The 72,089-nt window shown below is 31.3% G+C and overlaps 1 long non-coding RNA gene across 1 annotated transcript; it reads left to right on the forward strand.

Moving 5' to 3' along the window:
- The first annotated feature begins 1,409 nt into the window (after positions 1 to 1,409).
- On the forward strand, positions 1,410 to 12,226 carry LOC123654830. The gene is made up of 5 exons (XR_006743274.1): positions 1,410 to 1,474; positions 7,079 to 7,085; positions 11,202 to 11,212; positions 11,260 to 11,266; positions 12,215 to 12,226. It is a non-coding gene; the product is annotated as an uncharacterized LOC123654830 (long non-coding RNA).
- Positions 12,227 to 72,089: the final 59,863 nt, after the last annotated feature.

Raw genomic sequence — 72,089 nt, forward strand, 5'->3', positions numbered from 1 at the left:
GTGTTTTCTATATTTGTATTTCTTCGTTTGACATAGTTATTAAGTTCTCTTATAGTGGTTTTTTTTTCAAGACAGCAAAGTAATTTTCTGATATATTTATTGCTGTGGATTTCGTGTTATTTAACGTTATTCTATAATTATATGTATAAACTATTAAGTTTTCGTCTACTTTGCAGTTTTCTTACGTTTCTTGTTTGTTCGGTTTTATTATACACATATTACTTTTATTGAGAGTATTGTCCGTATTCGTCATTTGCGGTCAATTTAGTGTTATTACTGTTCTTTATCTGGGGGCTCGGTAGTGCCCCCGCCAAGACGAGCCAAAAAAAAAAAAACGAAAAGCACTACCTATCTTTTCTCGAAGCGCTTCGTCGTTTTTTTGAACCCTCATAACTTGGGTTCGGATTATACTAGATAAACAAAATTCTCGGTATATGATGTCAATAGTGGACTTATTAACTATATAAAGTTTCAATTGCATAGCTCTTATACTTTAGATTTTATTGATATCTAAAAAACCCCGATTTCGTCACTCACTGATGATCATCAAAATTCTTAGAGTACTTGCTGAAGTCCCAGAAAGCTGAAATTTGGTGGTTGAAACTTTTACCCCCCAACCCCTTAAACTAGGGGATGGAAGTTTGTATGAGACTTCCGCAAATTTTGATGCTAGAGGTCTGAAAATTGATATAGGGACTCCTTGTTGCTCATTGTTATAAATAATAATAATAAAATACATAAAAAATAAAAATCGGTTATTAGATAAATATTGACTTTAGTAGTATTAAAGTACAACAGGCAGCTATAGACGAATATAATCGCCTAAAAGCCAAGTATCGCCTTGATCTTTCGCTTATTATAAACAGTAAACCAACAAAGAAAAAAGGCAAAGATAGAGAGTGATCTATGAAAAAAGGCACCTCTGATTTGCAAGAAATACACCCCAAAACAAAGAAAGAAAAAATGAACAAAATACCAAAATATTGTCATAAGCAACTTACAAAAAGAAGTGAAATCCCACCAAAAACATTTTCATGTAAAATGTTGCCAAGACGAGATCATATGGCTCGCACTGTCAAAAAGTTATCAGATCTCATGTAGAGCCAAGCTTCTAACTCTACACGCCCTAACTCTACAAGCCCTAACTTCACAAACTCTACACTTTAGTCAAAATATGTGGCTTGGCCGTTTCGCCGCCGTTACCGCCACTTGAGGTGAAAAACTTGTTTATTACTTTTCTGTTGTACAATAGTTCTATTAAAGAAAAAATAAAAAGAAGAATAATAATTGATATATAATACAAATAAAAATAAAAAGAGAATATATATATATATATATATATATATATATATATATATATATATATATATATATATATTCCCGCGACGGGGCCAAAATGAAGAGGCAGGGGGCAGCATAGCCAGCAGCAGTAGTCCACCTCACCAGCAGTCGTCATCAACAACATCGGCAGCCGGTAGTAACGAAACGGCCAAGCCACATATTTTGACTAAGGTGTAGAGTTTGTGAAGTTAGGGCTTGTAGAGTTAGGGCGTGTAGAGTTAGAAGCTTGGCTCTACATGAGATCTGATAACTTTTTGACAGTGCGAGCCATATGATCTCGTCTTGGCAACATTTTACATGAAAATGTTTTTGGTGGGATATTTTTTACGAGCTATGGCCAGTGGCTTCGCCATTGTTTTAGATAGATATGAATCTATCTGGGCGGTAGGTAACTCGCGCGCGGTAAAAACGGTTATTCCCGTTTAATTCCGATTTCGTGGATAAAAAGTCGTCTATATATTGCTCCACAATGTTTTTTATCTTTTAGTGAAAGTCACACCAAAATCGGTACAGCCGTTCCAAAGATTAGCCAGACAGAAAGACAGATAGACAACAGATATACAGACAAAATTTTTCAAAATCGTTTGCTTGTGTTTTAGTGTTGTTTAAATAATTAATACGCTTGATAAAACACAGGTATTCTGAAATATCAGACATAAACTTCGATTTTATTTATATGTATAGATAAACCAAAAGTTAAGTCGACCATTTTAATTTGACATAATTTATTTAATTAGTAGCTCGCACATATTCATCTATTAGTAAATGTCTTTTATTTTACTTACAACGACAACTCTTGAAAATATATTTCTAGATTACAAAAATAAATAGCCATTTAATTTCTCTTATAACTTTTATTGATCTATATAATTTATGTATGACGACGCGTTGACGCAACGGTCACAGTACTAGACAAACGTTTGCTTTGGTCATACAGATATTTGCCGTGGTCTGGGTGTTTGTGTAGTCCTTGTGGGTCTCCCTACCGTGCCTTGAAGAGCACATTAAGGCGTCGGTCCCGTTTGTTATCACGTAAACATGATAGGGATCGGACTCATAGTAGGGAATATATACGCCAAACTGCATTGGAGTAGCGTGGTGGACTAAGCTCTGATCCTTCTCCTTCATGGGGAAATGGGCCCAGCTGTGGAGTAATATAGACTGAAGCGAAATTTATGTTAACAATTATTTTAAAAATCTGTTTTTCTTGTATATGTTTATTTATCTTAATATACACGTACTTATTTACGGCGCGAAGGAAACGTTTCATAATTAATATTAGCATAAGATATTTGATTCGGAAACTTAGATTAATGATAAAACATCTATTATTCCAATCAACAGCGACTGGTCATGAATATTTAACGGCGAATCACTTCTGTTGAGATGACATAGATGTCGGTTTTGTACCTCAAGGAATAAATTAACATTATCAGTGAATACACTATATAAAATAAGGTGATTTTCATAAATTTAATCAAATTGTATTTTTTTAACTGTGAAGCAAGTTGAGAATTAAGAAAAATCTGAATATTTGGCGCGAGCTTGAGAGGTTTATGTCCAACTGTGGACTGTAAGAGGCTGAACTGACTGACTGACTGACTAATTTTGTACCTCGATGTATCGAAAATATCTAAATAAGATCTAAGATTTTTCAATATTTGGTGAACACACACTAAATGTTTTTTCCTTGATATATCAAGGAAAAAACATTTAGTGTTCTATTTCGGTATAGGTATTATCTTAAAACGTGTGCTTTAAAATTTAGGCTACGACTTATCTCAGCTTAACTTTTGCTTTAATTAACGACGCAGGTAAAACAACGAGATGATAATTATGACAGTTTAAAATGATAAAAGTTACTTACAAATGTCAAATTTGTGTGTGTGTGTTATAAAATTGATTATCATATTAATAATTTTGTATATACTAATGCGTAAATACAATGCAATCATCACGATTTATAGGTTGTATTAAATAAATCATCTGTCAACACAAAATAAAACATGACCAACGAAAGCGAAATTACGAGCAAAATTTATCGGAAAATTAATTTTTCGTTGAAATGTCAAATGTTCGTATTTGAAATATGAAATACTAACAAATCACACCAGCTAGACATGCCCCAGTGATCTAATTTTGCTGTAATTTTATTTATTGTTTTTTTTTTTAAATGTTTAAGTGTAGATTCTAGTTTGATTTGGCATGATTTGAGTCAATACTACATGATGACACAGGAAGTGACACTGGATATAAATCATCTGGAAATTCAGTACGAGAGATAGGTTGAAATTGAATTGATTGAATTACCCGCCAACACGCATTGGAGTACTGTGGCGGATTAAGCTCTGATCCATCTCCGCATGGGGAAAGAGTCCTGCAGTGGGATATTACAGGCTGAAGCGAATAGATACGAGACTGCTTGTCAATATAAATATATAAATAATATATATACTTATAATTTACTTCGAAAATTTACAATATGATACGAATGAATAATTTAAAACTTTAGAAATAATCGTTTATAGTACATAAAAAATGTATCACAATAACAATTGGTAACAATATTTGTAACTTTAATGCATAACAAAGTTTTAATGAATAAAAAAAAAACGAGTCTACACGCAGAAATATATACTAGTGAATTTTTAAACTATTTCAGACCGTAGCTAAAATATTGATGTCATTTTTACTACGCTACATTGAACACTGAGCTGAGGCGTTGTTGACAAGCTTTTATTTTTATTAGATAAATTCGCTATGCCCATCTACTTCAGATTTAGAATTATTGAATTTTACTGTTTATTTATTGTTTACTTTAAAAGACGGTTTTGTTTCGACTTGATTTTGAAATTAAAGTAAATATACTCTCACAAAGGTCAAAGACTTCGGTTTGTTGATTTATTGAATTTGCTAATGTAGGATTTAATGTGTTCCGGGGCGAGGTGGCGAATGCTAGCGCGGCCCCATCTCGCCCCACCTAGGCGGGCGATTGCTCAAACGTGGTGGTTTTTCAGTCAGTATGTATATATATATATGATATAACCGCCCCCGCGCTGGAGGGTATCCATAAGGGATTTTCCCCACGTGAAGAAAGGATTTAATGATGATAAATATACATTACAGTTGCTACTACTATTAGCACTACAACTAATACTACCACTGCTGCTCCCGCTGTTGATAGAGCTAATGTTGTTTTTGTTGTTATTATTTTATTTATAATATATTTGAAAATTTCAAGGCGATCTGGAATCTGTTCGGGTATGATTATATTGCTGTGGGGTTACGGCAATGAAGAATATAGCCTCCCCCTCTCTTCCTGTGGGTGTCGTAAGAGGCGGCTAAGGGATAAGACAGTTCCACTACCACCTTGGAACTTAAAAAGTCGACCGATGGCGGGATAACCATCCAACTGCTGGCAATGAAGTTCACGGGTCGTAGACGGGCAGCAGCATCTTCGGTGCGACAAAGCTAGCCCTGCGGTCACCAACCCGCCTGCCCAGCGTGGTGACTATGGGCAACACACATGAGTTCACAGCATTTTTGGCGTGAACTTGTGGAGGCCTATGTCCAGCAGTGGACTGTGATAGGCTGAAATGATGATGATGATGATGATTATATTATATAAAGAAACAATCGCGATGACATATGTTTAGTTTTTGAATGCCATAAAATTTAAGCAGACATCAAAATGATGATTCTGTTGAATAAATTATGTAAAGTATTTATTTAAATTAAAGCATTTTAAATGTCTTAAAAGGTAGACTTGTTCTCGAGTTGTCCTATTGACATATACTTAAAGAGTAAATTGTATGTATTTATGTACCTTAGCTATCGTTTTTTAAAATATGTTTGCAAATCACAAATGTTAATTTGATCTATGCTGGACTAGCTAAACCTTAATATTCTTCTATCAGCCTATCTTACCTACATAGTGAAAAAATGGTTGGCCCATTGAAAAATTAGTTGGAGAAGAAATCCAGATTGACTGATAACACATATATTTTGTATTTAGGGAACTAACCCAAGTGTGCTATTCCATTCCTATTCAATTAGTGTATGTTGGTAAGTTGGTATATTGGTAGATATTATTAGTTCGTGGACACTTTCAAACTATTTCTCTAAAAGAAACTTCGTAAGTAGACCAAGTGACGAAAGTACGTGACTTACTACTTCTAACAATTGTCACGTAATAACCAAGTTCATCTGTCATTTTGTACGTGTACGATTTCAATGCCTATTCATATCGGTTCCTTTATAAACATATTTTAAGTGACAAGTTGACTTGTTATACTTTTTTTTCAATATTCTATGTAGCACTTATTAACTTGACATGTATTTTCTTTTTTTATTATTGTAAAGTTATAAAATAAATCTAAACGAAACTCACTCAAAGGATAATATTTATTGCATACAGTTGCTTTTGAAAGATTTATACACTACAAATCTTTCTATAAATGTCAAATATAATGCTATTAAAGTTACCAAGTGTTGCTGAATTACAGCCACAGTGTCCATAGAAACTTTTAGAAACTTCGACTAAAAGTTTCAAAGTGTGAAGCTCATCAGCAGTCGATATTAGGATGTGGATGACGTGCTTGAGCAAAAGTTCTGCGATTTATAGCAATTCATTTCCTTTTTAATACAATGCAAAAAGTGAAAAGCAAATTTCTGGATTTCAATTAAAAAATCTATTCACCCAATTGTTTTATATTTAGTGTACAAATATTTGCAGAATTTTAATATTTATTCTTAAAGTTTGAGAAAAACATTTTTTTAACACCTGGTTGACAAGAAACGTTGACTTTGTCTTTTGTTTAGCGGCTACCGTGGGCTATCGATACTAGAAACACCGGGACCAAGGGCCAAGTACATTACCGACACTACCCCCGCTTTCAACACACCGGATCCCAAGAAGCTTTGGCTCCCTTACTCACACATGAACATAACACTGTTTCAAATAAATAAATAATAAACGTCTCACACTCAACCCCCCCCCCCCACTAGGATTCACTCCTGGTCCAGAAACACACAATACACAAGCGCAAACACCCAGACAACGGTAAACATTTGTATGGCGAATACAAATGTATGTCATGTTTGAGGATCGAATCCGGAACCACCATCACAACAACCGCGATCCAGCGATGTGACATAATTAACACAGAATAACGTAAGAATTTAGTACCTGGTAGCTCTAAATAAAAAAAAATTTTGCTCGAAAAGTATAAACTAAAATTATAACATACTATTATAATTTTCACACAGAATTAACTCCTCACCCTAAAGGTAAAGTTTATATTAAAATGTCGATTCGACGTACGACGAAACGTGACGTCTTTTTAAAATATAATCTTTTTTTGAGATTGAATCTTGTACTTTACACGAATTTTGTTATTTGGTGAAGATTAATTTTAAATCTAGACGAACCGTGTGGATTTACTCATAAATGTTACGTTTTATAAATCGTCATTGCTCTTGTTTGAAGCCAAATTAGAAAAAATTATAGGTACGTACTTTAGACAGACAAATTAAATTATTTTATGGCTTTAATTTTTTTTTGATGGTTTATTACTTTCCTACAACTATTATATACAATATTCTTAGCAGTTTTCGTTCAAAAATTTACACAAAGTTACTATGCATGTCCATTAAAGGTTTATGCATACCTAATCATCTATAAAAAGGTATGTATGTATGTTGATTTTAAAACAGCTAAGAAGAGTGGAAACGTGAGTTTTATTGTTTGTAAAATTTTATTAGTTGTAAATTTAATAAGTTGTATAGGTTCGTGCCACAAATGAAATAGAAAAATAAACAAATACAATTAAAACCAAACAAAGTATATAGAATAATTTTGTTTTTAGCGATAAATTATTTGTATAAAGCAAAATAAAATATATCAGTTTACAACTACCTCGGGTCAATATGACTTAGCGTTATTGTCGCCTAGTTACGTTAGTTACTTTAAGCATTTTATGCAATTTACGATAATCCTTTACGCCACGTAATCCAAATGAATATCTTGAAAATTATCGTCAAATAATAAATAAAAAAAAATGCACACGAAAATACATTCAGCCCCGGACTGACTGACACTGATGAAGGGACTCGGTTGATGTGACCATCCTCGCGCCACACTTCCAACTATCATTAAGATCTTCATAATATAGTACCCGTGCCTACCTACGTACCTATATATTAATACGTGAATCAAAAACTTTGCGGTTCTTTTTACGAAAAGTGTGAGGATGGAGGGGAATGAAATTTCGCACAGTTACAGTTTATGCAGAGAAGGGGTGCCGAATGCTAATGTTCTTAAAAATTATGTATAAAAAGTAGATGAAATAAATCAAAAAAACATTATACACACTACCACGTATTGGACACAAACACGCATATACATATATACTATTTTGTTTAATGTTCAAATTTATAATTTAAATTATAAGAATAAAACTTATAATTAATTATGGCCGAATTTCGACCACTGGGCGACCACCAGTATAAGTAAATTTACGTGTAGACTGAACTAGACTGAATCAGCTTGTAAGCGCAGTATAGCTGCAACTGCTGGGCACAGTCTTCCTTTTACACTGGAGAAGATTGCGGAGAATATATAATTGGTACCGCTTTAAGATACAGATACCAAAGTAGTACAAATTAAAATAAATTTATTTTACCCTTTTAGTCTCTATCGTCTGTGGTGCGAAAATTTAACATTATTTTGACTTATAACTAATTGACCCGGCAAAATTCTTACTACATTTTTTTTTCACGAGTGTGTCGATTTTTGTTGAACCTTGTTCTGAATAAAAAGCATTTAGAAATTTAAAAAAAAAAAAAAAAAAAAATATATATATATTCGATTTTGTACAGTCGTTTCGGCAATTCATTTTTTATTATATCTAGATTAGCCACTTTTGTACAAAAACAGAAAGATATATTGAAATTTATAAGTAAGTGTCAACCATCATAAATTAGTGCATACTAAACATAGCTGGCTACAATGTAATTTAAATTTTGATTTCAACGTTGAGTGTTTTCTTTTCTCCGGTGTGAAGATTTATTAACGGTATTACCAGTTATATATAGAAACAAAGTGTGTCAACTTTTTTGTTTATTTTTTGTATATGTAATAATAAAGTGCCTTAACTTTACCTGATTTCTTTTGTTATTACACTAGAAAAACGTGAATTTGTTGAATATTGGGCAACTTTTTAATAGTTTATCTTGCTGTTTTGAGAGTTATGTAAATGCTTATATAAAAATATACTATTTATATTTATACATAGCGTCAAAAGTTAAGTAACAGCTTGTATATACAGTTTCCTTTATAATGAAAGGCCAATATACGTTAATATTTAATTATGCAAATGTTACCTACACAATTATGATGATGTTAATGAGTAACTAATTATGATAATTGATGCTATATTTTATTATACATACAAGTATATTATTTGTAAACATAAAATAATATTGACATTACCTACAAAAGTAGAGCCTGCAACGACGCCGATATATCGGAAGTTAAAAAAAATACGCGTTGACTTGAGAACCTCGTCCATTTTTTCGTCGGTTAAAAATCCGGTAAGTCCCGTAGAATAGAAAGCGTTAACATTGATATATTTATGTATGGCTTCTTGACTGTAATTGTATTTATTTTTTATTCATATATTTTTTTTTTCTTTATAGCTTGAAGGTGAACCGGTGTTGATTTTTTCTATTGTTATAACTATTATTTTATGATTTGTTAGTCAATAGTGTTTAAATAATAACAGAATTAGTTTTTTATATTAATTTGTATCTCCGCTTTTAACATTTTAAGAAGTATTTTCTATACAATAGTATATTTTTCCACACCTATATATTATTAGAATATAATACTTGCGCTGCTATATTCATATGTAAAAATTCGTTCTCGTAATTACCAAGATAAACGAAAACCATATTATTTAAGGTAGTATAAGAATATTTATCTAAATAAACCTTATTAGGACATTCTCTTATGAAATATTTTGGAATTTATTTACATTTTGTTAATTAAACATCATATTTATTTTACCCCTTGCAGTCAGCTGTACCAATATTAAAAACTTAATATTTTTTAATGAATAGATCAACTGAAAAACAATGGAATCGATTTTAAAGTTAGTGGAATACTACGTTATCACTGCGTGACATAGGCTATATTTTTACATAATCCACGTGAACAAAGTGGAGGCAGATATATACTTGAAATATATTGATTTTAAATGTTATAAATTTGAAACGGCGACAATGTACCGGAAGGCGCAGCATTGGCAAAACTTTTTCAACAGGATAGACAAAGCTAAAAAAAAAATCAATTAAATCTTAAAAAGTCGTAAGTTGTTTTTGGCATAACATCGCGAGTGTTAAATATCCATGTTTATGCGTATATCTAACAATTGTGTTTGATATCAAATAAAGGAAAAAAAACTGACTTCAATTTAGATCGAAAAGTAATAAAATGAGAACATCATTAACTTTGGTAATCTAAATAAAATCGATAATTAAATACGCATTACGCCATTATATTCCTAGTACTATATAGTATACTAGCTGACCCCGCAAACGTTGTTTTGCCAAAAATATTATAAACCCCCGTAATCCCCCTCCCTATAACTTAGGGGTATGAAAAATAAATGTTGGCCGATTCTCAGACTTACTCGACTTGTACACAAAATTTTATAAGAATCATTACAGCCGTTTCGGAGGAGTATGGTAACTAACATTGTGACACGACAATTTTATATATAAGAATATAGTACCTATCTATCTTTAAAGAAAACATGTATAGAAACGTGTTTTGAATTTATAGCACTATTGTTGCCGACTAGATAATATAGTGACCTTTTGTTACAGTGTCAGTTTCATTCTGTAATTTGCAGTTTGTAATTATTTTTCCTAGGGTATTATTTACTATTTTGTTACGCTTATAAATGCTTTTATTTTTATAGCATCTAATAAAACTTAAATTACAAAATATATTTAAAAAAAATATTTATCTTCCATTTAAAACTAAAATTTTATGAAGTTTAATTAATAATAATAATAATAATTATAATCATTTATTTCAGAATTAACTCCATATTCAAAATAAAATAAAACTAAATTATGTGTTATACTTACATACATATAATTACAAATACACTTAAAATAAAATAAAACAAAAAGAGGGTTAGTAACAATTACATTATATAATTATGGTGTCAGTATAATAATGTGTTTAAATCGATTATCATTGAAGAGAAGTTTAAATAAAACGTATGTTATTTACGATAGAAAACTTGAAATAGGTATATGTGAACTGATAATAGAAATTTAAAAAGGGAAGATATTTTTTGGTTTCAATTCCTTTATTTTAATACAAAATGTTAACATACATAGATTTTTAGATTTTAGTTCAATTGATTTTTAAATATAATTTTCTTTTTATAGTATGCACATGTTATGCGATGATAGATGGTTCAGCGTGTAATCCTGACTAACATCCGAACCGGAAAGAAATATTTGTATTAATACAAATATCCATCCCGAGCGAGAATCGAACGCGTAAACGGTCGGTGTTTTAGGCGACTACTCGCACCACAAGTACGCCAGTTACAGCACGAGCAGTTGTTATTAGCATACACATAGTTGATAATAACTATTTAAATAATGCTGTTAAACAAGGGCACTATATGTGTTTACTTTAAGGTATAAATTTATGTAAATAAAAATGAATTTCCGAAGTTCTAAGTATAGCTTTCGAATGTCTGCACCAAATTGCATAATTATTTTTTTTTGGGTCCGTTATTTCCAAATAAGATATTTACAAAAGGAAATTAAACAAGAAAGAAAAAATGTCTATTAAAAATATGACGTTAGATCTGCTAGTAAGAAATAATAAAGAAAAACAGTGTCAATGATCTAATAACCGTGAGATCAAAGTTATTAAGTTAATTGTTCTCGTTTGTGTCTGTAATTGCGTTAGTTAAGTCTTTATAACAGAACGTAAATGTTAAATGTTTACGAGTATACTCGAACCTAAATGGAATTGACAGTTTCGAACACATATAAAACAATAAAATCATATAAATATGTGTAAGACCAATATAAACATCTGTTATGTACGGGGATTGATCCTGTGACAGTTGACATCTACACTTTGCCAACTAGTCTTTAAAAAATCAGAGTTAAATAAAGTTATAAGATTTGGTTGAAGTTTTTTTTCAATAAATAAGCCCATAGACAAAATAAGAGGGATTACAAAAAATAATCCATCAAGGGCCTGTTTCCCCGGTTATGAATAGCGCTAGTTGACGTATGACGATATCAAACAGATAAAAGTTTTTGATATATTATTCCACTTTAAATATGAAATATTTATATTCGCAAATGAGAATCTAAAACTCCTAGTTTCTTAATTGAGGCGAAACAGTTCCTAATGGCCAATTCTACCTTTTGTTGTTAGAATCTATTCGTAACTAATTTGTAGGATAAATCATCCACAACCGGTGAAATTGGTCCTAAGAGTGGTAAAATAAGGATATACGGATTTAGTCAGTGCGCCTTCACCTGTCAAGCAGCGATCTTTATTCTCTCTCATATTATCCGGAACAAGGTAACCCGATTTATATAATTCCTTTAGCTAATGGGTTACAAATGGAAGTTTTACATTTCGTTATTATGAATATTAATTTTAATCGATCAAATGCTGTTCTTTAATTTAAAATTCGATTCCGGTTAAAAACTTATAATCTTAAATCTTTGACTAATATAAGGTACAAACAAAATAAATAAAATATAATTTGTAACTTATATTAGTGTAAGAAATTCGCTTTAGAGAATGGATACAAGAAGATAGAGAATAATCATTTCGTTAAAAAGAAAACTGAATACTCACCATTCATTATTTATGTTAAAATTGTTATTGAAAGTCATTGTTTATTGCCTTGTGGAAGATCGCGGGAAATTAATTAACAATACAAGTACATAAAGCAACGAATGCATTATTACTCGTAACTTGTAATTTTATTATACGATAAAACGATTCCATGATTACCATTTTTATTTAAGGTGGAAAATTCGGTATAGCACTGCGTGGTACCAGTAAAAAATATATATGTCATCGTGGATGATGATTATATCTGTGTATATTTAATCTGTGTTGCTTACTACTTCATGTTTATTGTTTAATTACAAATAAAAGCTGATTTATCTAATATAACGTAGTATGTTTACAAAAAAAAAAACATTAAAATTGATACTCCTTGTAAAAAGTTATCTGGCAACACACAGATAATACAGTAGAATTATTGAATCCTTCTCCTTTTTTCGAAGGTGGTTAAAAATTTTGCACAATTCCGTATTCGCTCAAATAGATTCAGTATTAATAAATATGAAATTGGTTTTAGAAAAATATAAGATATTTTAAAGCTATTTAGTAATAAAATCACTAAGAAAGTTATACGGCGGATGAAAGTATGAAAGTATTTTATTAGTTTTAGTCGATGTTACTATTTCGAAAAAAAAAATAAGCTAATATTTGTGTCTATGAAAATTATAGTTTTATTTTTAACTAGCTGACCCGGCGAACTTCGTATCGCCTAACACAAACTTTATCGTATGGTATTAAAGTTCAAATTGACTTTTAAGTATTATCACAAATCTTTTGTATGAGAGTATAGAAACGTGTTGTTTTTAGACTTTATCAGGAAATTTATTTTTTTTTTTTAGAATTTTTCTCTCCGTAAGAACCATCCTCGTACTTCAAGGAATATTTTAAAAAAAGAATTAGCGAAATCGGTCCAACCGTTCTCGAGTTTTGCGCTTAGCAACACATTCAGCGACTCATTTTTATATTATAGATTTGCTTTAATAAAAATTTTAATTATCATATATTAGTTATAGCGATGCTTTTGTTATTGCAGGCGTCTATAGGTGTCTGTAAACGCTTAACTTTTTTTACCTATATATTTTTCGTATAAAAAAGAAATATTTTATACGTACTAAATACTTTCATTTCCTCTGCATACGACAGTATTTTTAACGCATGAAAATAGGATATGGTTATATTTATAACTATGTAAAAAAAAAAGTTAAAAAACAGGGGCTCTAACAAGGACCCTTATAGAATTTAGCTCCAGAGGCAACGCTCATTGCTATCCTTGACGAGTAACCACTCAGAACGTCCTGACATCTGTTCTTAAAATTATGATAAGAACTGCCTACACAATATTAAAAATATATTGATTTATTCTATTGAAACTTTTGCTGTAATCAGCACGTCGTAGCGTCCAGCTAGAATCGTTGTGTCATGTGTTCTGCAATAAAATCACTACAAACAATAAGGTTTAATGAAGAAAATATAAATGAATGAACAAACAATAAGATAAAGCAATCGATAAGGAACTGTGCTGGTGCCTGTCTAAGCTAATATTAATAACCGAAAAGGCTGATGTAGACAATTTTTTCAAATATTTTAGTGAACAGACATAGCTTGGAGATTAGTCTATAGTTCTGTACCACAATTTTTGGACTGCTTTTTCTGTATAAGAGTTATAAATGCTAATTTACAGACCGGTTAAGTTCCACACTATCCTCTACAAGAGACCGTATGAATAGAATCGAGATAGGGATAGTTAGATACTTAGATTAAAATATAGATAGGGGTGGAAAACTGTCTGGCCCTGCAGATTTGTTAAGGTCGATTTGCTATAATAGATTAAACGCGTCGGCTTATTATATTTCCATTGAGTTGATATTCTACTTATCGCCATAATAATTTTGAGTAATTCAGGTTTCTTGTACATTAGCAGTCACGTTAGTATCTCAAAGATTGGGGGGAGGAAATTAATGTAGTACTTCTAAGTACGCCGACAATATATTGTAAATGTCTTTCCCGTTTCTTGGTACTGTTTTTTAGTACAGAGGGTGCAGATTTAGCTGAGTATTATACGAAAGTACTTATAATTATTAAGAGTATTGGTAATTTTCTGCAACCAAGCCATAACAAGCTATAATATTTGTTATGGTATAAAATTTTTGTGAGTGCCCGTAAAGTTGTTTGTACAGAATAAGCTGGAAAACATGTTTATGTATTTCTATTCAAGTGGTTTCTATTACCTTTATTCATTAATTTGAGTGCGAGACATTTATTTCTAGCTGAATGGTTAAATAATGGTCGTTACCTGTAAAATAACTGTTAGAGCGTTCCTTTCATTTATTTATATGTTTGAATATAATTATTTTAGACAATATTTTTATTCGTCCAGGTTATGAATATCTTAGATCTGTCGGTATCCCCACCGTGCCTCGGAGAGCACGTTAAGCTGTCGGTCCTGGTTCTAATCCTGAATACCTGATAGCGATCGTTACACTAGGGAATATATTTGCTACCCCGCAGTGGAGCAGCGTCGTGGATTAAGCTCAAATTTTTCTACTACATGGCGAAATAGACCTATGCCCAGCACTGGGATGTTAAAGGCTAAATCGTGATGAATATGTCACAGCAGGGACAGGAACGACAAGTAAAAAGTCAAGTAGTCAAATAATTGGTCGGCAGGTATATTGCTGAATGTTTTTGTTGATGTTTTAAATCAATTAACTTTAGACTATATAATAATTATAAAGACTATACTAATTTATTTTAAGATATCATAAAAAATATACAAAAAATTAAATTACATAATAACTTTTTAGTATTTTTGGTATTCAGTTTGGTAAAGAGCGTTCTCTGCGCTACTCCTTTGTCAATACGGAGTTTCAAATCAAAGTTTATTTTTGTTGATAGTGTACCAAAAAAACAAGTTGATCATTTTATTTCTAAAATTTTATAATCAAAATATAAATAAAATGGAGTTTACAGTTACAGTTTAAATATATTTTATTTAATTTACATTAATATAAAAATAATGTTTATTAAAAACTATAAATAAATAATTTTACACTTTATAGAAATAGCAATGTGTCAATAGAATATTTCTTTATTTGTAACTACTCTACTAATTTCTATGTTTCTTTTATCAAATACTGTTTCTATTTTTTCTCTTGTTTTAGTAGTTTTGTGGAATACGTAACCAAAGATCTTGAGAGTAGGGTTGCTCCAGATTTTGAGCAAGAAATTCCCCGCTGTGCCCTATCCCAGTAAAATACTATACAGTCTCATAAATATCATTTGATTGTACTTAGAAGGTTATGATGCAACTGGCATGTACGTTGCATAGATATGATTGTTTAAATAGTAATAGTAACTATTTTAAAATCCGATTTAATAACTTTGTGAAGTGTAACGAGATTTTGATAACTATACCTAAGGTTAATTTTAAGAACATGGAATGACTATATCTACAATATAATGCATTGTACTTATTTGTATGATTAAGAAGATATGTTTATATTTTGATTGTATATCCGTAGCCTGGTCACGTGTGACAGCAGATTGGAATCATGCGTACCTATCGGAGTTATCTAATTATTATTGGACACAATTCGTGAGTCACTGACCTTTGACCTCACTGCTGATCGTTTCGGATTTTCGTGGGTTTACACGTTATTGTACTATATTGTATTATTCTAAAGGTCTTGACAATTGACTTGTACTAAAAGACGTTTATTAAGTACTAAATAGATGAATAATGTGACGGTCAAAGTCAGGATAAAGGCACTAAACTGTAACATAAGTACGAAATGACGCATGTAACTTAAGATTTGCGAATCGAAAATGTTTGTTTTCGTCGCTGAATCTTATTTATTCTAATCTAAAGATATATTTATGTACGCATGAATCATTACCACGCTTTGTGTTTGAACATTGTAATCCGAACCATACTAACATTTTAAAAGAAATCGACCTGAGCATGCCCATTAAAAATGGACAAAATCACATGAATAAGTATTAACTAATACAGCAAACAAATCAAGTTAGTTTTCAATGTATCTTCTTATACAAGTGATTCTTATACATTTGATTCTTATACATTTGTTCCTATATAATAATACAAAAATACCCTACCTGGACAAGATAAAGGCTTAAAATGTATTTAAGCCAATTTTTTAATGGAATGCTTATGTTTCAATTCTACAGTTTTCCGTTTATTTAATACGGAACTGTGACATTTAAAGAGAAAAAACATTAGTGATAACATTTTCGCAAGATACGTATCACTATATAAAATATAAAGAAAATATAATAAAGTATGTGGAACGTAAAAAAAACGTGTAAAAGAGACTATTATTTCTTGTTTTATCTTAAAAATTTTTTGTTTAACGTTACGTGACGTTAAGAAGCGGGCTTAGATGTATTTTTTGACGGAGGTCCTTATTCCTACCTGGCTGTCCCTATCTTAGTTTCTGTAAATTGTATGATTATTTATTTTGTAGAATTCTATTATTCTTCAACTTGCAGATAAATAACACTTATTAATGATGTCTATAGATAATGGAAAATTTATACATACTTAATCTCAGACGCTAGGATCAATATCCATGTAATAAATTTCAGCTGTGAAATGACAAGCGGAGTAAGATCAGATTCTTGCTATTTATACAATTAAGATTAGTTGCTGTACAGAAGATTTGTATCTTAATCGTTACTAAAATAATTCATCTGAACAGTTTTTTTTTTTTTGTTTTTAAATAGGGTTATTCGTTTGATCTAGAATAGTTTTGTGTTAAGAGCTTATTATGAAAGATTGTTAATAGTCTTTTTTTTCTGATAAGTAGGTCTTACTACTGATAGGTAGATTATGTTAATAATAAATAAAATCAATAAATAAATAACATAAACGTCACACTCTACGGATTACCAATTCCTATAATAAATTCTGTGCTGGGCGTCAATCCTTACATACAACACAACCGCCCAGATCGCAAAAACTATCTGGATAGCCCATTTAAACATTTTTAAGCCCGCCAGCAACGACTAGTTTTTCTATTAACATGAATTAGAAATGACTAAACAGGTATTTGAAATGGTTGTCTGTCACCTTTATGGCATCACTGGGTGGGAATTTGGGTAGGTTCGGCTATTTAATTAGAATTCCTTATGATGGGCGCAGGAAAAAACGTCGGTACGTCTTAAGGGTGTCTCCTAGTTGAAACGCACCTCAGCTTAGGACATCGTCGTATGTATCCAGGTAAAACACAAAATAAAATTTGTTTGATGGATAGACTGTGCTCATTCTATGTATTCAATAATTAATTGTTGTAACCAATTTGTTCTAAATGCTCGAAAAACGCGACAATCGTAAGTTGTTCAAAATTGTCGCGTTTTTATTCACATCACGTTAAATATTGGTCGCGCATCGCGTCACTTAGCGAAAAACGCTCTTGTTGCATTATCTCGTTTCCTTCAAAACAAAAAACTGTCAATATGCTATCAAGCTATTATTATAATATTAAATCAATTTAAGCCACGCTATCTTTTACTCATATGAGATAAAAAGGATTTAATTTAAAAAAATAATCTTTTATGGAATAATTAAACATAGATTTTACATGGGTACAGATGATCTCTACCTTCTTAACTTTCAGTAAATATATTACTCATGGCTAACTTTTAAGTGTAAAGTTAGAATATTGAAACATGTTATTATTTCGGCTTCCTGTCTAAATAAATTAGTTGAATTAAAGTAATGAAGTTATGAACAGTAGACAGAAGTTGAATTTAATCAATAAGCTTTGCACGTTCTTTGATTGATTCTGCGTTTTTTGACAGGCTTCAAAGAAAGGAGTAGGTTCTCGATTCGACTGTATTTTTATTTTTTATGATTATTATCATAATTTTTACTAGGTGTACCGATTATTTCTTTCTGTTTTATTCGAAAGCTAGTTCATATCATGTGGAACCGTCTTAATTTAATTAATATCTGACAAGTACTTTGTGACGCCGTTAGCGCAACGGTCACAGCTATGGATTGTGCCTGTTGCGCTGGCGGTTGTGGGTTCGATCCCCGCACATGACAAACATTTGTATCGGCCATACAGGTGTTTACTGGGTGTTTGTGCAGTCCCTGTGGGTCTCCTCACCGTGCATCGGAGAGCACGTTAAGCCGTCGGTCCCGGTTGTTATCATGTACACCTGATAGCGATCATTACTCATAGTAGGGAATATATCTGCCAACCCGCATTGGAGCAGCGTGGTGGATTAAGCTCTGATTCTTCTCCTACACGGGGAAAGAGGTCTATGCCTGGTAGTGGGATATTACAGGCGGAAGCGTAAGTACTTTTTGAGTTATCATTAATAAGGCGCATTAATTTGACTATTTTTGTCGATCTACGTTGTATTATAACCTCATAACTTTTTACTCGGTGGACCGATTTCTTTCTTCGATTCATACAAATGATTTTAAATATGCTTTCTTTTAAGATATATAATACTTATTAAATTATTATACAGTAAAATAAGCATATTATGCTTTATAGTAATAAATATCTTAAATATACATTTTACGGTCGTCTGTTCCTAAGATAGGTAAATTAATTACTGTATTATAGGTAATAATTAACTGTTAAAAAATAAAGGCAAATATGACATTATATAATTACGTATTTTTTTTTATGTCACAAGGTCGGCAAACAAGCGTACAGCTCGCCTGATGGTAAGCGATTACCGTAGCTTATAGACACCTGCAACACCAGAAGCATCGCAAGCGCGTTGCCGACCCAATCCCCAATCTCCCACCAGGAGCTCTGGTCACCTTACTCACCAACAGGAACACAATAATGCTTGAAAACAGTATTATTTTGCTGTGATCTTCTGTAAGGTCGAGGGTACTACCCTAGTCGGGGTGCTCCATATTTTGAGCTGGAAATTCCTGCTGAGACCTACCTCAATTAAAATAAAATATATAATAAAATATATAAATTTATAAATAAATACATAAATAATGTTACACCTAGACTCGGGTGGGTATCGAAACAAAAATCACTGGAGCTGAAAGTACACTAAACTTGCTAACTACACTAAAGTCCAATAGTAAATTGTTAAAAAATTCCAATGTTTTACTGATCTATTAATACTGTTGACTAAAATTTTCTTGTTTTGCTTCGGCTATATGTATAGCTCTTAATAATGAACTGTTATTGAAGTTTGAACGTTTGGTAGTTTAATCCTAATCCACTTCTCGTTCACGTATCCATGTTAAAAGTGTGCCAGTGTGATTGTAACTTTGGAACCTAAATTTAAAAACTTGAATCCATAAACTCGACGCGTAGCAAACTGTGAGGAAGAAAGAGGCCTATGAATACCATTGGTATGTTACAGGCTAAATGTCATGCCATAAATATACGTAATTCTAATTTCAACGTGTTGGTTCGTAGTTTAGAACCAACCGAAGTCCGTCGTCTACGAAGTTACATCTATTATTTATTTTATATACACTCAGTGGTGCTGTGTGTGTGTGTGATTACGGTAGTACGAATATAGCTACCCCCTCTCTTCCCGTGGGTGTCGTAAGAGATGACTAACGGATAACACAGTTCCACTACCACCTTCGAACTTAAAAAGCCGACCGATGGCGGGATAACCATTCAACTACTGTCTTTGAAATACATAGGCCGAAGACGGGCAGCAGTCTCTTCGGTGCGACAAAGCCAGCCCTGCGGTCAACCCGCCTGCCCAGCGGGGTGACTATGGGCAAAGCACATGAGTTCACGTCATTTTTGGCGTGAACTTGTGGAGGCCTATGTCCAGCAGTGGACTGTATAAGGCTGATGTGATGATGATGATTATGATGTGACACTCAGTGGTTTTATATTATGGTATTTATTTTTAACAACTGAGGTAGGGTAAGGTTCAGCAGGAAATATCCTGCTCAAAATTTGGAGCAGACCGACTGGGGAACTACCTCGACCTTACAGAAGATCACAACTAAATAATACTGCTGTCAAGAAGTGTTGTGTTCCTGTGGTATGTATGGTGTCCAAAGGACCTGGGTGGATTGGGGGTAGGCTCGGCAACGCGCTTGCGATGCTTGTGGTGTTGCAGGCGTCTGTAAGCTACGGTAATCGCTTACCATCAAGTGAGCCATAGGCTTGTTTGTTGACCTAGTTGTATAAAAAAAGGATGATGAAGATTCTTAGACGAAGATACAAGACTTTTAAAATTGAATATCATATTTAAATAATTATTGTTCGTTAGTCAGGATTACTTTGTATAAAAATAAAGTTTAGAGACACAACGACATTTGATAAATTGCACACATAAATCGGTTAAGTAATTATGGCATGTTTTCTAATCTTTGATATATGTGGTGGAAAATCTTAGTTTATCTCCGTCTTCGAGCTTCAGAGAACTTACACATACACGGGAATAGTAAAAAAACTTCTTAAAGAAGATTTAAGTGTTAAGACGTCGTTCAATAGTAAATGTTTCTTTGAACTTAAGAAAGAAGAATGTTAAAGATAGAAAGTTGGATAATCCACTGTCAGTGTTATCGTCGAATCGCTAGATTTATTTCAAAGATCGCGAAAAATTCTTTCCGGGAAGACGTTTCGTATTAAGAATGTACATGATTAATTTCATTTAACGCACTTTTTTTATAAACAGGCCAGCGTTCAATCTCAATATAATCCTCCTTAATTGACTGACACGGATCGTGTTGTCGCAAAAAGTCGACGGGATAGCTGTTGATAGTGTGAAGCAGGAGCGTTCCTTGCTTTTTTCATTTGTCGACTGAACACCGTTGCGTACGCCCGCGTTGGCGCCATTTCGGCGAACGCGCGAATTATAAAAATAAAACTAAAAGTTACGATGTTTGAAAGGGATGTGACTTAAACATATTCGTTGTTAACGAAAAAAAAAAAACTTTTGTATTGTTACGGTTTTCCTAATTTAAATTTTAAAAATGTGTTTTATTTTAATTGTATTTTTTATTTAAAAAGTAAATTCGCGAGTGTGTTGACAATGACTATTTGAGCCGATAAGTGAATTCTTGGGGGTCGCCGAATTTCGAGTCAAGGAGATAGATCGAGTTGTAAGTAATTAAATGTATTTAATATCAGTTAAGTGTCAACGCATAGTAATTCGCCTAATTATTACGAATAATTTATGACTTGTATTCCTTGGAGTAAATCGCTCACATGTGTCTACGTTTTATGAAATTGGTTTAAAATTCTTGACTTAATAACTTTGTATAATAACCGTATTTAATATACACGTGCGTCGGCATTATTTTGATATGTAGACAGTTTGTTCGAGTATATGCAAATTATAATTGTAGCGTCTATTATGTGAATTTAGTAAATTACTTTAATCGAAGTAAAATTAAATTTTCATTTATTTTAGGGTGTTTAATTAAAATGGTTAATGACTTCTAAAACAAGTTAGCCATTATATAAGAATAATAACGATTAAAGGTACCGTAACCAAGATAACAAAATTAATATGTAGTATTATGTTAAAAGGCGTATTTAATATTAACACCTTTAATAAATTCAAGCAATAATATCAAATCATTTATACATAGCGATAATAAATTTTCCTTGAAAATAAAATTTTAATTTTGGTCAAACATTTATTTTTATTTACCGGTTTCATATACCTAAATGAATTTGTACAATAATATTAAATAACAAAAATATAATAAATAATTTATTAATATTTTTTTATTCCATTATTGTCCTTAGTATAAGGATGTTAAGAATACATAATTTATTGTTCTATTAAAAAACGCACAAATAAAAAATTATAAAAGTTATAACAAATATTATATATAACAAAACATACACACATAGTCGTCTGTTACACTTAATGCTTATATTATAGGTTAACAGTTGATTTATATAGTTATTTTTTTTCGATAAATATATGCATAAATAAATACATATATTAAACCCAGACTCAGGGTGGGTACAAACCTACAACCTCCGAAGCAGAGAGCAAATTCACTGCACACTTCTCAACGGGCTAGTCGCTTATAAATAAACTTCAATAAAAATTATTTATAATTCCAGTCCATTGTATGTGTACATTTATTTAAATAAAACTCACTATTAAATGTTAAGCTAGTGGTAACATTTTTTTTATTTATTTATTTTTATTTTTTATTTTTTTATTTTTAGTGGTAACATCGTGGTGTCGTCCGAAGTTATTGCTATCGCCCCTATGTACCTACTGTAGAATGATATCTCATAGCGCAGCACCTTGAATTACCTTCCTTAATAGCATTTTTTCTAATTGAAAATGTATTTTAAGTAGACTACGAAATGAATAACAATGAGACTGTATCTTTAAAACGTATATCTGTGTAGTTTTCTTAAAAAAACTGTTTGTACGCTCTTTTGTTAAAAATTAGGTTAAGGTTATTTATTTTACACATATTTTTCTGATTTACAAACAATTTCAAATAAGTTTCAGTTTTCCATAATTTTTAAAGTTAAAAGGTAACCTTTATGGTATTTTTTATACAGACACAGTATGTACAGGTTCATTAGTTCGTTACACATTTTTTCCAAGTTTATTGGATATTTTTTAACCGACTTCCAAAAAAGGAGGAGGTTCTCAATTCGACTGTATTTTTTTTTAATTTATGTTACTTCAGAACTTTTGACTGGGTGGAGCGATTTCGACAAATTTTCTTTTAACCGAAAGGTGGTGTGTGTCATTTGGTCTCATTTAAATTTATTTGAGACCTAACAACTACTTTTTGAGTTATATCTAATAATGCGGTTTTACTTGACGCTTTTTTCGTCGACCTACGTTGTATTATACCGCATAACTTTCTACTGGATGTACCGATTTTAATAATTCTTTTTTTGTTGGAAAGGGGATATCCCTAGTTTGGTACCATGATAAGAAAACTAGAATCTGATGATGGGATCCTAGAGAAATCGAGGGAAACTCTCGAAAATCCGCAATAACTTTTAACTGGATGTACCGATTTTGATAATTTTTAACCGACTTCCAAAAAAGGGGGAGGTTCTCAATTCGACTGTATTTTTTTATGTATGTTACATCAGAACTTTTGATCGGGTGGACCGATTTTGACAAATTTGTTTTTAATCGAAAGGTGGTGTGGGCCAATTGGTCCCATTTAAATTTATTTGAGATCTAACAACTACTTTTCGAGCTATACCTAATAACGCGTTTTTACTTGACGCTTTTTTCGTCGACCTACGTTGTATTATACCGCATTACTTTCTACTGGATGTACTGATTTTGATAATTCTTTTTTTGTTGGATAGGGGATATCCCTAGTTTGGTACCATGATAAGAAAACCAGGATTTGATGATGGGATCCTAGAGTAATCGAGGGAAACTCTCAAAAATCCGCAATAACTTTTTACTGGGTGTACCGATTTTGATAATTTTTAATTTATACGAAAGCTGACGTTTATCATGTGGTCACATATAAATTTTATTGAGATTTGATAACTACTTTTTGAGTAATCTTTGATAACGCGTAGTTACTTGACTATTTTTTCGTCGATCCACGTTGTATTACCCGTCGATGTAATTGAAGTCGGTTTTTTTTTCGTTTGCGAGCAAACACAATTATTAATTTAATCAAAAGCTGATGTTTATCATGTGGTCAGATATAAATTTTATCGAGATTTGATAACTACTTTTTGAGTAATCTTTGATAACGCGTAGTTACTTGACTATTTTTTCGTCGATCTACGTTGTATTACTCGTCGATGTAATTGAAGTCGGTTTTGTTTGCGTTTGCGAGCAAACACAATTATTAATTTAATCAAAAGCTGATGTTTATCATGTGGTCAGATATAAATTTTATCGAGATTTGATAACTACTTTTTGAGTAATCTTTGATAACTTGACTATTTTTTCGTCGATCTACGTTGTATTACTCGTCGATGTAATTGAAGTCGGTTTTGTTTGCGTTTGCGAGCAAATACAATTATTGTGAGAAAAAAATTATAAAAATAACCAATACCTTGACCCGATTAAAGTGATCTAGAGTAATAAGAACTTATTCTTGTAAAATTCTGAAAATCTTGATAACGATGATAATATTCTAAGAATTTATTCAAAATATATTTTATTATAACATTACTATGCTAATTATGTGACTATAAAAAATACTGATAGGAATAATACGTTAAAAACCTACTCTTGGTATAACTGCAAACATTTAAGGTAGGAATATACGCCGCTCAAAATTCGGGGAAAACCGTCTGGGTAAGTATCTCAACCTCACCTTGTAGTGAGTAAGGTGTCCAGAGCTCCTGGGGAGCGTGGTATAGTGTCAGTAACGTGCTTACGATGCTTCTGGTGTTGCAGGTGTCTATAGGTTATGGTAACCGCTTACCATCACGTGGGCTGTATGTTTGCCGACTTAGCCGTTTAAAAAAGTAAACTAGATGAATATCTCGTTTGTTTAACGAAAACTCATTTAAAGCTTCACTTTCAGACTTTTGTTGTTATCGCTTACAAGTTTTTCGTTTGGCTTAAAGGTTGAATGGGTGAGAATGCCACCAAGCGTTAAGTCCAGTTTTCGTTTTAATTTCGGAATTTGTTGATTTGTGATAATTTCAAATAAATGAATTCTTATTCATTTCTTTGAAATTACTAATTAAATTTAAGTCAGTCCCGGTTGTTATATCTGCCAACACCTACATGGGAAAAGAGGACTATGTCCAGCAGTGCGATATTATAGGCCGAAGCGCAAGATTCAAGAATGTTTTTTTTTGTTATTATAAATATACAATAGAAATATTTTAAAAAATAATGAGGCAATACACACAACAAAAAATAAAAAAATAAAAACACAGTCGAGTTGACGAGAACCTTCTCCTTCTTTTGAAGTCGGTTAAAAATGACATAGGATGTGGCAAGATGAAGTGCGTGATAAAGGAGAAATGTGACGATTTTTTTTCGCACGGAAAGTTCGCATCGCTCACAAACTATTTATTATCCAAATAAATGTGAAACTAATTCTATCCATCGTATTAAAGTCTAAAAATTGGACGGATATGATTTTAGTGAAAAGCAAAGAGGTCGGTTATATTCCTGTGTTATTATTATAACAAAACATGTTATAAATTTTATTTTGCTTGATTTTTATTTTGCAGTATTTTGTTTTAAAAAATAATTGAGCTTACTAATCCAGTATTTTTGTTGTTGTCATTATAAGGAGTCAAAAATGTAACGGATACTCGTTATCGAGCTTTGTCAAAGGTTGGTTCAAATATTTTTAAAATTACAAATAGTGAAAGTGTATTCCAGTGAAGATTGTAAATGCTAAAAATATGTGTCTTGTATGTAGGTGAATCTTAGAAAATTCTTATCTTAGATGTCCGTCTGCAATGTTAGTAAGAGAGTGCTGGCTGCATTTTTTTATTTCATTGTAATTCTATTCTATTCTGAATGCAAAAAAATCAGTATATTTTACGCCGGTAAATGATTTATAGAGTAAATGCTTTAAAGATTTTTGTGTAGAAAGTGTTTTGAGTATACAACCAAAAATATTTAATTAGGGATGATTGATGATTATTTAAGTCATTTAGAGAATTCAGTCTCTTCTTTAGCAGTTTGTATCAGTGGCTAAAGCCGCTTAATAGATCTATTTTTATATTATGAAAAGGTGTTGTGTTGTTTCCTGTTACATTAAACCAGGTCCTTGTCATTACTAATTTTATCAGATTAAACAAAAGAACCAATGAAAATAAAGCGTAAAAATGTTTCTGAGCTATGGTATGGTTCTTTCACAGGATCCTTCCCCAAAATACAGTCGTGCTCTAGTTTGAAACCTTCAGTTAAATGGAAACCCGAGTTCTAAGATATGTGGGTGACATTGCACGTGACCAGTGACCTGACACTTTATTTGATATAAACTTGATACAGTTTTTGTCACTAGTTACAATTTGTGTCAATTTTTTGTGTGTAATTTTGATCTATGGAGTGTTAAAAAAAATTTTTACAGTAAAAATTTTCATACAGATAACTGTTTTTACAAATGTAATATTTGTTAAAAATTTACATTTAGGTTATAAAGCAGAAGGTAAATAGGAATAATTATATACGTATTTATTAATTTTTTTTTCTGTAGACATATGTATGTAACATTAAAAAAAAGCATTTTTTTAAACACGTTTTGGCTGAAAACATTTTTCACATTTAAACCTGAAGATTAACATGCTAATGATTTTCATTTACATTTGAGAGTATTAGATACATTCCAAAACATTCTTAAGTTTCAAGAAATTTACCGACATACATAGTGTGTTGAAGTAAAATTATTTATATGTACACGTACATTGTACGTGTTCGCTGGCCAGCAAGTCAATTGTAAAACAGTAAAACTGGAGGTTATCATTGAACTGTAAAGATTTTATGAGATACTCTTAAATTTCCTACGCATAAATTATATATTTAACGACTTTCTTATCGTTCAAACAATTTTGGCTCTTAAACTTAATTTAATCTTTTAATTCGACAAATTGATGTTCTAAAGAAAATAATTTTTGGTAAAGAAATTGATTTGGCGATTTCTGTTTAAAAGTTGTATTACATATTACCTAAGATAATTTTTTAATCTATATATTAATACGTGAAGACACTAAAAACTTTATAGAGTATGAAATTTCGCACAATTATAGTTTTTATAGAAAAGGAATACAGAATGCTAATATTTTTTAAAAATTATGCGTATAAAATACGTTAAATCAATAAAGTATTACACACACTATCATGTATTTGACACATACTGCATATATTCTCTTTTGTTTATTATTATGTTTTTGTTTATTATTATTAGAAGTATATAGTCTTTTACAACAGAACCTTAATAATGTTCAAACTTATAATTTAAATTAATTACGGTCGAATTTCGACCAATGGGTGAACACTAATATAAATAGGTAGACATTTAAGATTTTTTATGTTTCAAACCTTGCTTTGCCAGGCTTTGAAATATACAGGCCGAAGACGGGTAGTAGCGTCTTCGGTGCGACAAAGTCAGCTCTGTGGCCACCAACACAGCGTTGTGCATACTGTTGTGCTATAGGCAAAACATATGAGTTCGCGCCATTTTTGGCGCGAACTCATGAAGTGAAAGCTGAAGTGATGTATCAAACCGATTTATATAGAAAAAGAAAAACATGATGAACATTATAAATATAATTTTAATGATTTTAGTATTATTCTTGCTTTTTTCATGTACCTAATTATATCTATCCTATATACTTATAATTACCACTTTTCTGGTATACATAGGAGATATTTAAGAAAAAAAAAATCTAAAGGATATTCATAGATCAAATAGAAGTCTAAAATATATATATTTTAAATTTTATCTGTCTGTCCTTTGTTTGTTTGTTCGCGCATCACGCAATTTAAATTTGAAGCGGCTTTCGTAGCTGTTCATCTTGATACGCCGCTTAATAGCCTGAGATATTTACAATATTCCGTCCAAATGAAGTTTCAATAATGATTGAAGTTTAAACTTCTCTGATTAGAGAAAAGTCTTTGCTCATGCGTTGGCCAATCAGATATGGATCATTTAGATTATTAGGCTGCAGTACAATTCTTGTTAAAATACTTGTTTGTCAGACTCAAATAAGGCACAATTGGATTCGTAGAATTATATATAATAGGATGGTACCGCACGTACTTAAGTACTTTAGGACCTAAATTCTTTTGGCAGATGTTATAAGAAGTAGGTATTCTTGTTTAATTCGTTCAATGTTGCGACAAACTGCAACGCACTTATTCTAAGAATAATTGTTAAATTACTCTACATGTATATAAAACGTTTTAACAGGAATGTCTAAAAGTACGTACTGGTAATATATAATAAGTAAAGACATATACAGCGCCACTAAGACTTAAAGTTAAATCAAGTAGTTAATCAGACTAAGTAAGTATACACAATGATAAAAATTTGTAGCTTAGTTTTATTCTAGCAGAATGTAATAAAAGAGGAACAAAAAAGTCGGCGTGCGCACTGCGGTGCATTCTTTTGGAAAATTAACCACAAAACTCGTAGTAACTGTGTTCGATAACCGCAAACTTGCCGCAACGCAATGCTATCCCTCACGCATTGTAGGTTTGTGGAATCGTTAATCGACTTACGGGAACGTAATGAAAGTTTTACTGAAATTCCACTTCAACAAAAACCGTGACGTGACGCATTGTTTAATTAAAGATAGAACAAGGACATGGACGATAATTAAATTTTTATTCCGAAAGTAATCAACTTTATATGCGATGCAAACTGATTTTATTAAATTTTTGGCTTTTATTTGGTTGATTTTACGGATAAAGCTTGTGTTAAATTAAATTAACGCAGAACATTTTTTCATAGTCAATCAATGAATAATGAACCATTATTACGTTTTGTTATTAAAGACATTAACATATTCAATTGATAATATATTCAATCTTTGCGATCTTTAAGTTTTTTACAAAGATAATACACATACATAGAATAAGTGATGACCATGGTACGGGAATAACTCTTGTTAATGTTCAGCTTCTCTTGTATATTAATAATTTTGAAAAAAATCAAGCGACGACTACTGTCACTTGCAGCGCCTTAAGTTTTAAATTAAAAAAGAAAACGAAACCGGTACGTTTCTCTGTTCCACTTTCGACTAGCTTATTGTGGATTATCCTTAAAACCAGAGGTTTAAGAAAATTGTTTCTAAGCGTAACCAAAGCGATGTTTAGAACAAAACTAGTATCCCCTGAACAATGTCCAAATCAAGACATTGTTCATCAGCACCTAAGATTAACTATTTAGTAGCAAAACATTATTTGATGAAGACAGATTGAAGACTTTTTAATATATTTTATTAAATCTATATTATGTTGTCGGATGGCCAGTCATTTAACGTTTTATGGCAAGTTTAATATAAAAGTTAAAACTGTGTATTTTCTATGTATTTTAGACAGAGTCAGTTTCAATAGTTTTCTACAAAAGTAAAAAAAAAAGTAATCGAATGTAAAAAATACTACTGTAGAATTTATTCCTTTATTAAGTAAACAGTCTTCGAGATCGCACTCACCTTGAATCTATAATGTTGGTTAATCTTCAGGTTTTAATAATTCGTTGAAGGGTCCTCTGCTCCTAAGATAATAAGCGGTCTGTGTTTTAGGTAACAACTAGCCGAAATAGCTATATTTTTTTTATATAGACCACCTAGACTTGAGGCGGGAATCGAACCCACAATCCCGAAAGCAGAAAGTTAGGTCACTGAAAATTGCTCTGACGGACTAGTAGAGATAGAGAGATGTGAAACGTAAGAAACAAACTCGATCAATAAATAATTAATTATTTTCTTTAAAATAAATAAATTTATTCATATTTAATTAATCGAATGTTAAAAATCGATTTTAAGACATATAATAATCGGTTATTATAAAAATCGTTTATTTTTCCCCATCCCTAATTTCTTCTGTCACCAGACAAATTCTGAGTAGGTTCATAGTTTTGAACAAGGTTTTCGTTTGTAGAATATTCCTTATAATTTCTTTCCGAGTTGGTTCAGTTGGCCGAACCCATTATCTTTGATGTCATGTATACGGCTCCCGAGGATCAAATGACAAGGGCCGATACACCAAAATATCATTAAGTTCTTGGTTGCAAAAATCTTCTTTACCTTTGGAGATTTTATTTTTGAAATCTTAGATAATTTAAAGGTTTTATGGATAATAATGTAACATACTAATTTAATTTAAAAAAAAAAACTTGTACATTATCTTATTTAATTCTTCAAGCTGCAGTTTACTACATTTCTCGAGATAAATTTAAGGAAGCGACATTAAGCTAGCAGGAAACTATTTCTCAAGTGGTAATTAAGCTATAAAATGTATTCCAGTTCGGTGCCCATTCTAGGCTACATATCTTAAATTAGGTCTTATATTTTAGGTCTTACTTTTTTATTCAATTAATTTTTTTAAATTAGTTTACCTATCTATGACTTGGAGTTGTTACCGTATTTCCTAATGAATCCTATTACCATAACTAGATTTTGATAAAAATGGTACCAAACTTGATGTTAGACTTCTATGGCGATTAATGTAAAAAAGAAAAAAAAATGAAGTAATCTATTTTTTCTGAATATATTGTTTGAAAAAGCGTGAAAATGTACCAATAGATAGAACTCATGGAATTCATAAGTACTAAATTTTTAAAAAGTATACAGTGCTTAATATTGGAATAATATTAAGTGTTTGATTTGAAAAAAAATTACAATTTAATTCGAAAGATACAGTACAATACACATTCTTATGGATAACTTATAAATTACTCAATATATTTTGCTTAAATTTAAATTAGGCTAAACGACAAGAATCAGTTTTAAATAAAAATAAAAAAAAATTAAAAAAAAAATCGGTAGATTTCTCGTTATTTTGAAATCGCTAGTAATTCTGCGTCTCATAAAAAGTAACCTGAAAAATGTCTGTAGTTAAGTAGTGTGACATATTAAAGTTTAGTTTTTCTTCTTAATTGTAGAGGTGCTCTACCCCTTAATAGGCAATAGTAAAATATTTAGATAAACCACAACAATTTAGTCTTCGTTATTAATCTTCAGTGTTTCCCGTTTCAGAAATTTCCAGAAAATATTTATAATCTAAAATTTTATTTACACCAAAGTACGAATTTAATAACATCTAAGTAAAACTATCAGTCTAGTTAAAAGTAACCCTGCCTGAAAATCTAAGCTATGCTGAGAATGTTTAGGCGAAAACTTTTGTGACAATAATTATTAAGTTGTAAAACGAACGTAGATGGTTCGAATTTATCATCTATATAAACAAATAGGAATCGCTAAATACTTTGGAAAATTTCAGAAAAATTTGTATGAACTATGTGATTCGCAATTGTGTCTTTAGATTAAAGTAAATAGTTATTAGTAATTAGACAATCATATGAGAAGTAGATTAATTACTAAAGAAAGGGGACTGTTTGTCTAGCTATCGCTTTTACAAAGCAATATAGCGGATAGCGTTAACTGCACAATTGCAACCGACAATTTTTATCTAGCGATCGGTTGCGAAATACAAGCTACAAATATTTTAGTTAAAAAAGGTTGCACTATAAAAAATAATTAATGGTAAACGCTTCATAGTAAACGGCCCGTAAAATAATAAGAATCTAGTATCGGAAGTTCTAAAACACTCACAAAAACATCTCAGGCCCAGGCCACGTCAAACACCTGTATTTAATACAAATGTTACAAATATAAACCCATATAAACATTTGTCATGTGCTGTGTGGCTACGGCACTAAAGAATTTAGCCACCCCCTCTCTTCCCGTGGGTGTCGTAAGAGGCGACTAAGGGATAACAAGGTTCCACAACCACCTTGGAACTTAAGAAGCCGACCGATGGCGGGATAACCATCCAACTGCTGGCTTTGAAATACACAGGCCGAAGACGGGCAGCAGCGTCTTCGGTGCGACAAAGCCAGTACTGCGGTCACCAACCCGCCTGCCCAGCGTGGTGACTATGGGCAAAACACATGAGTTCACGTTATTTTTGGCTTAAGCTTGTGGAGGCCTATGTCCAGCAGTGGACTGTATAGGCTGTAATGATGATGGGAGCGATCTCGCGGCCGCTAGCGTATTAGTCGATTACTGTACCATTTTATCAACGCTATTACTTCTACAAGGAAAAAAAAATCTCATTTTGATAAAACTGTGGTCTTATCATAAAACAAAAAAAAAAAAAAACGCTGCTAACGCTAAAACGCTGAAAATATATAAGACATATTAATCAATTGTGCAAACAAATTTCCCAACTAATACTCGTAATTATAATTTTACTGATCACGTCAATAACTTTGTCTCGTAGAAGCTAGAACTTTCCACGGGTCAAGTTTAAATGGACTCTAAGCGTGAGAAACTACAAATACATAGCTGTATCTAATAGAGCAATTTTATCTTAAGACTATTCAAGATTCTATAATATTAAAAAGAAATACTTATATAGTACAGAGAAAGTCATTACTACTTAAGGATGATAAAAAATTATTAAATTCCAGACTACTTTTACGATTACATCCGCGTTTGCCATAACTGTTTTACTGTGAATGAAAACACGTGACGTTAAGAATATAGGTACTTTCTTCGAAAAGAGGCTTTCTAAACTAAATATTTTAAAAAGCCTTATCAATATATTAAATTCATAATATCAAAAAACAGTAATAATATCAAGACGACTAAGACTAAGGTTTCCTTTAAATAACATCTCTGTGAACTTTTTTTCAAGTACTAAATCCGTAGACTTTACTATTACAAAAATTTGTAATTTAATTCATTTTCATTGCACGTAATTTATATTAAGGATTTGTGTTTATATGTAAGGGTTTTTGTGTATAAGTCTGTGTGTTTGTATTTTTAAGTACACTTCACTTGAATATTTCTGTATACCGTATATTTTTTCCTCCTTGGCTTAAAGTTTGAGTTGGAGAGAAGGTCATTAGGCATTAAAAACGCTATTCTTTCACCAATTTTACTTTAAACATTTTTAATATCCCATTAAAAATCGCCACGATCGCTTAAACCGAATATAAAAATCATCATATCAAAAATTGCTATCTAGCGGGTACATCGTTCCATAGCTTAATTGGCTTGAGCACCGACACGGTCAGTCGGAGATGCAGGTTCGATCGTCGCTGGAACGGTCGATTTATGATATTAAAAAATTTTTAGAATTCCCTAGTGTGGGTAACACAAAAATAAAATCGTACAAATTTTACTTTAAGTTGTTGGTCAATGAAGTAAATAAATAAATAACTATAGACTTATGATATTTAAACTACGACGGAATTATGGCTGTATATTTTAGGGTTCCTTGTTCAAAGTGTGCCAAAAGGATCCAATTACTAAGGCTCCGCTATCAGTTTGGCACTCCATTAGTCGTAACAAGGCTGGTAATTTGAACTATAAAAGTAAAATCTCAGAAATTTCACTGTGTGTGGATTAGTAAAGTTCAACAATAAAAAAATTGAAAAAAATAATTAATCTAGATTATAAACACAGACGCACACACACAAACAAAAATAAAATGTTATCTTAGTTTTTGAAATAATTAATTAACACATGTTTTAAATATTAAAAATGTTGTCAAAACGCTAATATTTACATTAAACGGCCTTCGATAATCCTTCGTCCTGTGAACCAATATAACACCCAGAATATGTCAAACATCTGTATAATTTAGATAAATTTTGCAAGTTTTATTATAAACTAGCTGATCTCAAAAATACTTTACTGCTGTATTTGTTTCGTAAATGTATGAATTTTTTTTATTTTTTTTGTGACTCAAAAAATAATTGTCAAATATGCGAGATTCGAAACTTGCACCAATACTTATATACCGTTGATTATTTTTTTTTCATATAGATAAAATCTGAAGTTATTTGATAAATTAATTACATCGTTTGATAATAACCAACCAAGGAACATTCAAAGTTTTTCAAGTTGAAACAATTTTTTAATGTAAAGAACTGCGCTTTATACTTGTCAAATAAATTTATAGACATAAAATGAGTTCAGCCAGATTCAAATTCGAAGAAAAGAATTTATTAAGACGAGTTATAGCTTTTAGTTTTTAAACATTTCTAATTTTCATTATTTACAAAGTTTCTCGTAAGTTCAACTTGATTCTAGGATCGCAAAACAGGCCAAATAAACTATATATATATCGCTACTACTATACAGTATATCGCTGGTGTATCTTATGAAATAAATAAATAAATAAATAAAATAAAAATATATTATAAGTTTTCTTTTATTATTTTTCATTTATAATTATTGTGTGAGTTTTGTTATAATTAAAGCTATGTGATTAAAAATCTAGCCTAAGAACATAACAAAATTCTTTTATTTTTATTTCACTATGACATTGCACTTACTAAAATTACTTTGTCCGTTTTATAGCCGTGACTGCACGTGCAAACGGTCATAGACATATATACGGCCTAAAATATGTTCATTATAGTCCCCGCAGTCAGATGTTAGCGATATTTACTCACTGTAGAGAAATTATCTTTTAACCCGCAGATGTGTGAATTTCTCTTTTAATAATTGTCTTTGCTCGCAAATGAAGAAAAAAAAACAACCGACTTCAATTACATCGACAATATACAAAAACAACGTAAGTTGACGAAAAAAATTAACAAGCGCACTAGTCACCACTACGATTTTTGAAGGTTCGCCTCAAATTCTCTGGGATTCCATCATCAGATCCTTATTTCCTAATGATGGCACCATCATTGAGATATCTCCTTTCCAGCAAAAAAATAATCATTAAAATCGATTCAAATAAAACTAAATTATCCGCGAAAACACATAAAATATGTATATAACTATATATACGAGTATATATGTGTACGGCTAAATTGAGAACCCCCCCCCCTTATTTTGAAGTCCGTTAAAAATACAGTCGAATTGATAATTTCCTCCTTTTTTGTAGTCGATTAAAAATGTAGTTTTTACCTACAACTTTCAATTTTTAAGCGCTCTCGTTGTTGAAAATAGATTTCTTAAAATCATGTCTTATTTGTTCACTGCGTTAAGGAAATTATACGTTACACTTAACGCTTTTAAGATTAAAGAGGCTTTTGGTTACTTGTCAGTCTCAGTCATTGTTAAGTTTTGTTAAGATTTTCTTAAGCCTTTGTCTGTTATACATAATTATACTATCACTCATCATTATCATCATCATCATCATCATCATCACTTCAGCCTATCGCAGTCCACTGCTGGACTTAGGCCTCCACAAGTTCGCGTCAAAAATGGCGCGAACTCATGTATTTTGCCCATAGTCACCACGCTGGGCAGGCGGGTCGGTGACCGCAGGCCTGGCTTTGTCGCACCGAAGACGCTACTGCCCGTCTTCGGCCTGTGTATTTGAAAGCCAGCAGTTGGATGGTTATCCCACTATCGGTCGGCTTTTTAAGTTCCAAGGTGGTAGTGGAACTGTGTTATCCCTTAGTCGCCTCTTACGACACCCACGGGAAGAGAGGGAGTGGCTATATTCTTTACTGCCGTAGCCACACAGCTTACACTATATACTAGTATATGTATTGGCATATTGGTACCTATGTGGAAGTGTTCTTTTTGTAACTGTCCGTCTATATTACAATATTATTTGAAGCTTGATATTTGCATCGCATTATATGTAGCATTTCCTTAAGTAATAACTTGCTCTGCGTCGAATCTTAAACTATACACATCTTAAACTGTATTTTAATTATATACAAGTATTTTTAATATTGATGATTTAAATCAATGATGGAGTATCTTCATAAATTTCAAGAAGATAAAATTTCTATTTTTGTTACACTTTTGTTTTGATTGAACGATACCCTTTGTATCCACGACGATTCGTTATATTGTATCGAGTTTTTAATTACATATTTTATTATTTTATTATCACGAAATTATTTTTGTCTATAATCTTATTTCATTAGCCACAAAATTACTTTTACAATTTGGCCTTCAATTTTTTTTCCTTATTAAAAACAGACGCGATAAAATGTTGATGAAAATATTTAAGTGTTTTTCATCATAATATGTTTTTGATACTAAAAATAATATCAATAAAAACAATTAGAGAATTATCACGAAAATAAAAATTCCGTGCTTACATTTATCATTAAAATTAGTGAATAAAATAGCAATGACAATAAAAATAGCAAAATTTTAATTATATTGACTAACAGACGTTCGAAACATCATTATTAATTTGATTGTTACTACTATTGTTTTTATCTCTTTTAATGGTTTTAAGGGTATTTATTGTCACTATTTCATAATCCTTTTATCACCTATCAATATTACTGTAGTACTAATTGTAGTTTATCTTATAAGTATGGTAGGTATGGTAGTCAATTTAGATACAAAGGTCATGGTGCTTAAGATCATTAGTTAATTAATTTGCAGGTTCATTCATCTATAAAATGATTACGTCATACTCTAACGTCATAGCAAATGGTATATTTAATATCTAAGTGATAATATGATGGGGATTATGTACATAAATAGATGTACATAAATAGATATGTGTTGTATGTAAAAAAATGTACGCATCTTTTTAATGCGTCTTATATATAAACTCATTCGTGATTTATGACGTACGTTAAAAAACTCTTACATTACTTTGAAGTAAAAATTTGTTTTTACGCATAAGTATTATTCAAGAGCATGTTTTAGTTTGTATCAAAAACTAAAACATGTGGATAAACAAACGTTTATTTTAAGACGATTTTATTTTTTATTTTTCTAAAAATTTGTTTGATAGCGCTATTGCTTGACGGATTTATATAGTTAACGTGATAAAGGAAAAATCCACACGCTTTCCTGTTTATAAAATCTTAGTTTGATTCAGAAACATTAATTCTTTGTTTGATTTGTTTTTTCTAATGATAATTTTTGACACTGTGTTCATATTGTCACTCACTCACTCACTTACTTCAGCCACAAGTTCGAGTCAAAAATGGGGTGAACTTATGTGTGTTGCCCGTAGTCACCACGCTGGGCAAGCGGGTTGGTGACCGCAGGGCTGGCTTTGTCGCACCCAAGACGCTACTGCCCCTCTTCGGCCTGTGTATTTCAAAGACAGGAGTTGGATGGTTATCCCGCCATCGGTCGGCTTTTTAAGTTTTCCGTTTTTTCAGTTTTTTAAGCCCGTTTTCGGCCTGTGTATTTTTGGTTTACGAAAAATAAAAAAAATGTTTGTCAAGAAATCTCAAAATCTAGCTACTTCAATGCCATCTAGTAGTCCAGTAATGAAGTTCCAACCCTGAGTACTGTTATACCGTTGCACTGTATTATCGACGGTCACGTCAATATCTAATCCAATTGACTATAGTTTCAGCTGTTTGGGATTTTTCTATATTTATTGTTATTTTTTTCTGTTATCTAAACATATGCGTTTAATATTAGTAGGGATTATCCCTACTAATATTATAAATGTGAATGTAAGTTTGTTTGTTACGCTTTGACACGAAAACTACTTAATTGATCATCATGAAACTTTGTACACATATTCTTGGAGGTATTAGAAGTAACATAGGATACTTTTTATTAAAAAAATTCAATGCGAGCAAAGCCGGGGGAAGCTAGTAATATTATAAATGTAAACGTAAGTTTGTTTGTTACGCTATCACGCGAAAACTACTTAACCGATCATCATGAAACTTTTTAAGGTACCTGGGTCGAATATGGCCAGCCGGAAAATATGGCCACATGCCATTATTTAAAACACGAAACTTTGTAATAACCCGAAAGTGATCATAACTTGTCGCTAATGCTGCATGTATCTGAACAGCGTATTTGTCACCCCTCTCGCGTACTCGCTGGTCCGCCCAGCGTCCATTATTGTAAAACATACTGTTGTGGCTATAAAAACAGGAAGTAAGTATTTTCTTGTATTTCGTTGCTTTTCTAATAAAAATCTTTGCTATTCACATTACGATATTGTGTGACGATTGCAATTTAATATTTCTTTGTTTATTTATCAAAACATTGCGTGTTTTTTATTTATTAATATAAAAGCAAAAGAAATGCATGACTGTAAATATGGCCAGCGTTTGGCCATATTTACAGAAACATTTGCTCCAAAACATTGAATGAGTCATATTTATATTTTTATGAAATTTTAAAAACTCCGGAGAAAATGACAAGACTAGAAACTACACCAAGGGCAAAAGCTTTTAATAATCTGAAACAGGAGATAGCAAAATCGATGTTTACAGAAAAAAATAATGAGCCAGGACCATCTAGTTTCTTCCCAAAAAAGAATAAAAAAACAATATTCAGCTAATATGAAAAGGTTTCTAACCAAAAAGTTAAATGACATTCTAAAAAAAAAATCTGAAGACTTGGTATTGTTACGTTTGCAATGAGGATAGAGTAGCAGAACCCACCTACGAAGACTGCGTTGGGTTAACGAAAGAAGATACTGACAAATTTGTATGAACTCGTTTATCTATGAAGTATCTCAAATCTTACGTTTTCTTTTTAAAATTTTTTTGATTTTCTATCATATCGTTTGAATATCATTGTTGATATTTTCAAATTTACATTACTTGTTAAATATTTTTCTTTATTTGTAATGAATGTCGTCCCAAGAATATCATTTAAATAAACACTATTAAAATATAATATCTATTTTTCTTTCAGTTACTTAGTAGTGGTTTTTAAACAAGTACCTACATACAACAAATATTTTCACATATGTGCCCATGTGCATATTAACCTACCCCGTCGGAAATATGGCCAATTTCTATTTTTTTTTTACTGTTTAAAATAATAGTTATCGTTTAAAGTCTTTGTATTTTTTTTTGCCTTAATTATAAAGATAAATAGCCACTCTTCATGAACAACTACTAAAACTTTTTTTTTAGCCTTGTTACTATAAAAAAACGATAACAAACCTAAAGTTGGCCATATTCGACCCAGGTACTTACACATATTCTTGGAGGTATTAGAAGTAACAAAGGATAGGTTTTATTAAAAAAAAAAAAACTAATCCGCGGGTAAACGCTAGTATTCAAATAAATAAACTCAATACAATATTTTTATATTTTAGAAAATGAAAAACGGTGAGTTTGAGAATTTATTCATATTGAGATTAAGTCTATTTCACAGCGAGCCTCTCGACTTCAAGTAATTTCATACGCCACATTCACGACATTTAAATTTTGCTGCACGCGTAGGATGATAATTTAAATCATAATTTAAACTCGCTTTTATTTTTACTCTTTCTGTCTTTTAAATTTTATTCATGTTGATTACAAAAAGATACTTCATAGACTAGATGCTAGATATAAGATAACTTTTTATATAAATTAAGTAAAATAAATTAAGTATTAACAACAGTAAATTTTTTTAAGTATATAAGAACAGTGTATTTTTTGTTTATTAGATGTATATATTATGTTTAGGTATTTCTGTATGTACATATGTATGTATAAAAGTATGTGTGTTTGTTTGTATGTCTTTCTTTCATATATTTTTAGTCCCTTCCCACACTTTCTATATTGCTTACCCTTGCCCAAATGTTGCCTAGAATTTTTTTTTGCATTAGCGATATGGCCGCCTATTGCAACTGATGCTATGTTACTTAAAAATGTAATTACAGTTTTATGTTCTATATTAATTGACTGAGAAGTGTTCCTTATTCAATATTTTAAGCGCAGAAGTTATTTTACCGGTGGAAATTTTTGAACTTTTTCTATTTACGCCAACGAATTTTACTTAATTTTAAGTTTTGTGTTAAAACTCAAGACGAAAATATTTACTACTAACATTTCTGAAATTTGATCATAAAAGGACGGTTCTAGGAATTAAAATTAATAAAGAGATTACAGATAAACCACTTGAGTGGTTTATTGAGATAATACTTCTTCGGCCTGTGTATTTCAAAGCCAGAAGTTGGATGCTTATCCCGCCACCGGTCGGCTTTTTAAGTTCCAAGGTGGTAGCGGAACTGTGTTATCCCTTATATTATTAATTAACTATTGTTATTAATTAAATTTTATTTATTAAATTCTAATAATTAACTACTAATTAATTACTTCTTACTACTTACGACTGCTCCACTGTGTCGAAATGGACTCCCTGCTAGAGTGTCCTGATAACTGTATATATACTAAGTGCGCTTAAAAACATTGATAGCGCGATTCAGGCTCAGTTCGCGTAATTTCTTTCAGGCTATCCTGATCTGGACCGGAACTGGTCCTGATCCAGCATGCCTTACCATACTTGATAATATTTTATTTCAGGCTATCCTGATCTGGACCGGACCGGGTCTTGATCCAGTATGCCTTACCATACTTGATTATATTTTATCAGACTGTCCTTGCCCGGATCAGACCTGGTCCTGATAGAGCTTGCCGGATCTGGCATGCCTCATTCTAGCTGATCCGGTCCAGATACATAATCTGGTTGAGCCTGACCTTTTTTCTAGTCGGATAATGGTTATCTATACTAATATTACAAAGCTGAAGAGTTTGTTTATTTGAACGTGCTAATTTCGAACAAGCATACGGCTCACCTGACGATCAGTAATTACCATAGCTTATAGACGTCTGCAACACCAAAAGCAGTGCAAGCGCGTTGCCGACCCTATCCCGAAACCCCCCAGAAGCTCCGATTTAAAAAAAAAAAATTTCCTTAAATTCACGTGAGTGAAAACGCGGAGCACAGCCAGTTTAAACATAAATATTACATTTCTAGAGAAATGTAGAACCTGATTTCCAGTTTTTTAGTTATTATGTAAAAGAAAATTAGATTAATTACATAAGTATTAAATAAAACAAACAGAAAACGTTATAATGTGGCACTACGAATCGGAAGACCGTTCATAAAGTTCTCCTTTAACAACTTACGTAAATTTTCAATTGCTGAAAAAAAAATTATGTGAATATTCCCATATTCATATATTAATTACTCCTATATCAAGCAGTAAGATAAATGTCCAAGACTTTCATTTACTTTTTTTGAATACATTTCATAAACACAAGAAATACACAATAATAATAATAAACGCTTTACAATCAACGCCCCCCAGTAGGATTTTCTTCTGTGGCGGGAGTCCCGAAGCACACATAATACACAAGCACAAACGCCCAAACCATCTTAAAATTTCATGTGTACACATGACATGGCGATTGTGACAATATATGCAATGATGATAAATATCCTGTTTTAATTCTTTTTAATTAAAACAAAAAACACTTCCTCATAAAACTTTTAACTATGTTTAACTAAATTAATGAGAATAGAAAATTCAAAATTACTGTTTTCATTAGAAAGTGTATAATGAACGCTTCATCTAAACAGACGCGTTTCTTATAATTAAATCCAAATTAATATCTATAATTATAGTCGTAACTAAAATTTACGCCAGTTTGTTCAATGATTTGTAGACTAATCTATGATATAATCTCACACTATTATAATAATAATTATTATGTTCGACTTAAATTATAAATAAATAAAAAAATATAAAAAGATCATATCACAGATTAGCACAGAACACGCTACAAAGCATTGAACAAGTTGGTATTGAATATATTTCGTCATGATAATTAAAATTGTTTTTTTTTGCTCTACTTAGTTTTACTAGATATTATTAAAATAACCATTGAATAGCAGGAAATACTGTGTTCAAAATCTGGAGCAGCCCGTCTGGGGAAGTAGCTTCCAGGAGATGAATCAAGTAATATTGCTCTGAAGTAGTAGTGTAATTCTCTGGTGGGTAGAGTGAGAGACGAAGTTAAAGCACCTGGAAGAGTTGGGTGTAGGGTCGATAACGTGCTTGTGATACTTTTGGCTGGTAACCACTTGCCGTCAGGCAGGCGTACACTATGTTTGCCACCCTAGTAAAATAAAAATAAATAAATCACTGCATTAAAATTTATGATTAAAAATGTATAATTTACTACACCAGAGCGGTCGATTACAATGAGTATATTGAGCATAAATTATTATAATATAGCTGACAGGTTCAATATTACTAATTTGAAAGAATATAGTGATATAGATTTAGCAGAATTAATAACTGCCAGTATAAGTTTCACTTGCCACTGCCAAGAGAAGGCTATCTTTTGTTGTAGCTTAATCCACACATATCTCAGAATTAATCGCGGGACACGCATGTCCTTATATAAAGGTTTATAAAGTGTTTTTCTTTTCACAACATAGGATATAAGTAACAGTTAATATTCAGAAATCGATTAAATGAATTAAAACGATACTATACTGTTTGTTGATCAAGTTTTTAAAACTGATTAAGATTTAGTAGTTCAATATTTAGTCGAGCCATTGCGTTAGTTTTTTTTAGTCAAATATCTTGTCGAATGATATCATTTTTAACCGACTTCCAAGAAAGGAGGAGGTTCTCAATTCAACTGTATTTTTTTTAAATATATATGTTACATCAAAACTTTTGACCGGGTGGACCGATTTCGACAAATTATTTTTTAATCGAAAGGTGGTGTGTGTCAATTGGTTCCATTTAAATTTATGTGAAATCTAACAACTACTTTTCGGGCTATATCTAATAATGCGTTTTTACTTGACGCTTTTTTTGTCGACCTACGTTGTATTATACCGCATAACTTTCTACTGGATGTACCGATTTTGATAATTCTTTTTTTGTTGGAAAGGGGATATTCCTAGTTTGGAACCATGATAAGAAAACCAGGATCTGATGATGGGATCCTAGAGAAATCGAGGGAAACTCTCGAAAATTCGCAACAACTTTTTACTGGGTGTATATATTTTGATAATTTTTAATTTAATCGAAAGCTGATGTTTATCATGTGGTCACATATAAATTTTATCGAAATTCGATAACTACTTTTTGAGTAATCTTTGATAACGCGTAGTTACTTGACTATTTTTTCGTCGATCTTCGTTGTGTTGTAATTACAATATTACATATTTAAAACGAATTAACTATAAGTTGATAATAATTTGAATATTCCTCATTTCATTTTCTGCGATTGATTTTATAATTGTATTTCATTCAATATTTTTTTTTGCTAGAACGATAATTGGTAGAAGAACATTCAGATGATCATTTTGTTCCTATTCCTGGCCTACTATCATCGTTAACGATCTCAGTGAATCATAATAATTAAATTCAATGAAAGCCATATAACCATAATATTAATATACATAAACTTTTTGTATATTAATAAGAACCGAAATTATAAAATTGTTATTCTGAATTACCGCTTTCGATAAGGGTATATTAATAGATCAAATTAATAGCTTGGATAATAGCTTGGATGGTTATCGTCACTTGACAAATATTGAAGTTACATTAAATGAATTCGGTGTTATTATTACTTCCAAGCATATATTTCTAATTATTTTTCACAAATGACAGTTGAAAAGTATATTATCTTTACGAGAGATGAATTATAATTAGGCGAATAACTAAGCCTACTCGCGTATGGTTAAAATTTGTCTTAATCTACCTCTAAAATTCTGTTATGCTTAGAGTATTCGGAATAATTTAATAATGGTTATTATTATTGGGTTAAATTATTATCTTAGAATAAATATATTCTAGTTACTTTAGTATAAACGTATAATAATGCATAAGTGTTTGTTTGTCTGTTAATATGTTATGTAAATATACCAGTTCTGAAAGCAATGTTACATACCGATTTTAAAATATTTTGTTTTAAAATCGGTAAGCTGTCAAAAATCTAAACTTACTCGACTTATCATAAAAAAGGTTGTATCTTTCATACAAAATATACGCATTCAGCGTGGATAAAAAAGCTAAGGACGTTTATTATTACAGTCGAAATGATAAGTAGCTTTAGTCAAACGAGAAAAACTATCTCTTTTTATACAACCCGGCAAGAAAATGATAAAAAGTTATAACACTACAAAATAATCTCTAGGTCTACTTCTTATAATAACTTGAAATGCAGTAGGTTTAAAATTATTACAATAGAATAATGCTGGTAAAGTCGCGAGGAATGTTTAGCAAACATAAAAGGAAATAATAAAATAAAGCAATTACATGATCACATTTGTAAAACTATTTCTTAAATATATTCAGTAGGCAATTAAGGGAACACTTTTTTCTTCTTGCAATTCATGTCTGTATTGATGTTATTTCTGTTGAAGAAGCGTAAATTTTCCAATTTAGGTTTTGATACGTGTCAAAAGAGCTATTTCCTCTTAACGGGAAACGGAAAAGTCACAAATATATATCAAACGTAAATATGTTATTAATAGAGCCTAGACATGAGTCGCTATAAATGCATAATGTATGAGACGTAATTTCAAAAATAAATGACATCCTAAATAAATAATAAGCGCCTTATAAATGATGACCTCCACTAAGTATTATTTAATTTTGTGTTGGTGACCGAAAATAACTAGAAAGTTTCAGATCACAGCGAACACTGAAATATGCTAACTTTACATCATTTGTGTGCTTAAATAAGTTACTTGAAATATCATTTATTCACAGTGTGGTTTGACATCGATGCTATATCTGAATTTAATTATTATTTATTTTTAAAATATATTTAATTATTTATTTTGACGATATTTAAAATATTTTTCTTAGCACAAAATCTAATGTGTATATAAAAGAACAGACAATGAGTTGAGCTGTCAATTTGAGACATTAATTAGTTTGCTAACACGACAGTAATTGGCTTCAGTATGGTCGTAATATAAATTTAATTATTTTAGATTTAGGCAAAACAACAAAGTTAATTTTTCTTGTTTGAATGAGTAAGTAACGTGTAAAAATAATTAAAAAAGATGCCAAATCGTAATATTTTCATGTGCACCTAAGAAAGTGTTAGTTTTTAATTAATCTCATATTTAATTAAAAATCGAATCAACCTGCAGGTTACCTGCAGGTTGCAGGTTACAGGTGCCAGTTGCTATGACATTTGCAGTAGCGCTTTCCCATCCATTTTCATTAGTGATACATTAAGTGAAAGATACCACTAAATATAGTTTTTCTCTTAAATAGTGAAAATGTTTTAATTGCATTTATCCTCGTATTTAGAAAATGATGTCTATTCTAGTAACGGAGAAATTAATCCGCGGAGCTCTAATGGATGTTAGCGTTGTCGGATATATCGAACGTAATACTTAAATATAAGTATAAAGTTATTTTTGATAACTGTTAAAAATGTGTCCATATAACAATACACTTTTATTGTACGACAAAACAGATATAATACATATCAGATTGATTTTAACAAAGTATCATAAGGTACTAAGGGCGGCTTTATCGCTGTAAAAGCGATCTCTTGCAGGCAACCTAGGGGTAGAGAAGATGGTATTTTGTCGGTGTAGGTGTACAAATTGTAACAAAAACGTGTGAATATATTTACTTCAAAACATATACATATATATATACATACATACATGAGTACATACATACAAACATACATACATATATATAATTTTATATATTATAAAAAATAAGTATCTACACAATACACACACGGTCAACTGTTCCTAAAGTAAGCAACTTAATGCTTGTGTTAAAGGTAACAGCCGACTGGTATAGCTGCATATATTTTTTTTCGATAAACATACTCATAAATAAGACATATAAAAATCAATAAATAAATATTTATTTTACATCCATTTTCGGGGTGGGAATCGAACCCACGACCCTCGGACCAGAAAGCAGGGTCACTACAAACTGCGCCAACGGGCTAGTCAATATATTAAAGCAATGTTAAATTTTCTACCAACATACTATTATAAAATTTTCTACTGAATACGATAGTTTATGAGGATGGATAAAGTGGTTGTTACTCTAAAGTCGGTTGTCACGAAACTTGATACGTAGCACATATTATGTAGCTTGAGATCCAACATAACAGAATCATTTTCTTTAATCGAAAGGTGGTGCGTGTCTTGTGGTCCCTTTATAATTTAAATGAGATTTGATTAGTAGTTTTTGAGCTATATCTGATAATGCGTTGTTACTTGACTTTTTTTCGTTGACCTACGTTGTATTAAACCGCATAACTTTTCACTGGGTTTATCGATTTTGATGATTCTTACTTTAATCGAAAGATAATACTTATCATGTAATCTAATTTAAATTTGATCGAGATCCGATGACTACCTTTTGAGTTATCTTTGATAATGAGTATTTACTCGATTATTTTTTCGTGTACCTATGTTGTACAACTTGTCGATGTAATTAAAGTCGGTTTTTCAAATTTTCTAGAGGATTGAAAAATGCGCGGGTGGAACAGTGACGCGCAGTTAGTTTTCTATAAAATTTCTTCCATACTTTTGTACTACTAAAACGTTCTGTTATTAAGAATTCGAGATATTCTCTCATGTCATATTTTATACTTTAGTGCAAAGATTTCTAGATACACGATCATAAATAGTTTTTATAGAATCCAAACACTTTTATAGATCTCGTAAATACTGGATGGGTGTGAAATAGGTTAATATTAAATAGTTCTAATATGTTATGTTAGTCTAAGTTAAGAGTTTAGGAATCAGATGATAGAGGAATAGAAAAGAATTTTAATCAACGAATGTATTAAAAGGAAAGTTAAAAATGAACTAAACATAACTGCGACTTCATTGACAAGGAAGTACATTTGAAAAACGTTGATTCTGTCGACTTTAACGTCCCTTCTACTTATTAGTATTTTGGTAAAAATTATCTTCCGTTACAAATTAAGTTCCGTTAAAAATTATCTAACGTTCAGTTCTTAAAAATTATTTATCTACACTAATGTTGTAACATTCTACTTATGTTTCCAATACTTGACTTATAATTACTAGGTACTGTTATAGCGCAGACAACAAAACACTCAATTTAAGCAATTTCACATGATGGTATAATATCCACATCGATATCGTAAAATCTCATTATAACATCGCGCGCATGCGCGCAGCTGCGCTCTCATTGGTTAGATTTTAATGGCGGCAAAATGACTGTGACAATACACGTACGCGTGAATTTAATTTAATAAATTAAAAGTTAAAAATGGATAGCGACGATGATATTTGTACGCCTCCGGATATTCTAGAATTGGCAACAAAATTAACTCACAATCTTTTGCCAGAAAAATCTAGAAAATTATATGAAAATTAACATTAACTTTCAGAATTGTACCATCCAAAATTTGAAAAATTATTATAAATAAACTATTGTCAGCTTTTACTCTTGTTGTTTGATTAATTGCATTAGTGAAGATAAAGTAGTGTATGCAACTGCATATAACACGGGTATTAAAACACTCGTTACTATTATGAAACTCGCTGCGCTCGTTTCATAAACTCACACTCGTGTTTTAATACCCTTCATTATATGAGAGTTGCATAAACTACTATTTTTTGATTATGTATAAATAATACATTAAATCGAAAAAAAAAAATATTCCACACAGTACCCGCGATATATTTGACACACACACGTATCTATCTATACCTACTCTTTTGCTTATTGTTAAAGTCTGTGGTTAAATTTTGTCGGATTTCGACCTAGAAGAGAAGTGTGGTCTTTTCGTCGAGGCCAGCCTGTCGCTGGAGAGATCCTGTTGCCTACAGATCCGGGACCCTCCAATTAAAGCGGCTGAAGGTTTCCGCAGGGGTTTTGGTCGGTATCGCACCCCCAAGTGCTGAAGCCAACATACAGTCTAGGAATGCTTACCTGGGCATCCTGGATATCACCCGTAAATGGGTTCCCATGCGATATCAAAAAAAAAATGATCGGATTTCGACCACTGGACGACCTCTAGTAATAATAAATAAACTAAAAAATATTAGCGTTCTGCACTCCTTCTGTATATAAACTATAAAAGTGCGAAATTTAATACTCCTCCATCCGCGCATATTTCGTAAAAAGGAGTACAAAGTTTTTGCTTCACGTATTAATATATAGATTAAAAATGATACAAGTTCGATTAAAAATAAAATACTTCGTTATAGACTAAGAAACATGAAATGACATATGAACAGACAGACATAGAAACAGAAACCACAAACTTCAAAAAATCTAAAAATATCAACAGTGAACATCAAATAATGTATTAACTGGCGGGAACAGTGCTTCATATCAACCTTCATACGTTAGAATGTTGAGACGTCTACTAAAATAAAGAGATTTTAAAAGATTGAGTCACAGCGAGCAACTGTGTAATTGCCTCCATATAAGGTGCACTTGTCCGATACACTAGATCCACTAGACCTCGTAATTATATAAACATCGAGAATTCCTTTTTTATTTTATTCTGTTTACACTTTTGATAACTTAATATAAAAATATCTTGTTACGATACTATAGTATACAATATTTTGCAAAGTTGTAGTACTTACCAGATTCGATTCTGTCCCATTGTATTTGTTACCTACCTTAGACTCTCTGAGTTCAAAAATATATACATATATTTTTTATTCGATATGGCTCCATAAAAAATCACCTAAATACTCTTTCCACTACTACGAGTATAATGTGTCTACATGCATTTTTAAATTGGTGGTTATTAAGTTTTTGTTTGATAATAATTGATTGGCATACAATGAGTTATTTCTTGGATTTCGCCATCTTAATAAGAACAAGTAAATGTCGGTTTTTAATTACAAAGCATGTTTTCAAACAGCAGATGACTTTGCATAATACCTTTTTTTGACGTATTATAATTGTAGCTTACCTTTTAAGTTAACAATAATTGAAAAGCATGACTTAATTATTTTTATTAATTTATATGAATAAATAAACTTCTTTATTTTATTATTTACTTTTTTATTTAAAGTTAAAAACTTTACCAAAAATATAGAACGAGTTTGTGATTTTAATTTTATATTTTGATGTTTAAAAAGTAGCTACTGTCTCATATGTACGGATAGAAGAGTCAAAAATGTAGATAGTGGCAAATGTACTTAGTGCGTATTAAAGCATTAACCTAAAACTGCCATCAGGATTCAACCCACTTTCAAGGGTAACATTCCCCTCAAACAGTTTCCTTATTTCTCGTATAATAACCACATTTGTAGACTCGCTCACGGTACTTTTTGCCATAGTAAACTCGTGAAACTAACGTTTGGAAGATAAAATTAGGCGCACTTTCTATTTTAAATATATATTGGATGTTTTAAAGTCAATATTATTAAAAAGAGGATCTTACTTAAAGCTCACGCGTTCTTTTTTGCTTCGAATTCAAATAAAAAAAAAAAAAAAAAAAATCGAATACTTATAGAAACATCTTGAAATTGTCTTTGAGATTATTTATTACGGTACGATACTGGTGTGGTAGTCAAAAAAACCATCCCAACAAAAAGTTTTTAATGTTAAATGTTGCCAAGATCAAAGCCACTGCCACTGTCAAAAAGTTATCAAGTTTCTAACTCTATGAGCCCTAACTTCACAAACGCTACACTTTCGTCAAAATGGGTGGTAACCGTTTTCTAACCGTAACATGAGTGTAATGCGAAAAATCCATCCACTGTCATTACTCCACAGTTCTTTGTATTAACGGTAAAGCCCATTTGTTAGTGTACGAAAATTCCTTACGAGAGAGGAGCGAATCAGGGTCAAAATCTTGTTAAAAATAAATTGGCTATTCCTACTTGCCTTCTAAAATTAATACGTGTTTTTGCATATCTGCCTATATATATGAACTGATATATATATCAACACTAAAGATCAACATATGCAGACCCAAAGCTAAGACAGGAGAGAATTCGTCACTTATCGTTATTTTCGTTTTTTGTTTTATATATCTATTAATCTTTACATACATTGTTTATGTATAAAATTGTATATGTGTTGAATTTAGGAAAAATATATTTTGTTCTCTTTCTTTTCCAAATTATTACACTTCACTCCACGTAATGATATGTTAACAAATTAAAAAAGATTTGAGGGTAGTCGCAAAAACGTGTAGGCGTAACTAAGGTATGCTAATTTTACGTGGAGTTTCCAGGAAAGAAAACCTTGATATATTATCTATTTTAATTAATGATAACCATTAAGTACGTTTAGTCCCTGTATTTATATCTTATCAAAAGCGTATATAAGCAAGGTGTAATTAAATATGTCTACATAATTAACGGTAGAGTTTGTTTTGTGGATTACTTCATAATATATTGTACGAAAACATAATTAATTTATAATTTTAGAGGTATACACTAATATTATAAAGATAAAGAGTTTGCGACAAAGCCAGTACTGCGGTCAGCAACCCGCCTGCCCAGCGTGGTGACTATGGGCAAAACACATGAGTTCACGATATTTTTGGCGTAAACTTGTGGAGGCCTATGTCCAGCAGTGGACTGTATAGGCTGTAATGATGAAATAGTTTGTCTTTTATTTAAACGCAAGGAATTGAACCTTTCAAAGTTTTGTTTCAGTTATACATACCTACTGTGTATGAACGATTTATAATATACCGACTAGTGTTCATTTTGGTATTGGGTACAGTGAATATTTATACAATGTATTATTATGATTATATTATTCCACGAATAACTTAGAAACTGAATTTGGGCAAAGCCTCTTCCTCCGTACGGTAAAGCTTTATTCAAAACGGGGGTCTATTTATGGGTTAAAAGTAAAGTAATTAAGTTATCTGAGTAAACATTAAACATAACAACAACTGTTCGTAATCTCCGAGATACGATGGGTCTACTTACCAGAACTAGACCTAAAAAAACATTTGTTATAATTGTGTTTGCTCGCAAAAGAAAAAAAAAAATGAATTCAATTACAGCGATGTGAGACTAAAAGTAAATACGCATATAAAAACTACAGTTGAATTGAAAACGTCTTCCTTTTTTTCAGTCTATTAAAAGTAATAAACAAAAAGTGTGTGTGTCAGCTCCAATGCACGACTGGAGTTGACTTCTTCAGATCGACTGTCTAAATAGGCACAAAAAAGGCTTACTAGTCTAAGAAAAAGATTAATACCATATCTAAAGGTAAATATACGAATCAAATAACGCCATATACATATCTATTGAGTGACAGCATAATTAGAAAACGTTTTCGTAGTTTACCTTTCCGATAGATGGCGTTACGAGAAACGTAACGAGGTCATTCGTTCAGTAGATTCTACTCCTCATAGAGTAAACTCCACAGAATAAATATAAAATTTCTCTTAATGATTCACAGAACATATAATTATGTATATGAAAATTTATTATGCACATTATGTGTTGCAAGATTTTTAAAAATGAATTACTTAACTCCTTAGTTAGATGTTTTATTTTCAGAAACGAAAAATTATATTTATAACTAAAATGTTTCTCTTATTACGTATTCTAATTTAAACATATGTTTTACGAGTATAAAATATTATTCTGGTAATGTCAAATAGCTCGAATAGAGTTAAAAAAAATTTATTAAACGTAAGTCGTTCAGTTCAGTTGTTGGCGTTATTTCTCAGAATTTATTTCTTGCTTTCATTACTATTATTTTTTTTTAATTTTTTTCAATACCTGCGCATCTAATTACTGTTTTAGCTATTATAAAATCAGTCGCAAGAGTCTGGAGTATTTTTTGCTGTTCCATATTTTTTCATATTTTGCCCAGCAGGGCACTTCGAGGTCATCGTGTAGTTTTTCCTTATTTTTTTAATAATTGTATTGTTGTGCTATTTCACTATGAACTATGACTACTTCACTATGAAGCTATATTTTAATTGTTTTGCTCTGTCTGTGTTTAACTGTTTTTTTTTTTTAATTTTTGCAATTATTAATTCAAATGCATGAGTAAAATTACATACTAAATGTCTCACATTTAACGGCTCCTACTAGGAAAAAATCCTTTATCGGTCTATTAATACATACTAAAAACGATCACAAACGCCCAGATCACAGCAAATATCTTTATACCCAATCTGTCACCGATATCAATGTTTTCCATGGTTACCTCTGCTCATGAGCAGTTATTGAACCCACGTTCAGGGCAAATGTACTTATGATATCGATCGCTACTCCAAAGTACCCAACCGTAAAATATTGAAGTTTTTACAGACGTTTGAAGTGTTCCTTGTTTTATTGTGTATTTAAAACTGTAAGATATTTTTAAATATTCGATGAATGTCAGTTTTTATAGCGATTTTATATTGAAAACAGATGTCCGATATTTTTATCGGAATTGTTAAAGATTCTGGTTTAGATAAAGAGGGTGTTAAGTATTCTAAATTTGAATTAGCTTGTAACATCTCACAACTGGTTAAAATTTTTCTACATGTTCTTTGAGGTAAGATTTCTAAGATCTATCTTACTCAACATTTGGAGCAGCTCGACTGGGAAAGTACTTCAGGCTTACAAAACACCATAATAATAATACTGCTTTTATAGTGTTGGGTTGGTGTGTTCATGTTACAGGTGTCCATAAGCTACGGTATCCACTTACCCTCAGGTGGGCCTTTTGCTTGTTTGCCAGCCTTATAATATTACATAATATATAGGTATATTGAAGCTAAATTTTCCTGATGTTCCACTGTGATTTGATAAAGTACTTTATACATTTTAACGAATTCACATAAACAACTCGTCACGAATTCTTACACGTTTTATAATAATTATTTCGCAGATAAATCTTTTCTTCATTTATTTAGATTAGCTTATTTTATTAACGTTAGTTAATACTATTACTCCAAGTAAAAATAAAATATATATTATAAAATGCTAGTTGACTTCACTTCAAGTAAAAATAAAATCTCAATTATAAAATATCAGTTGACTACGTACCTCGTACCGTATTTATTCCCTGGCAATAACGAATATAAAAAAGAATTATCCAATTGATGAATGATGCAGTCGTTCGGAATTAAAATTTTTATTAATATAAAGACAGATTGAATTTTTATAGGAAATTTAAATATGATTTTTATCTAGTACCCGTTTTATTATTAAATAGTCGTAATAAATATCGGTTAAAACGTTAACAAGAGGTATCGCAAAGGAAATGTGTCAAGATAAACGGGATCGATTTGAAAAAAATATTTTGAGGCAATAAAGCTATTTAATAAGAAAGGCTTTGAGGTATAAAAATGAATATTTCATATGGCATCATCACATGTAACAATAACCTGAATGCTGAAGAAAACTCTCGAGTCATCTAGTGTATAATGTCACCTTGTTAGAGAGTGGTAAAATATTCTTTTATATTTGTGTTCACCCGGCGAACTGCATTTGCTTTAAAGGAAACTAATGTGTTAAAATTCAAAAACTAAAAATTTGTAAAAAACATACATATGCGAATGCTTATCAATTTTTATTTACTTCACTAATCGTTCTACAGGAAATGGTAAATCTATGGTATAGTACTTATTAGTATACTAGTATTTATTTTACAATGGAAAAGAATGACCTATTAAATATGTGCTCTTCATTTAATCGTTACCAAATAGTAAATGTTATTCAGGCTGGGTTGAATGCACCCTGTCGGACAGGTATGAACAGTTTATGTGATAAAATAAAATTAATGCTTTTTCTTCTATAAACAATTTTGTATTTGAAAAATTGTACTTATTAAAAAATATAAAGTGCGGAAATAAAAGAATTGTAGTTTTGTAATATAATATCGTTGTAATATTTTATATTCATGTATATTCAAACAGCTTGTAGGTATGTTGTGTAATAAAGTCCTAGACACACAAAAACATACTGCGTGCTATATTTCATAGAGATACACTATGTTGGACAATACTGTCTAACAGTACAACAGTGTCCGAATCCTGATTTAACGTTTAGATTTACTATATGTCTCACCTTCGTTTCGCCGATGATATCGTCATCTTTACGGAGACGTTGGATGAGTTAGGTCACATGCTGGCCGGCCTAAACGAGTCCTCCCGACGTGTCAGTCTCTGTATGAACTTGGACAAGACGAAAATTATGTTTAACAACCAAGTCATACCAAGACCGGTATCGGTCGACGGTACCCTTCTCGAAGTTGTTCAGGATTATATTTACCTAGGCCATACTATCCAACTAGGCTGCAACAACTTCGAGAAGGAGGCCGATAGGAAGATTCGGTTGGGCTGGGCGGCGTTTGGCAGGCTTCGTCGAGTCTTTACTTTGAAGATTTCGCAATGCTTGAAGACAAAAATCTTCGAGCAATGCGCCCTACCTGTACTGCCATACGGAGCCGAGACGTGGACACTGATGAAGGGACTGGTCCATAAGTTTAAGTCGCTCAACGTGCAATGGAACGGGCTATGCTTGTGGTTTCTCTCGAAGATAGGATTAGAAATGAAACTATCCGCGAGAGAACGAAAGTAACCGACATAGCGCACAGAATTAGCAAGTTGAAGTGGGCTGGTCACCTGTGTCGCAGAACCGATAGCCGGTGGAGCAGGAGTGGAGTGGAGACCGCGTCTTGGCAAATGCAGTGTGGGACGTCCTCCGGCCCGTTGGACCGACGATCTACGTAAGATTGCCGGTGTAGGCTGGATGAGGCTTGCCGAAAACCGGGATGTTTGGCGTGAACTTGGGGAGGTCTATGTCCAGCAGTAGACTGCAATGGGCTGAACTGACTGACTGATCCAATTATCCTTTCAATATTAATTTTTGAAATTTAGGCAATCTTAGGTTTGTAGGTCAGAAGAGTCACTATATTAAAAAAACTCATGCTTGCACGAGCAACTACAAGTTCGTATATCGTGTTGGAAAATAAAATTAAAAAAAATACCTAGAAAAAGGTTTAGTGGATTTCGTTTTCCTACAGCATTCTTCCTGATACAGAAAGGCTTAAACGTTACATTAGAAATTCCATAATATGTCACAAAAACACCATTTTAGGAATTCAATTTTTTTGAATAATGTGCCTTTAATGTTACCTAAAATATAATTTTGTCGTTTTTGTACATTTAAGTCGATTGTTATGTATTCTAAATTATATAAATTTAATTCCTGTGATTGTTTACTTTAGAAGGGATTAATAAAAGCCAACGTAGACTCAATGTAAACTTAAAAACTTTTAATGAGAAATAATATTAAATCTTCAAAGATTTTAATTGTGATGAAACTTTTCGAATTCACTGTAAAAGCGTAAAGATAGGCATTAAAGACCAAACCATTACCTCAGAGTTATTCTGATGAATAAATAAATAAAAGTCGAACGAAAACAATACAAATGGCAACAGACAACGTTAAGTATAAAAGCGTACTTTTATTTTAACTTTTACTTTTATTTTTTGAATTAGCAACAATTGCAGCTTGTAGAGAAATAGCGAATTTCTTAAGATGATAAAATGTCATAGAATAAAATTAAGACATAAACATCTGTATTCGAAAGTTAGCTTAAGTTAAGAAATTAATAAAAGTATCGTTAATGTTTCAGCTTCCTATGAACTGGAAATAAGATTTTATTATACGCATTGGCTGTACGCGATGAGAACTTTTGTTATGACGCCACTCATTGACAAGACAATACTAATTACGCGTGTGTTAACAACTAACACACTTGGGTAGCAAAATACTGTGCGTTGACTTCTGCATATGTATGTTTCTAAGACAGTAAAATGATTCATGAAAAAAAAATACAAGGAAATAAGGATAAAAATGTTACTTTAAACATTGCGTTTATTGTTTTTCCTTATAATTAGCAGTAACCTTAATTATGGATAATGCTAATGGCCTTATTATTTGTTCACTTTAAGTCTTTTGAAGTGTAAGATTAATTAGTGATCAATAAAATATCTCGCTCGAGACTTGGTACAGCTTGAAAATTGCGTAATACTTAAGAATACCTATAAACATAAACACACGTGAGTTTGATGTATACTTAATATTTTAATATTAAGTATACATCAAACTATATATAGGTACTTTAAGAATAAATCAATTGGTAAAAGAGTAAGGCGATAAAACAAAATAATAGTTGACTAATAGATTACTACCTAGGCCATTTTTTATCTCGTCTTTCGTCGTTGGATTGCAACTTAGTTTGTAAAAACGCAATAAACATCTAGAATATATAATTCTAGTACATCACATTCAAGAATTGATGAACCTTATGAAAATTGATTGCCTTCATCTCATATAAAAGAGTTGATGATCTACGAACTGCGTGTCAATTTCATCTACTTTTGATAAAGTCACCCTTCAAATAAATACCGGTGTTTATTCTCATACAGAAAAAAAAACTGACTTCAAGTTCACATTATCAGGAATAATTAAAATACATAAATAACAGATCTTGTTCAAATTTAAATGGAACCACATGGCAGGCACTAACTTTAAAATACAAAAAAAAAAAACAAAATCTGTACACCCAGTAAAATTAATGAAAAAACACAATAAATAGAAAAATACAATCGAACTGAGAATCTCTTCGTTACAATAATAATAAATAGTAGTGTAAAACACACTCACTTTAAAGGTAAAAAATGATTAGTAGAGGAAGTATTGAGGCGATCCAGCAGGGGAAATCAGCTCCAGCAGCCACCAGTCCTGCGACAGGCCTGTGATAACAATTACGAATTTTTGTCCACAAAATTATTTTTTATGAATTGTAATTGTTGACATTTTTATTTAATCTCTTAAAATATTATAATAATCTAATTATATTAGTTACCCTCACTCTATCACTGTTACTCTTACACATTCAATCTATTATTGTCAATCATTCAATCATTGTTCATTCATACGCGTGACATAATAGATCGGATTATTGTAGGATTAAGATGCATTTCTTTTATTTTGTGACAAGCTGTAACCGCAACTTCGTTTGCATGACAGATTCTTGAGATTCTGGATATTCATTATTTTTTTAAACTTGTGTGATCTTGAATCCACGGGAATTATCTTTTATCTTATTTTAGACCAAATATAGATTGACAAACATATAGAGAAAAAACGTTTAAAAACATTTTTTGATTAATAACTTAAATTAAAAAAAAAAATAACATAAAGACTTGACAAAATAAAGTATTCTTTTCAATTCGTTTGTTTGAATAAAAAATCGGCTTCAAATCTATGACCAACTTTGCGCCATAAATTAAACGGTTGCTTTTTACAAACATTACTCGAGGGGTCATCTAGGTGTTAAATTAGGACAAACAAACAAGTAAACTCATTTCATATATTACTTTCATCATTAGTTTTAAGAATTGCTCAACTTTGTAGCTCGTTTTATAACGTCACAAAAATGCATTATTTTGTCATTAATTATCAATTTTAATATTATATGTGTATATCTTACCGAATGTTACAGTAAATGTCACGATAATGTTTCCGAGAGATCATTTTATAAAAAATGTGAAAAACAGTTTGGTCGCAGTTTAATAACTGTTATATGGCAGTAGTAAAAGTAAGTAATCAAATGTTCATAAAAGTTACAGATTATCTAAAAGATACTCTCCATTCACTAGACTTAGAACGTATCAAATTTATAGTGAGGATATAATCTTAATAGCAACAAGTTATTAATATATACTATTTAATAAACTATTTGACCCTGTATGAAGTCAACTTAGAATAAACTAACAAAGATGAGATATAGATTTCAATACGCTTTTTAGATACCATCTATTCAATCTACTCTGAAGTGATTAAAGATTGAAGGGGCAGGATTTGGAAACGTGGTTGTGGCTAATCGGTTGCATTTTAATCTCATAAAAATATTACAATATCTCGTTATTCTTGTAGTATAAAAACAAAGGAGAAAGATCGTGAAGGTTCTTAATTGTATCCTGTAAAAAATCGATGAGCAAACAACATGGAGACATTGTTTTCAGCACTTTTTTATTATAAAACAGTCCACCTGATGGTAAGCGGATACCGTAGCCTTTGATAGCCTACAGCAGGAGCATTGAAAACACGTTGGCAACCCTATCCTCGACCCTTCCCGGAAGTCGGCTACCTCACTTACTACAGGAACACAACACTGCTTGAAGGCAATTCGAGCAGTTAGCAATTTTAATGCATTAGGCTGATGTTTCGTATTTCGTATACATCTTAATTATTTAACTTAAATAGTATTTATTTTTAATTTTTCTATTAAAAAAGTGAATATATGCCGTTAATGAAATTTTACAAAGCAATAAAAATTACTGATTGGTCTGTATGTTATTGTAATTGTGTGGGTTACTTTTACATGCCTGTAACGGCTATTTCTGATCTTGTATTAATAGAGTTTGGCTTCGGATCAGATACAAACGAAAGGTCATCGTTGGATAATTACATTGACAAGTATATCGTAATGTTGTCCGATTATCTTTCTTTTGCACCCGAAGTAATTTTCCATCGGAAAAATAACAAACTTTCCTATAAACATTTAGATGATTTATCCTATTTCATCCGCGTGTGGTTTTAATACTTTATAGATTAGTTAAAGTTCTGGACATTTTTGAACAACAAAGCCACACTACGACTCACGTATTGTATTCCTTTATTGCCTATAAAAAATGTTCAGATTCATTTTGTTATTAAAAGTGTACATATAACTATTGTGTAATATTGATGAAATGATCAGTCTTTACCTTAAAATTCTTTTCGTTTACGTTACTTTATGATAATTTTTTTCGTGTAAAATTTCTCATAAATTTGGTTTGTGACAAACATTTTAATCGATTTAAAAAGTTACTGCATCGGAAATACTTTTAGTTTAAGACTATGTAAATTATCTAATTAATGTCATATTTCAAATTATTTTTTTACTCTATCATTTATGAAAAAAAACTAAGTTTATTTTGAAACGACATCGTTCTAACCTAAGAATAGGTAACAGTATTCTATTATATTGAAGAGTAAGGTTGAAAAAAGAAAAACGACTCCCGGATAATTGCTCAAACGAACCGAGATGGTTGATTAAAACCCGATAAAAATCCATTAACGAGTAACTCAAGATGTATAATGTTTACCGTTCCTCTCGATTTTTGGCTTGACGGATATTTTTGTAAGGTAAGTTACCTATCCATATCTGACTTATATATCAATTGAAAAAATTATAAGTATTGGGAGATAATTGACAGCTAAAATAAAAAATAAATTTATGCAGTTTAGTATTGAAGAGTCGTTGAGTACTCATACTGAATATGTAGGTACTAATAATTAATATGCAGGAAATACATGTAATTTCATAAGAAGTAAAAATATATTTTTTATAATATCTGTAATCTATAATATAAAAATGAGTCGCTGAATGTGTTGCTAAGCGCAAAACTCGAGAACGGTTGGACCGATTTCGCTAATTCTTTTTTTACAATATTCCTTGAAGTACGAGGATGGTTCTTACGGAGAGAAAAATTCTAAAAAAAAAAATTTTAAATTTCCTGAAAAAGTCTAAAAACAACACTTTTCTATACTCCCATACAAAAGATTTGTGATAATACTTAAAAGTCAATTTGAACTTTAATACCATACGATAAAGTTTGTGTTAGGCGATACGAAGTTCGCCGGGTCAGCTAGTATTTTATATTTTTTGAAGTTGATGTGAGATTTTCGATTAACCCCCTTCAATTTGAATGAGATTTAGTGGAAAAATAAATGTGTCTTTCTGTGAAGTTCGAAAGAAATTAACATACTGTTCAGTAAAAAAGTGTGTGTGTCAGCCGCGACACGTGACTGGAGTTTACTCTTTAAGATCGATTGCTATCTCTTTTACTGTCTAAGCTTTCAGCGTCACCACGTTAACTCTTACACACGATTTTACCCCCCATATTTTTTTATACGACGGGCCGTGCGTCGATTCTCACCAAAACTCCAAAAACTTTGACATCCACAGAATTATTTAACACAAAACATCTTATCGTGAGGAATAAACCAATAAAATACTGTCATCTCATGTTTTTGATATTTTCCATGCAAAATTAAAACGAAGCTGAGAAAGATAAATCGCTCGGAAACGTCACAAAAAGACAGATTGTTTGCGGGGTTAAGGGATAATTGAATGAACATTTTTTTACCGTCCTTGTCAAGCGAGGGAAACGGTATGACAAAGAACTATAAACTAGACCTTTGAGCACCTACAAATAAGTCTGAACAAACTGAAAGATGTATCACATCTAAATTTTACATTTGAAACTGGTATCTGTTTGCGATGTATAAATATTAATAATAGTTTTGCAGTGCAGAACCGGAACGTCCGTATATCAATTTAATTTATTGGCCACAAATTTCAATTAAATGCTGGCTTGTATGAATATGTTTTTATTTAAAAAATAAATTAATTAAATTTCATTTTTATTACATATCGAGCTTATTTGAGGATACACGAGTTGTTTCGCGGTCCCTCGCCTTTAATTCTCTACTTCTCAAATACTGTCTCGATTACTGTTTGGCTTCACAGAGTCGTAGCGTAAGATATTGTAGCTCACATAACATTAGTTTGTTGATAGAATTATATTTAAGTTTGTCGGTATATTTATTTTTTAGCACTTTTTTACGTATATTAATGTGTCAAAAAATTTAACGAAACCAATGAGCATCCGTCAATTGTAAATATATAAAAACCTATGGGCGTCAGTTTATTTTTGTCTCAAAATATTCCTCTACAATTTAATAAGATTTATTACAACAAGAATTAAATTTAGAAAATGATAACCTTAAAAATGTTTATGAGATTTTATTCTATATTCAAATAATATTTTAAAATGTCTAAAAAATACTTATTTATTTAATTAAAATACAGTAATCGGCGTAGTATTATTAAAAGTTATTTGTCTGATGTTACGTAGTCGTGTTAGTTACAGAGCTAATGATTCCTATATGGGATGACAAAGGAGGGTATAACTAAAGTTTTGAGTCAACAGTTACACCCGAGAGAAATATTAGTTTCACACAATTAAGAGTTATGTAAGGCGTCTATGAATGACTAGTTCCTATATAATTTAATCTTCTCAACATTTATAAGTGATGTTATGTATATTCTATTTGTAATCGAAGAACATCAATAATTAATGATTTACTTTCTACCTCCTATAAATTAGTTATGTAATATTCAAGTATGTTTTAGAACATGTTATAAATACGAATACTTAAAATTCCATCCTTGATCTTGGCAGTGTAACTACTCTTAGAAAATGCACGGCGCCGCGAACATAGTATCTCAAGTATTCATTCCGAGCCAAATACTTTTTATACAGATTATTAAAAGCCTCAATTATTATATGACTATTTAAATTCTTTTATGTTATCTGAATGGAAAATTATTTAGGTTCTGCGTATAGCTTTTTTTTTGTAATGATTTATTTTGATACTATGAAATATGTATATTTTTTTTATAAAAATATACGTATTCTTCGTGTATTCTGTGATAAGCTACTAGAATTCATGCCGACAAATCAAACTGGAGACAACAACAAGAAAACATGTAAAATTGTATGATAAGGTGCTTAGCAGTAAATTTTACCAGTGATTTAGGTATACCTAAACTAAAATTTCAAGGTCGAAAATTTGAAGAGCGTATAGTAGTAAAGGTCATTTTATAATAAAATAACAAACTGACAAAATTATGACTGGCTTCTGTATCAAACAAAGATTCTTTTAACAGCTCTAAAGTAATGCTTGTATTACGTAAAGTGCGAAACGCAGGTCATGTAAATATTTGTTTAACCATAATTCACTAATCCATCTCTTAGTTTTTATTATTCAATAAAAACTATTTTCGCCAGAAACGCTTCCCACTATCCACTAACTGGCTACTTTATTATTATACGCATTGCCAGAATCTCTTACCATTAATGCTGGCCTTAAGGGCGGGCCGCATTTACCCGAAAAAGATTACTACAGTTTCCGAGTGCTAGTTTTAGTTTTCTAAATATATTTACGACTACACTGAGACCTTTGTAAAAGCACTCAATTATATTCTATTGACCCTTTTAAACCATTTAGTTAATCAAATATTTTATGTAATATTTATCGTATTAAAAAATTGGTTGTCTGTAAAGTTGGTTTACGGACGATAGTTTAACGTGACTTATATCTGTAACAAATGTAAGCAAATATTTTTATTTTATTTATTTATTTTTTGTTTCAGACACAGTCCATATCTTAATGTTGGTATTACAAAAACAACTTATATCAAATGTTAGTAAATCAATATAAATAAATATAGAAGCAAAAAAAAAATTATATGAAGAATAATATGACAGTTACTTTATGTTTCTTCATAAAATACTGTCAGTTCATTTATTTGGAGACCAAATTGATTGATTCGTCCATTACTTTTATCGCCAATATCAGTAAACTGTAATATCTGTGGCAGGTGATAGTTTTCTTCGTATTTTATACTTTTGATATATTTTTTATGACACCTAGGGGTGGCAAATAAGCGTACCGTCCACTTGATGTTCAGTGGTTACCGTAGACTATGGACGTAGCAACACCAGGAATACCCTAATCTTGTTGCCGACGCTACCCGCGACTCTACCCAGGGACCTTACCTTACCGCTACACTAATTGAGAGCAGTTTTATTTGCCTGAGATCTTTAGTGAGGTGCTTCCCTAGTCAGGCGGCTCCCTTCTGTGCCCTAGTTATAATATTGAACAATAAATAAAATAGTGGATCTTTATTAAAATACATTCAATATTGATAGCGCAATTGAATTTTTATTAAAAAAAAACGTTAACGTTACTTATTCATTTTATTTAATTTTTTATCTGTTGGTTTGAAGTTAAGTCAAAGCCACATTATTTCACATGAAAGGACGGAGGAGATCAAAAGAAGTTAAAGGTTTACGCACACGTTTCCTTTTATATTAAAAGCCTAAAATTAACGTACTATCGTGAAAGCTTTTTGACCTGCAAGTAAAGCGTAGGCCTTTAAGACAAGGTTCAATATCTCTATTTTGTCAGTCAGTATTATTGTGAATTAAGCCCCTAAATAAATGCAGATTTGATCATGAAATCACGGAACAAACCTAAACCGAGATCGTGAATTTAAGTTTATTTTTAATTCTGAAAAGAAGTTGACATAATTACGTATTGAGATAAGAAAATAACTCTTTGAGTTTATTGTTTTGTAATGTTTTGTAATGAAAAAACTTTTTGGGATTTTATCGCGGTTTATATAGTTTTTTAGATGCCCAAAGTTTAAATTTTACAGCAGTCCTTCCGTGACCATGGTTGCTGGAGTTGGTTCCCTCTTTGAGTTTGATTGCTGCATATTAAAGTATATTTGAATTACGTGCTATTATTAATACGTATTTTTTTAATATAAAAAAAATGTAATAATTGTAAATGTCATATTTTTTTTCAATATATGAACGTGAAGTAAATGGTTTAGAAATGATCGCACCATATGCTACTAATCGTTATAAATTACCGGGAAATAATATCGGCTAAAGTTTTCGAAGAATAAAAACTACGACCCATTAACTTTGTCCCTGTTGTAAATTTTCACAGTAAATGGAAAAAAAGTTGGGGACATCAGATTTTTTAATATTATATTTTGTATAAGACCTTGTTTATAAAAGAAAATTTGATTAGGATGTGGATTATAGGGATTTGTTTTAGGCCAGTTTTTGAGTTTTATTAAACTTACTCTTATCATAGCGTATTTTTTTACTCAACAAAGCTAAAAAGGAGGATTATAATTTTAGCAGTCTATATAATAATGTATGTATGAATGTATGTGCATCTGTTTCCTCATATCTCCCTAACTAGTTGTCATATTCAGAAAAATGAGGTACCTATCATTAGAAGCGTTTTAATTCTCCGCTAGTTATAGACTATAATTATGGTGTCACATTATATTTAATGTGGCGCTCTCTATAGGCCATAAAGTGCTACGATTTTATTGTTGTAGTCGGGTTTTAGTTTTTAGCTTTTTCTTCTTTAATACACATGTAATAGTTTTCACATACCCTTACTGATATTTTTTTATTTCAAATATTCTTTTACTCTATTGCTTACTGGATGTAAATAATACCCTAGGTTCGCCAATATATATTTATGGCAGTCGATCTACAACTTAATGCATGATATATTATGGCCTATTTTGTTTCCAATGTTAAAGAGTAGCTTGAGCTGAGTAGTTTTACAGCTTGTAATTAGTGCACATGTTCATTGATTCAAAAAACACACACAAGAATAGTTTTTATTGATGTAAATTAAGAACATTAAAATTAACGATTCATTAATAATCCATCCATGCCTATTAATTTTTCTATAAAATTCACCTCAAATGACGCAAGGTTCTGCAGTCAATACGTCGCAACTTTTATGAGTAATGAGCGAAAATATGTACCATCGAGTGACCTCTACCCTCGATAAATTATAATGGCACACTGTTCGGTAATAGGGCATTAACAGGGCCATTAAAGAAAACGTTATCCTTATTTATGAGCTAAAGGTAATGGCTGATTTATTTGATAGGAATCACTGACCCGAAATAAAAATAGTAAATAAGATAGAATAATTATTTTGAGATCTTTACAAGATTAAGATACTCGACAAGCTTACTTCAAGGAAATATTTAATAATGAAGTAGTTACTTTTGAGCTTAGAAAAGGTATAAATTTCATATATTTATGAGCTGACTCCGAAAAAGGAGGAGGCTCTCAATTCGACTGTATTTTTTAGTATGTTACCTCAGAACGTTTCACTAAGTATACCGATTTTGATGATTCTCATTTTAATCAAAAGCTGATACTTGTCTTGTAGTCCCATTTATATTTGATCAAGATATTATGAGTACTTCTTGAGTGATCTTTGATAACGCGGATTTAATGGACTGTTTTTGTCTACTTAGGTTACATTACTTGTCGATGTAATTGAAGTCAGTTTTTTTTTTCGTTTGCGAGCAAGCACAATTATTATTATCCTTATCAATAAATATGACATATAATATCCTTTTTTTTTTATAACAGTGTAGTCTTTTTAAAATCTACCTAGTCAAGATTTTGACATAGTTTAATTGGAGAAATAATCTACCTAGTCAAGATTTTGACATAGTTTAATTGGAGAAATAGATATAATTTATTAAGTACGATAAGATTATAAAATTATAAAATGTGACAGTTCAACTCAATTTAACATCACAAGAACTACTTTTTTAACACTACGAAAAATCTTTAAGTCTTAGATTGTTTATTTGGGAAACTTTATAGGTGTACAAACTTACGACTGGAATGAAGCAGTAACAATAAACCATAGTATCTGTTACTTATCTCTCTTTTAATCTATAAAATTGTAAATAAGTACGAAAATATAATGCAGCTGAAACATGTTTGTAATTATTCTGTAATACGATTCCGAATGTTGTTCATGGTTCGAAAGGTTCCAGGATTGACCTTCATCTAGATTACACTTTCATGGATTTCGTTACAGACATAGAAATAGAAATTTTTTTCAGATATTTTAACTTCATTGAGTAATTTCATATGTTGCTTCGTTTCCTGACTGACAGAGTGTGTGGAATATGTGTATCGATAACAGATGATTGCTAGCTATTTCCGTGAAGCGTTGCTTAACTTTGAAGTTGTAAAATAAAAATAATGCTTGTTTCAGCAATTTTGAGACATGTTATTTCATCCGCTGTTACTAAACTCCTTCCTTCCTTCTTCATAGCAGGAAAAGATATACCATATAAATGTATCCATTATAAAATTTAGACGATAGCATTTTGAAGCTTTATAATTTTAAATCGTATACAAATCGTTTAAAGGGAGGAATGGTGCGACTTCATTTCTACTGAATTTCGTTACCAAATTTGTTGATTGTTTTAACCATCTTAAATTAAAATCAGAAACTTCTCAATATAAAAGTATTTTTTTTATCTGCCTCCAGTAGGATTTACTCCTATTCAGAATTCTGGAAATACACACAATACACATGCACAAACGTTCAGACCACAGCAGACATCTGTATGGCCAATGCAAATGTTTGCCATGTGCGGCGATCGAACCCGCGTCCGCTATCGCAACAGTCTTAAGCCAGTGCCGTAACCTTTTCGCTGACGCGTAATGAAGACGTTATTTGGGCTACCTCATAACTTTTTATTGTAATGACAAGAGGGCTGGTGCATTATTTGCCCAGAGAATCGACATAGTAATTCAAAGGGGAATTTCTGCCAGCATTTTTGGCACCATTCCACGCGGACATGATTAGTAACATTATTAGTTGTGAATTGAAAATGTGTATAATATTTTACAAAAAAAAAAAAATGATAAAAATTAAGAAAAACAGTTCATTAAATTCGTAACATCTGATAAATGAGCAAAAAACACAAATGTCATCTCATTTTACCATAACATTCGTGCAACAAAGAGTTCATTGACTTCGTGAGGTAAGTTTTGGCAGATTTCGTATTCCGTTAATTCAATCTCCACCGACATTTAGGACAAGCCGTAGAAACGTCACCCTAGTTTTATTCATGTACATAGAATCATACAACTGTACGACACTTTTGTATTTCATTAGTTCAGAATTTATTATACGAATACTTACGTATTTCACTAATTTAGGTTAATATACACAAGTTTAAGCGCTATGCGATTCAAATACTGTCCAAAAATAAGCGTTATGTATATGTTAATAAAATTATGAAATAACTACCTTATTATTTTATCGTGTTAATGTATTATCTAAATGGAATACAAATAAAAATTCAAAATATTAATACTTCGACTACTTACTGAATGACCGATAAAACCATATTCATTTTCCATAAAATTTTCCGAAAGCCGAGATAGACGTATGTTTGATAACGTCATTACACGACTTCTGTTATAGCAACTAAACGTTATCAGTAACGTAAGCGCCAAGCATGAGTGGCTATTGACCCTGATTCGACTCTGTTTACAGGACGCGGCTTCGCCCCCACACATAAAGTATCTACTTCATGTGCACATACACACGTTTAATACTACTGTGACTTTGAATGTGTGGAATTTAGTATTTTGTATGTAGCTTGAATTATTATCTTTAATTTTTCCTTTATGCAATAACTATTTAAGGGTAAAAATTCTATCATCTTTATAGCCGTCATTAGGAAACCAAATGATAAATACTTTCAATTTTTTTTTCAATTAGTGTTTTAATTATAATATAATTATGTAATGTGTAAATATTAAAAGAAATTAAAAAATATATGTCTTCGTTAAAGAAGTAAACCATTTTATGCCAAAATATTATTTTGACTTAAAAAAAGCTATTTTTACACAAATAAAAAAATTAAAATAACGAATACATAAAAATTACTTTGCCTTAAAGTATATTAACAGACTAAAACCATGAGCTTCGGAGCACGTTATAGTTTTCTAGTCAGCTTTAGGTTTGCTGATCCAAAGTGTGTTATAATGTACGCGAAGATAAGGAATTTAAATTTCATGCTATATAAGAAAAGGCAAGGCGACTAAGAGCCTGTGGATATAATTGTATTATTTAAAAAATCTATACTAATATTATAAAGAGGTAAAGTTTCTAACTTTGTTTCTTCGTAGGGGGTAATCTTCGCATATACTGATCCGATCATGAAATTTCTTACACTATTCAGGAGTGATATAGGCTATATTTTGTTGTTATTGAATATAAAAATGAGTGAAAAATAATAATATATATAAATCAAGGCAGAGAAATGCGTGCGAGATGAAAACTTTACTACATATTTGCATCACAAAAATAAGAATTGACGCCTAACAAAGTGGGCACGGGTCAGCTAGTCTTAGACAAAGTTGAATCCTAAATAGTATTCTTCGTTGATACAGAGAAACAGAAACTAAATGAACATTATCAAGGTTTTCTCGTTAGGATTTTTTTTCTTCGTAAGCACTTACGTAACAATGTAACCTCTTACAGACGCATCTCTTGGGATATCATTTAGAAGCGCTGTCAACCACGGAGTCTAACGCTGAGTTGCACGAAACTAACTAATTTAATCACAAGAATTTCATACAATTCTTGCGATTAGATTTGCTTAATCAGTACTTAAATTTTAATTTCTTTTCGTGCAACTCAGCGTAAGTAATTCTATACTCCCAGCCAGTACTATAGACACACTCACTGTATTGGTTTTAGAGACATGAAACTTTAATTATATATGGATATGATTTTCAGCTAATTTCATATGCATTTTCACGGCTTTGAGTCGAATACGTTGTCTAAATTAATATAGTAAAATAATTTATAGTAAAATAAGTATGTTTAACATAGACATACGGTCTTCTGTTCCTAATGTAGGCTATTTAATGCATGTGTTTTAGACAACAGTCAGCTGATATATGCACATATTTGTATTATATTTCATACAAATAATACATTATTATCTTTATATTAATACGTGAAGCAAAAATTCTTTTTACGAAAATTGTGCGGGCACAGGAATATGTAACTTCGCATACTTATAGTTTATATGGAAGTGCTAATATCAGAATTTTTAAATTGTGCATAAAAAGTACATTAAAACAATAAAAAAAAAACATTACACACACTACCATATATTTGACACGCACGCGTCAATCAAATTGAGAATAGATAATAATAGACTATAGATTAAGATTGTTTGTCTTTACTGAATGTTAAACATAATAGCTAATCTACTCGTATATAAATAAAAATGAATCTTGTAAAGAGCATAACTCGAGAAAAGCTTTACCAATTTATTTTTTTGTATGCTCCTTAAGGCCCACGGAAGGTTTTAGTAAAAAAAAAGAATTTTTACTATAAATTTTTGACATAACGAAGTCCGGGCAGTTAGTAACTAATATAAATAGACAAATAGATAGAACATGCCTTATTGGACACCACTCAGAAAAGATTTACATAAAAACACTTATTTACACATATAGATAGTAATGTACAAAGGCGGTCCTATCGCTTAGTAGTATGTATATATATGTTCAAACTTATAATTAAAATGAATTTTGGTCGAATTTCGACCAATGGGCTACCACTACTTTATATAAATACTCGTGCATTATACTTAGACTCGGGTAGGAAATAGAAAGCAGGGTCACAGCAAACTCTACTAAAGGGCTAGTCAAAATATAAAGCGTGTTATCGTATGTAGGCTACAGTTAATCTGCGTTAATAGAAAGACTACACATTATAACATAATATACTCTTGATGGAAGATCATTAATTAAAACGTGACCATATTGATCGTAAGAGTGCCGAAATATTTGTAACTCAGTACAACTTTCAACAGAAATGAACGTTCGATATAACGGCGTTAAAATATCGACGATAAAAGTGAGTTCGATTCTTGTATATTTATATATATACTAGCTGATTCGGCAAACGTTGTCTTGCCGCTAAACGCTATTTAAAAATAGGGTTTGGTGGAAGAAGGGTGAAAATTTAGGGTTGTATGTATTTTTCAACGCCAAATCATAATAAAATAAAAAATAAATAATTTATCTAAAAGTTAAAAAAAAATAGGGGTGGACTACCCTTAATATTTAGGGGGATAAAAAATAGATGTTGTTCGATTCTCAGACCTACCCAATATGCACACAAAATTTCATGAGAATCGGTCAAGCCATTTCGGAGGAGTTTAACTACAAACACCGCGACACGAGAATTTTATATATTTAGATGTATTGTTTGTTTTTATATCTTGTATATAGATAACAAACATTAGTATGGGTTCTTTATGTCTTCCCGACTGTTCATTGTAGAACGTAAGTCGTAACCACTTTCTTAACTATTATTGCTCGAAGTAGAAAGACTAGCCACGATCGACAGTGGAGCAGCGTGGCGAATTGTCTTCAACGCTTCTCATAGGCTCTTGTCCATTTAAGGTCAGCTTAATTAACATGGTTATTTTTATTACATACAGACATAGTGTCAGTCAGTCTCGCGAACAAAACATTCGTAGATAATGTCGAAATATTATAAGAAAATGGTGAATATCACGTTTTAGTAAGGTCAGTTCATCTTTATATGGAATATAATAACATTTTTATAAAATATAATGTACATAAAAGAACCTACAGATAATGTTTGGAAGGTTTCGTTTCACAAGTTTATAAAAAAAATAAAAAAAACGGAAATATTTATATAAATCTTTCATACGTTGCCTTGTAACTGTTTGATATTTTATAGAATGAGAAAAGATCGTGTAAGCCAGCTATTCATAGCGGATTACGATTGATTGATTTTGTACATTCACAAGTAGGATCGCCAGTTGATAAGAACGACTGCAAAGACGTAGCCCTTTGTTGATTTTGGCGTCACTCTCCCAAATAATACTAGATTTATCTCGGATAGCATTTTATAGAATTTGCAACCGGTAAAATTTTATTAGGTCTTTAGTTTATTTCGGGCGTAGGTTTAATATTTTTTACTTTTACTAATTATGTTTAGTAATATATTCATCATCATCATCATCATCACTTCAGCCTATTGCAGTCGACTGCTGGACATAGGCCTCCACAAGTTCGCGCCAAAAATGGCGTGAACTCATGTCTGTTGCCCATAGTCACCACGCTGAGCAGGTAGGTTGGTGACCGCAGGGCTGACTTTGTTGCACCGAAGACACTGCTGCCCGTCTTCGGTTTGTGTATTTCATAGTCAGCAGTTAGATGGTTATCCCGCCATAGGTCGGCTTTTTAAGTTCCAAGGTGGTAGTAGAACTGTGTTATCCCTTAGTCGCCTCTTACGACACCCACGGCAAGGAAGGGGGTGGCTATATTCTTTAATGCCATAGCCACACAGCTTATATATTATATAATATATTTATAGTTTATAATCTTACTAAGCCGAATTTGTTTAATATATGGTAATACAAACGACGTGCACTGGTTACAGCAACTTCCTATCGCAGGTTTGAGGTCCGCTAATCGCAAATGTTTTACTGTTGATGTTTGTTATATTCTGGGTATTTGTTTGTGTTGTGCATATACTGGGGATCGCTTAGTTTAAATATTTTATTTCAAAATACATAGATTGTATATTTAAGGAGTAATGGCAATTTTTCGAACAAATAGCTTTAATTCTAATAAAAAATAATGTTTAAGACTTCCAAATTTCTGTAACCAATAAAAAACGAAGGTGCTTTAGACCAGACGATTAAAGTAAAACTTACAAAGCGTAACTCTCTCTCTTTCTATACTCAATAACTTGTATATTCCTATCAACTTCCACTCGCCTCATCCGATCGCACTTTTCGTAACGCTCTCGTCACGCATTCACTAGCTTACTCTCCAAGTCAAGCGTGCATAAGGAAGTTTTACTTCAACAATCATATTAAAATTATATCAACTTTATAACTATGGCAGTAAATGAATATCACTAAGCGTTTCAAGAAGAAAATTTCATATAAAATTTTCACAGATTTAAACCCAGGGAAGCTTTTGGATTATTCAAGCGCTCAAATTGTGTTTGCAATTCATCTGATGGTTTGCGTTGAAGAACATCGTGAATAGAGCTGTATGCTTCAAATAAAGCAAGTTTCAGTAAAATTAGATCTAGTTACTGTAGCTAGTTTTGTATTGTTTTATAAAAAAATTGTCACGTCTTTATTTATTGAACACCATTTAGTAATTATTAAAAATAAAAAGGTCTAACTTATAGCTAATTAGTATTAACATTTATTAACATTTTATAAACTGTGAACTAGTATTAAACATTTTTTTAAATGCACATTTATTTTGAACATAAAGTTTATTAATTTAATTGAAACAAAAAATTATACATAATTATGATATAAATCATGTTCGCGTGGAACGGTGGCAAGATTGCTGGCAGCATTTTCCCAGTTGAACCAGAATGCTGATCATCTTAGTAAAAAAAATAAATAGTTGTTTGTTGTAGTTGGAGACCAGTTGTGTAATTAGATATTTCAGATTTTTTGCTGAATTTCTAAGATTAGTCATGGCAATATTTTATTTTTATGTATTTGTAGTAACTACTGTGATTTAATATTCCTTCGTCTGTGCGCCAACCTAAGTAGAGATATTACTAAAATCATCCATAGATTTTATTCTCTTCCTGCTAGTATGGTACCAAAATTTCAGGGTATGATGATTTTGGTATATCTTCACTGGTGTATCTTTTCCTTCTGAGGAAGTGGATGGTGAGATTGGACAAGTACATGTTTATATAAACCTTGCAGACGACCTATTAAACATCCATGGGGCTCCGGTATGTGCAGGACAGCTCATGTGAGATGTTGGTTGCCAGCATAATATGAATCAATTTACGTAAGAATATCAATGAATTTAAAATAAAGCTTTGCGTGTGAATTTCATTACGTTTAAGACAATCTAGCTCTGTCTTTATGTGTGGATGGTTACTGTAGACTAGACATATAGTATCGATTTGAAATGCAATTGAGTGTATGTGTATGGAATATATGAATCAAATTTGAATTTATTGTAATAGCGTCACTTGCCAATTGCGACACGCTTTTGTTAAAATGCGTTGTTTCAGCCCGACGCTGATAAGAT

Source organism: Melitaea cinxia, chromosome 6 (genome assembly GCF_905220565.1).
Source record: "Melitaea cinxia chromosome 6, ilMelCinx1.1, whole genome shotgun sequence".
Taxonomy (NCBI): domain Eukaryota; kingdom Metazoa; phylum Arthropoda; class Insecta; order Lepidoptera; family Nymphalidae; genus Melitaea; species Melitaea cinxia.